The sequence below is a fragment of the Eupeodes corollae genome, chromosome 1 (genome assembly GCF_945859685.1).
Source record: "Eupeodes corollae chromosome 1, idEupCoro1.1, whole genome shotgun sequence".
NCBI classification, from domain to species: Eukaryota; Metazoa; Arthropoda; class Insecta; order Diptera; family Syrphidae; genus Eupeodes; species Eupeodes corollae.
Genome location: NC_079147.1, coordinates 141,788,399 through 141,860,487, shown reverse-complemented (window position 1 = coordinate 141,860,487; position 72,089 = coordinate 141,788,399). Strand labels below are relative to the sequence as shown.

Here is a 72,089-nt window from a genome sequence, read left to right as displayed (position 1 = left end):
GGGTGAGGAGAGATTGAAGTACCAGTTTCTTGGGCATTATTTTTCCTACTTAACCCGCACAATGTAGAAGGACGAATTGCCCATAATATTTTGGCTGTCACCACTATATTTTAGAAATGCAGAATCTGCAAGTTTTGTCTATACTACCAAAGTCTCCCTGTAGCATTATTTAACGTTTGGTTAAAAGAGCGAGTTTCTGCCTTTTATGGTAGGCTATATAGATAGGGATTAGGTTTTCAAGATATTTTGAAGCTTCGATTTCTGTTAGAATGACAAATACTTAATTCCTGTCGTTAAAAAAATGGCTTCCAAGGAACCAGTTTCTTAAATGGCATAGTGCAGGGCAGTAGCACAGGTAATGAGTAGTATCCTTATGTACAATCTCATTACCACAACGGCTGGTCGTCCGTACTAAGTTTCATGCTCAAATGATAACGCCGATCCGCCGGTTGCTAATTGACATTACAGATGACAGATGACAGAACGAGTTTTAAATTTGGTGCGTAAGGCACTTTGTCAGAGAAGACGATTTGCTCCCAAAATCATTGACCAATTCAAGCTGCTCCATAAGGCTCAAACTGAAATGATAACAAAGCAGATAATTGAAAGCCTTCAATTCATGAACCAATCGGACCTCTTGGAAGAGAATAATGCGATAGTTTTGCGCAGAATTTGGTGCTGTGAACTAGAGTCAAGCTGAATAGAATCAAATTTCAAAAACTGGTGTGTTTGCACTGCACAAAAGAGAAATAAGTCCAATTTTCAGGTCAGTTGGTCATATTGCACTTTGACAAAGTGAAATAATGCCAAGTTGTTTTGAGATAAAAGATCAACTTATTTTCACAGTGAGTATAGAAATAAAGGTATGTTAGAGATGAGCATGCTGCCCCCCTGCTTAGGTACACAATAGGATTTTTTGGTAAGTGAGAGACTGAGTGATTATAAACCACACTGTTGAGATTGATGTGAAACCAATTTGACTTTATTTCACCTTATTTAAGTTTTAGAACCACTTGCTGAAGATTTTCCATGTACTACTTTACATAATTGAAAAAGGCCATTTTTTGATAGTTAAGTTAATGTCACTTTCAGAATCGATATTTCCATGTCTCTTTGATAGCATTTAATTTAATTTTTAAAGACTATCGTTGATTGCTTTGGTTGGAAGTCGAACGTAAAGACAAATCAAAAAACATTTCCTTGTCTGAGTCGAGACGGTTAGATCCATCATTTAAAAAAAAAATTTAAATTCCAACATTTTTGCTCAGGTTTTACTATTCTTTGGTAAACATTTTTCATATCTTACATTTGCTTGTTTGTTTGTTTGTCCTTTTTTCAAGTCGCAACGTAGCAATATTAAGATGTAATTTTTTGTGTTGTATTTACGAGGCTAAAAAGAACTCATCCGAGCAGAACTGCCGGTAACGCTTATGTATATTCTTTTTTTTTGAAAACTAATAAATAGAATATCATTAAGTGCTGCCTGCTTTTAGACATAGCATCGTTGCCTATCATTAGGCGTTTCAAGCAGCTATAGACTGATTCGTTGAATCTTTGACTTTACCATAGAACCTTATAAATTCATTATAAAACGCGCCTTTAATGCTCTCTTTCTGTAAAAGCATTTAATTTCTTAAGAAATTTTTCTTTTTGTGTTTTTACCCGTGAGTTTTCAAAGTGCTTTTAATGCCTTAGAAATAGCTTAGTTATATTTTATTTGAGTTTTTTCTTTTTAGTCCTGTAGAACTATAACTGCTCAAAGTCAACTTGAGTGGTGCAGGTGCTGTGGAACAGAAAAAATAAGTAAAATATACATTGTCTCTAACAGCGTTTTGCTATATTTGGTCAAGTTTGCGTTATGTCTACTTAAAATTACATAAATCATCAAAGTAAAAATTGTTGAACCCTTTTAAAGAACTAAGAAATTATTTTGTTATTTAATTTTATTTGCCAATGCATTATGGATTTACTTTGAAGTCTTGGAAAAATATTTTCGTTCACATAAGAATTATGACTTCATGGAATTACTTTCAATCAACTTCTGGCTATTTCTGTTCTACCCTTTACCTTAGCTTACCTTACTTTATCTTTAAGGATCAGTTGTGACCTTTGACACTCATTTCAACCGACACTATAATGAAGGTAAATGCTTAAATTAGTATGTGGTTAAAATACAAGAATTATTTGATGGTCAGATTGTGAAATCTAATCTCTAATCGTTTCTGAAAGTTATTTTTGCCAAAATTTTGCGATATTTTTACACATATTTTCAACTCTTTTATGCAACCATGTGAATTTACTTCGTAATCGAAGAGCTAAAAGGTAATTCCAAACCCCAATCAATGATCAATAATGGTGATAAATTTAAACCAATTTTAATATCACCAATTTTGTCAAAAGTTTTCGAGAAAATGATTCTCGAATTCGCTTGACTGCACTTACTATTTTCTCAGTATTTCTTGATTTCTGGAAAGCCTTTGATATGGTCGACTATGCCATTTTTTGCCAAAAGTTCTAACATCAATTTTACTTTTGGTTCGTGAACAAACTTTTAAAATTTCAAACTATAAATATTGGAGTACCACATGAGTCTATCCTTGGTCCTTTACTTTTTTTCAATGTACGTTAACGATAAGGAATGTTATTTAAACATTTTCAGGTTCGCATGTATGCCGATGACACTCAGTTATACCTAAAGCCTTAAGTGCTAACTGCACATTTGATAGCCGGCTGCAATAAAGACTTGGAAATTATTGATCGATAGCCTATTAAAAACTTTTATCTAATACTACTCCAGCAAAGTCCTATGCTTATTTTTTATATTGAACCGAGTTCTAACTTGTGATCTTCATGTAAATTACACGGTTGCAAAAGGTTAGTCCGTTTCTTGAATGTCTTTGGTTTAACACATTATTTAAGTGAAAGTTGGACATTTGTATTAATTCACATCAAAATTTTAGAAAACCTTATAAAATATCAGAAAGGGAAACAGCGCCTATGCGTCGTCGTCGTCTAAGCAATACTTGTAACCCTTCTACTTTACACAGATTAAGATTAAGATTTTCAGAACGTTGCTCAAAAGTATCTATACAAATCCCTTTGACATCCCCTTTGACTGGGTCCATGATTCAGAGGTCCTGTTGGAATAAAATATACCAGTAATTGACTCTCGGTTGACTCCAACAGAATGAACAAAAAGTAATAGCAAAAACAAATGAAAACATTATGCACATGTTTATTATGTATAAATATGTAATGCAAAAATAGGAACAAACTTATTAAATTCTAATTTCCAAGTGTACTCAAAGAATTACTATTCTGAACGCCTCACTTGCAGAACTTTGTTCTACAAAACGTGTGCGAGCATTCAAACAGAAAACCTTCATCTTTGTCCAATAAATCCATAAATTACTTACATCATGTACACAAATTGTTATGTAACATAGAACGCACTTTAATAACCAACTTTAGTATGTGATATGTGCCCTCCATGCTTAGCCCTGTTTTGCCCTACCTCAATGGAGGATCCATCATACCACATTCAACTACACCGCACGCATAACGCATCACGCATCGCCGATATGCATCTCTTTACTGTCAATATACTGACCGCTGCGTTGCTTTTGCATTTCCTTTCATAGGTTTTTTTTTAATTTACTTTTTTATTTGAAAATTTCTTTTTTATTTAATTGACGGTGCGTATACCCACAACTTCCTTTTTCCGCTCGATACAGGCTGTAAAAATGGTTTCCCCTTTTCCACTTTTCGCCGTTATTTTTACTGCAGTTATTCCGGCATATACTCATTGTGCTGTTGTGTTCTTATTCCTGACCAACAACTGGCATCTAATTAGTTTACCTTTTACTGCCATAGCTGCTACCTATAGTTGTTTGTAGGTAGGCTCACAATTTTATTTGTGTGCCTGGATGTACATTAGGGTGGGTCATACATAAATAAATAAAGGCACATTGATAATATGGTGCTAACCAGACTCTATCCTTTGCCTCCGGTGTTATGTTAAAATTAACTATCGTCATCAACTCGACAAACGGGATCGGATCTTGGTCTCATTCATTAACTCACAGTTTCTCACCCCAAGGGTCTATTATGTATATGCCATCTCTCTAGGGTAAGCATGGTCTGCCAAGCTATTGCCTTCTCTTTTCTCATGCGAACTAGGTGGCCAACCCACCGAAGTCTACTGAGCTTAATTTTTGTGACGATATCTGCTTAGAAGTAGATTGCAGACAATATATATGCAGCGTCTTCGAAATCGTCTTTCCTCACAAAAGGGGCCAACAATTCTTGGTAAGACGTCGGACCCAGGTCTCGAATCTATATATGAATACTGCAGAACCAACTTCCTGTACAGCAGCAGTTTCGAAGTTAAAATAAAAATTCTGGCTGCTACTATTGACTCAAGATATTTAAAAGATTGCACAACTTCAAATTAAAGTCTATAAACGGATAGTAAGTTGGAATATTCAATTCTAGACATTTTTTGGTCGCCTTTATAAAGGGCGAAAATCTGATGTTTTGTTGACTTGCTGGATGAATATTGTCCGATGTTCGCTTATAGTGCTATTTATTCTTAAAGGATAGAGGAGAGTATCTTAAAGATAGTGCTCTGCCTACAATCTTCTTGACCTTTTCTATTCTTGGTGACGGTAGCATGTGGGCTTCTTTTTGGAGTGATTGAGCCCTTGCGTTTTAATTAAGCTGACCGTTTAGGAATTCATTAAAAAACACTTCTGATAGCTAAAGTTTGCCTTCAGGATTTTCCTCTCTGCTCATCGAATTTCCACACCTACCTTGATATTTCAAGAATTCCTTTGATTTTCAAAAAACCTCATTCGTAATTTTGAAACCTATTCAGATATTTAAAGTCCTCCCGTGAATGTACGGACCTCCCTTGGAATTTCATTTTCAAGATTTACCTTAGTATTACGAGCCCTCTTTTGAAATTTCCAGACACACATCCACTAGATTATCCAGGCCTCACTTGATGTTTCAAGACTTCCCTTAAGAACATCGTATCATATTGGAAGACCCCTCATCGATATTTCAAGATCTGATATGTAAAATGTCGAAACGTCCAGAACTATATTGATATTTCAAAACCATTTTTGATGCTTCAAGATCTTCCTTTTCAATAAACTCCCTTATTATTTAAAGTTATTCCTTGATTTTTGCAGACCTCTTCAGAAGTATTCAGACTTCACTTCAAATTGCAAGACCTCCTTGAAATTTACAGTGGTTCCTAAATCTTTAATAGCTCATATGCTATTTTCAGACCTCCCTAAAAATTTCAAGCCCTTACTTGAAACCTCCAAAATTCCCTTTAAATTTAAAGATATTTTAAGGCCTATTATTTTATTAGCCTTGTAGTACCCGTGGCATGATGATTAGAGCGTTGGACTGTCATGCGAGAGGTCTTGGGTTCGATCCCTGCCTATGCCATCTAAAGTCTTTTTACGAGTACAGCCTCTTGCGAGGAATTGTCAAATTCTCCAAGAGTAATTATTGTCATAAAAAAGTGCTTTCTAATATTAGCCGTTCGGATTCGGCATATACAGTTTATCCCCTCCATTCCTGACAACATTACTCGCACACAGAAATGGTTGAGAGTTGTAAGTCACTAGGCTCTAGTTCTCAACGGACTGTTGCGCCACCCAATTTATTAACTTCCCATAGGAAGTTATTGTAATGGGTCCGATTTGTCAAATTGAAAATTTTGACATTTCTCGACGTTTCAAGGTCCCTAGAAATAAAAGATTTTAAGAAAGATGTCTGTGCGTGCGTGTGTACGTATGTCCGTAAGTCCGTACGTTCCCGACGTTTTTTTCGTCGTCTATAGCTCAAGAACCCGAAGAGATATCGACTTCAAATAAATTTTGTTATACAGATAATTAGGCAAAAAAATACAGAAAGGGTTCTCAAGAAAATTGCGTTCGTGGATTTTTTACCATAGCAGTTTGAAAAAAAGGTGAACATTTTGGTTAACCCTAAATATCTTACGAACTAAAAACGCTAGAGACTTGAATTAAATTGTAGGTATATAATATATTGTAACATGATATCGAAGAATTATATTTTTTGAAAAAATCCATTTAACGGTTTTTTATAAATCAAAAAAAACTGAAAAAAAATTTGTCACCTCCAGAATTTTACGACTTAAACATGATTTCATCTCCAAAACAATTTTGTGCAACGAATAATAATGTTTTTGACATCTGATAAAATTTTGAGAAAAATCAAGTTGACAGTTTTTTTTATAAAAAATAAAAATCTAAAAAAAAACATTACTTAAAGTTGGTAAAAATTGAATATCGATTCAAATATCTTTTCAAGAACTTGAAATTCAGGCTTCAAACTTATTTTATCTTATAAGAAATATTGTTTTCAACATTTTGAAAAATGTTGAGAAAAATCGAATTGACAGTTTTTGTAAAAAAAATTTAAAACCTAAAAAAAAAATATAACAAAAGTTGGTAAAAATTGATTTTCGACTCAAATATCTTTTCAAAAATTGGAAATATTGGCTTCACAGAAAATATTGTTTTCGATATTCAGTAATTTTTATATAAAAATCCAACAGTCCGATTTTTCATAAAAAATAGTACGCAAATTTGGTAAAAATTGATACGAGTATATAAAGACGAATTTTTAAGCAAGACAAATCGACAGACGGGATGGGAAGTTATCAGTGTGGGTCGCATCCCAGCCTCTTTTTGTATTTATTTTTATTTTATTAGCCTTAGTATAAATATTTCTCGTATTGTTTCTTGCAGTTTTTTCAGCAATGGGTTAACAGCTGTTTTATTACCTGACAACAAACATGACTAGGTTTTTAAAATGTCAGACTTCTTTAAAGGGAACGTGGTTCTTTCTTTGTTTTTTTAGCCTCTCAAACAGTGCATTTTCTTTCTTTTCGATGGTACTGATCTAGTTTCCTGCTTTGGTTCAGCAGCTTTATGGAATTTAAGATGCAATTATATACAGTTTATAATAATATACAATTTTATTATACATAAGAACCTAGAGTAAAGTTTAATTTAATGAAAAATAATAACCACACAGAAATGATAACCACAAAAATATAAAATATAATTGTATAAATGGAAAAGTCAATTTGTTTGTTTGTTTTTTTGTTTGTTTGTTTGCTTGTTTGTCTGTCCTTGACGCGCAACGGAGCAATGTTATGATATAATCTTTTGTGTAGAGGTAATTACGAGGCTAGAGAGTGTTTTAAGCTACAGCTCATTCGAGTATATCCGCTTTCAGTCGAACGTTCGATCAGCTATGTTTTTTTTTAATAACACTTATTAGTAGCATATCATTAGGTGCTGTCTGCTTTTCTATCTATTATCGTTGCCTATCAATTTAGGCCATTTGACAGTAGCGGATGATTGTTGTAATTTAGTACACATAGTAATACTGATCTTATACTCGTAGAAACTCAGAACTGAGAACATCATACCCAACAGTGTGCTTCCTCATTTTAACAATCGACATCGTTCTGATTGTGGAAAGCTTACCAACTGACTCATGTTTACTTGTCCTTTGAATGTCTCTATGTGAAATTTTGATATGTTATAAAACCTAACGTATAAGTTTACCATTCCATTTAGCGCCTTTTTAAAAATCCAAACAAAATTCTCATTTTGACTCACCCTAATGTATTACTTGGACGTGTGTATTGTGTATTCCCCCTATTCCCATTTCGGACTGTTTTTAGGCCGGTTTCGTTTCGCCAAATGAACATGAGCCGAAGAGAATATTCTTTATAGTAAGTTATAGGTAGGTTTTATTATGCCTGCATAAATGTATCTACAACAAGACAACATCAAAAGTGTAAAACTATGTAAGAGTGTTAATTAAAAAAAAAAACGAAATACGAAGTAGAAAATTACCCATTTTAAGGAATAAAAAATAAATAAATGGGCAACCAGGTGAAACGCCAACTCATGTGTGACACATTATCCGTATTATATTTATGGTATGTATGTGCAGTATGTTTTCTTTTTCGTAATTTTAGCCATCAGGAGTTAATAGCTAGCAGGATTGTTATATTCCTCCTATAGATGTTGCTTATACTGATGTTACTGTTACTGCTTGATGATAGAATGACATGTCATGGTAAAGTGCTTCTTATATTTTTAAAGATAATTATCCTAAACAAAGTAGTCATAATCTTAGTCATAGTCATAGTCGTTGTCATATATATTCATTTTGTTTATAATGGTTTTGTGTATTAAAAAAATATAAATAATATAAATTGCGTGTAGATTTGTGTTTAATTTTTCCAATGAAAAAGATATCCATGGTAACACACCAAACATACCGAATACGTTCCACATACAATCCACTACTCTTATATATTCCAACTGAATAATATTCTCAATTTTGATGCTTACATCATGATGATTGATACACCTGCTACTATATTCTTTTCATATAAAACACCTGAATTGAGTGAAAAGATACAAAACTTATTAAATTATGAGCACATGTTGAAAAACGAAAGAGCCATTTTTGTAAGGCCTTGCGCAGTACTTACTTAAGTGCGGTTCTCTGAGAGAAAATATTACCCTCTCTTGTGATTGTGAGTTTAATTCAACTTCAACCCCTCTTTAGCTGCCAATATACCTTTTAACAATAATTTTACCTTCATGTATGGTGTTTTATAGGTAGGTATCTTTTTATGGGGATGGTTTTCAACCTTATTCAAAATTTTGTTTTTTTTTTTTCATTTATTTTCATCCCACAAACAATCCCCTTTTTATATTTTGTAACCCATTCGGTGTCGTTTTCTGTTGTGGCAGTGGCACCTAAAGTCGTTGCCGTGGAAATGTTTGTTTGTTATTAATAAATAATAAACTATTCCTTCTTCGCTGCTTTGCTACCCCCACCCCTATAACGTTGTACAACATTGTATGTATTTACGGTACGTATACGTCGTACATGTTATATAGATAATTCATGAATAAAAAATTGTTAGAATTTCTGTATGAACAAAAATGGATATAAAATAAAAGTGATTTAAGTGCGATGGTATTTTATATTTTTTTGGTAAAAAAAAAAACAGACTTGAAAGTCCTACCTAAGAACATTCATAGGTAGAAGCTGAAGGTTCATAACTCCTGTACATTATACCTACCTATGGTATAATCATCATTCATTGTTTGATCGATTCTTTGTCAAACTAATGGGATTTTGGTAATAAAGTAGACATTTTATAAAAGTATGGGTACAAAAATGCTAACAAATACGAGTATATGTGTTTAAGTCTGCCTTTGATGCATAAATAACTGAAGTTAACACGCCATCGAGAAAATATCGTGAAATAAAGTGGAAATTAAACTTTGATTTTCATGTTCCATCTTTCTTTAATAATAATTTCAAATATACGCTAGAAAAAAAAAGAACTCGAGACAGAAGGACGACTTTTATAAAAAAAAATCAACAACGATATTTTCACTATACAGGGTGCGTTTGTCGTCGTCAGAGAAATTGAAAGAATCTTAAAAAATCATATGCTCCGTTTCCATTTTTTACAGAAAATGAGTCTTAAGGAGTTAAAAAGTTTTTAATATACAAAAGGTCTCCATTAAAGGTGGGTCAATTTTGAAATTGAAAAAGGGGTTGGGATGCAAATTTTTCCAAAATACTAATAACACAATTTTGTTTGAAATTAAACAAAATTAAGTCTATATCTTACTTAACCGGAAACCTTTGTTTTTGTAGTTTTTTGTGATTTGTAAAAAAAAATTCAATTGAATTTTTCTAAACTTAAATATAACTTAACTAAAAATAAGAACAAATATTTTCCATTTCTTTTTATACAGATTATTTAAAAAGAAACAATACAGACAAAATAAATAAACTAGCTGACCCGACAAACGTTGCTTTGTCATATAAAAATGTCTAAAGAATATTTTGCTAGAAATAAATAATTCATTTTAAGTGTGTAAGGATGTGGTTTATGAGTGGGAGAGGTATAGAGCACTGTAGAAGGTCACAAAATATTAAAATAACAAATCACCAAACAATTTTTTTTTAAATAAAATAAATTGGATGGCGCAACAGTCCGTTGTGAACCAAGACCTATTGACTTACAACTCTCAACCATTCCTGTGGGCGAGTACTGTTGTCATCAATGGAATTTAGACCGAATCCGAACAGCTAAATTGAAAAAGCACTTTTTCATGACAAGAATTACTCTTGAAGGATTTGTCAATTCCTTGCATTCTTTAGTACCCGCGAAAACTAATTTTTTTTTTATTAAGGTGGCACAGGCAGGGATTGAACCCAAGACCCCTTGCATGACAGTCCAACGCACTAACTACTACTATTTATGCGTACGGGACCAAAAATCACCCGAAGAAGTTTTTGCTCGAAGCATCCTAAGACGTTATCATCATTCTTTGACAGGGTCCAGGGCTCAGCGCCATAAGCGAGAACCGGGATGATAAGTGTCTTATACAATATTTTAGATGCTCGAGAGAGGACTTTACTTCTCAATTGCCTTCTAAGTCCAAAGAAGCAGCGATTTGCAAGAGTTATTCTTCGTTCGATTTCACACTGCTATCGTTGTCTGTTAATAGCGGTGCCTAGGTAGACAAAGTCCTTAACTACCTCGAAACTGTGCATGGTGACGTTTTGTCCAAGACGTCGTTGTTCAGTGTCCTTTTTTGATGACAGCATGTAATTGGCCTTGCCCTCATTGACCACTAAACCCATCTTCTTTGCTTCCGTCGCAATGCTCAAAAACGCTCCACTGACATCACGCTTTGATCTTCTAATTATGTCAATATCATCTGCGTATCCAAGTTATTGTATGAACATTTGGAAGATTGTGCCTCCAGTGTTGACTGTTGAGTTTTGCACAATTCTTTCCAGAACAATGTTGAAGAAGTCACATGACAGTGCATCGCCTTGTCTAAAACCTTTTTTGACATCAAATGCATCGGTAAGATCTTTTCCGACCTTGATAGAGAAGCGTACATTCTCCATCGTCATTCTGCACAAACGGATAATTTTGAAAGAGATGCCAGAACTAGACATTGCTCGATAGAGCTCTTCCCTATAGATGCTGTCATACGCGGCTTTAAAATCGATAAAGAGATGGTGGGTATCGATTTGAAGTTCCTAGTTTTTTTTTTCTAAAATCTGGCGTCGTGCGATAGTGGACTTTTCTGGTCTGAAGCCACACTGATAAGGACCAATCAGGTTGTTGCCGAATGGCTTCAGATGTTCACATAATACGGCAGAGAGGATCTTATACCTACGCAATGTTAAGGAGACAGATGCCTCTGTAGTTGGCGCAGTTTAGAGGGTCTCCTTTCTTATGTATCGGGCACACTATGCTGAGATTCCACTCATCGGGCATGCTTTCTTCCGACCATATTTTGCAGATGAGTTGGTGCATGCTCCGTAGCAAGTCATCGCCCACTGCTTCGGCAGCGATACCGTCAGCTCCAGCAGCTTTGTTTGACTTAAGTTTAGATATAGGTCGGGTAGGCGGAATTGTTGATCTGCGTCGCCGAGGTTGAGTGGTTCTATCTCCCTTACAGCGGAATTGGGTTCGTCATCATCGTTATATAATTTGGAGAAGTGGTCTTTCCATGTTCTCAACATAGACTGTGGTTCACTACGATGTTCCCCTGATCGTCTTTACAGGCTTCGGTTCGTGGCTTTTACCCTTGGTAGGTTTTTTTTTACCTTTTGTTAAAATTAACGAACCTCATTTCTGTTGTGGCATCCCTCTATCTCCTTGATCGCGTGTTTCTCATGTTCTCTTTTTTTTCCATCTAAGAATCCGGTGTTCCTCTCTCCTCTTCTGCTCGTAGAGCTTGCGAGCGGCTCTGGTCCTCCTGTGCAGCGCCGTTTTGTATGTCTGTTGTTTCGCTGCGTGAGCTTGCCGGCATTCGTCGTCAAACCAGGGGTTTCGCTGTGGCAGCTGTGTGAAACCAAGGCAATGTTGCCACTATTTTTCAATGCTTAATGCAGGCAGCATAGGATCCTTAAGAGGTTCGATCGGAAAAGGACATGGCAGTCTCTTGCGATTGAACCCGTCTTACGTCGAATCTTCTCACAGTACTTCCTTGTTTTGGCTTGGATCGGGATATGCGTACCTTGGCTACAACGAGGTAGTGGTCCGAGTCAACGTTGTCCTCACGGAATGTTCGGATATTCTGTATACTGGAGAAGTTTCGTCCGTCGATTGCAATGTGGTCAATCTGGTTGACGGTTGATTGATCAGGAGATTTCCATTTCCCCTTGTGGATATTGAGATGTGTGAATTGCGTACTAGCTACCAGAATGTCTCGCCCCGCTGCGAAATAGACAAGCCTGAATCCGTTGTCGGAGTTGGTGTCGTGCAGGCTGTATCTCCCGATTATGCCACCAAAGATGTCTTCTCTTCCTAGCTTGGCATTAAAATCTCTTAAGACAATTTTAATGTCATAAAAAGGGCACTGCGCTTATGTCTTGTCCAAGAGCTCGAAGACTATGTCTTTGGTGTCTTCATCTTTCTCCTCTGTTGGGGCATACGCGCATATTAGGCTTATGTTGGCGAATTTAGCTTTGATGCGGATTGTTTTGATGCGCTCGCTCACTCTGTTGAAGCTCAAAACTTTTTGCCTGAGTCTAGTTCCAACAACAAATCCACACCCATATAGACGATGTCCTTGTTCTCGGTAGCAGTCGCAGTAGTATATATCGCAGTCTTTTAGTTTGTGTTTGCCCGATCTATCCCATCGCACTTCTTGGATGGCGGTAATATCTGCCTTGCAGCAGTTTAGGGCTTCCGCTAATTGTTCGGCTGCACGTGGTCTGTTAAGGGACCTAACATTCCAAATACATATCCGAAGGTCGTTGTCCTTATTTCGTTTGTGTGGTTTGTCAACAGTGAATCTGTCCATATCCGAGGCACATAATAGCACCTTAATAAGCAAATCATTCTAATATACACCCCCTGAAACACTGTCTCCAATGTCGTTAATGAAAAGTGACAAGAGCAAAGGACTCAAAATGCAACCTTGCGGGACCCGACTTCCGTCTTAAATTTCTGCGAAGAGATTCTACCATTTGAAACTACCGCTGTTGTATTTAAAAAATGTTCTTCATATATTTTTTAAAATGTTGGTGATAATTCAACACCTGCTAGTTTGAAAAGTAATAGTTTTCTGTTTATAGTATCAAAGGTAGCTTTAAAATCTACAAAAAAGCATAGAGATAAGCTTTCTTATCCAAAAAACGTTTAGCGACATTAGTTAGAGTACAAATTTGAGCAACTGTAGAGAGGTTACCTCGAAACCCAGCTTGTTTCAACCCAAGGAACAAGTCTAAGATATAGCATCTGAGTAAACAGTTTTCGTAATGAATTGAGAACAGAGATATCTGTGTAGTTTTCGGGGAGACTAGGATTTCCATTTTTATGGATGACTCTTTGAAATTCTTTGGTATTTCTTCGTTGTTGAACACTCGGTTAAGTAGGAATAATATATTATGTTCTAAAAATTGTGAGCTGGCATTTTACAAAAACTCGGCTGTGATGCCATCTAAACCCGAAGCTTTATTGTTTTTAATTTTTTCTATGGCAAAAAGTAGCTCTGGCGTTGAGAACGGAGTGTCTAGTTCTTTGATGCACATATTGTTGTTTTTTTATAGATCCATAAGTCCTTATAAGTATTATTCGCATGCAGATAAATATATTTCAAGGCTGAGTTGTTAGTTTTCCTAAAGAGTTTCAACTATTTAAAATATATATCTCTGCTTTTTCTACAGGCATCATCATAACAGCTGCACTTGTAAAAAATGCATCTGTTTACTGAGTAGGTGACACTTGACTGTCTTATGGTCGTAATAATAGACTTAGTTGAGAAATGTTACAAATGTTGAATCCTATAAATCGAATAGAATACAATAAGTTAAAAACACCTAAATGGGAAGTTAATAAATAATATTGATACAATAAGAAAAATAGTGCGTATACGCCCTTGGGTCCACAACATCATTTATGTGTGAGCATTATGCCACTTGTCAAAACAGCTTGCAGCCAATATTGCCTTGTGAAGATGATGTTAAGGCTCCAAATTATTAATTAAACTTAAATGTTAAGTCTTTTTGCATACCAGCTATTTTTGCTCACGAGAATCTTTATGTCAAAGATCGAGATGTTTATTTGAATTCAATTGAATTTCACTACAAAAACGGTCCCCCTTTTTTTTATCTTATATGTGGGTTGAGTTTAAAAAAAAGAATAATATGGAAGATGCTTATTAATTGGCTTTGGGTTAATAAGCACATCGTGAATCAAGTTACTTTTAGGACTCCCAAAATGAGTCCTGCGAAAATCGATAAATTGTATAAAAAGTATTGTAATGACTGCTAAGCTTTTTGTTGAAAAAGTTGATAGTTTCCAAAAATGTCTCTCATGTTCTCACCTCCCTCTCTAAGGTCTTTCAATCTCCAAGGCAAAACTTTATCGATGGTTACTTTTTTTTTGGTATGGTTATAGTCCCAATTGATACTATATACGTTACGATGATACGTCTGGGTTTATTTTAAACCCACCACCCACTCTCCTACGCTCTATACGTTAGGTAATAGCTAATGAATTTTTCACCAAAAACTCTTAAGTCAGATGAACAAAAATCACAGTCGTCCTTCGGCACTTTATACGTAACATATAGCGCGGTTCATAGCAGACTCATACGGGATTGTGTGTTGGTTCTATAAATATACACATGATGGCGGTATGTGCGCTGGTGGGTAAAGCAGCCTGGCTTGGCTAGTAAAGCTATTCATCTTCTGGTTCTTTAGTACTGTTTGTGGTGGTGGGTTGCCATACCCAACGGTTTAGAATAACTAGAACTAGGTAAGGATCACCAGTACCAGCACCATACGACTCTCCTAATACCCGTCGCTGTAATCCGAATTCCAAAGTAGCAATGGATGGAGGGATTGTGAGTGCGGAGCGGATGGTGTGGTGCCTTCCTACGTTCCTTCCTTTATATAGAGGAGCTCACAGAGATTTCCGTAAATGACGACGAGTCGCGTCCAAATGGGTTGTTGTGTGATTACTCTTCTCTGCTTCTGCTGTTGGGTTCCCTTACCGTTATTATTCTGATTTTTCTTTTACTTTTTTTGTTTTGTTCATTTTTGTATTGCGTTATACATTTTATTACAGTCAGTATGATGGAGCATGGAGCGCCAGCTTTTGGGTGCTTCTTTCTCTTACTCTGTCCTGTCTCTCTGCTATGGATAAATCTACATGGGTACCTTTCTTAACCACAAAAAATGCCACCCCGGGCCGCGTTCTGAAAAGTTAAGACCGACAATGTTTGGGATGAAAACAAATCGTTGTTCTGCGGCAAGCCTGATGTGGGTTCCTCTTTCGCTCTCCTCTAATGTGTATCATGACGACTACGACTATATATTTACAACAACGACGGCGATGACTACGACACGATGAACGACGACAACGGACGACGATGTACGACGGACGATGAGGAAGAAAAACGGCCGCGTAGAGGATACTTGGAAGCTGCTCGAGTGCTTAAGAGATTTTCATCTTGCTATATTTTCTGGTGTTTGATGATGCATCTGTTGGTTGATGAGGTGGTTAGAGGGACCGACCGCTGGAGTTGGTGGGTTTTTTAAAGGTGGGATAATTTTGTCTACTATGGTTGTCCGTTGTCTACGTTGCCGTCGTCATCGTAGTCGTAGATAGAGAGAAGAGCAGTGGAAAATTGTCCTCGTTATAGGTCGTGAAGGAAGAAAGTTTTAAGGTTTCTATTTCCAAGTGAGGAGAATGAAAATTATTCATCTTCATCCAACCAAACTAAGCCAAACTAAAAATAGGTACCATACCAAGTATATGTAAGACGAGCGACGACGACCGAACGACAATATAATGATAACGTTCGTTGTTAACCGTCCCGTCTCTCGCCTGTATAACTATCTTATTCAAACTCGCGCACGCTATTATGCATTTATAATGATGATGTTGTGGTTAAGGCTGTTACGTCATTGTAGTGATGATGTCGGTTTGATGGTTGGTTGGTAGTGGCCTATTTCATGGTCATTATCTAGAGTTTTGTTTAGGGTTTTTAAGAAAAGAAAATAGGTCCAACAGTTATTATTATTTCCCATCTTTAAATATGACAATAGATTTATGGATGCGGTAAATTCCTTAAAGCTATAAAGTGCGAAATAAACTTATATAGGAAAATGCATAAGTAAGAAGTAATAAGTTGTGTTGTCTTTGATTAATAAATTAAAGTTAGTTTAGTACTTAACACAGTTTTATATTAAAGGGTGTTTTATTTTATTAGTCTATGAATACCATATTTCGTTGGAGATATTTTAAGAACAGTCAGAGATATCGATCTACGGACATCAAAAAATACTTTTAAACAAAATTTAAGAGTTTCCAAAAAATTAAAAAATTGGTAGACCCTAAATTTCTCTGGAACCAAAGATTCCAATATCGAACAAATCCAACAAATGGCTTTGTTTATAAATTAATACAAAAAAAGAGGCTGGGATGTGACCCACGCTGATAACTTCCCATCCCGTCTGTCGATTTGTCTTGCTAAAAAGTACTCGTATCAATTGTTACCAAATTTTCGTACTATTTTTTGTAGATTTTATTTTTTTATGAAAAAAACGGACTGTTGGATTTTTATATAAAAATTACGGAATATTGAAAACAATATTTTCTGTGAAATAAAATAAGTTTGAAGCCAATATTTTTAATTTTTGAAAAGCTATTTAAGCCGAAAGTAAATTTTTACCAAGTTTTAGTATTGTTTTTTTTTTAGGGTTTTATTTTTTGTAAAAAAACTGTCAATTCGATTTTTTGAAAATTTTACCAAATGTTGAAAACAATATTTCTTATAAGATAAAATTAGTTTGAAGCCAATATTTAAAATTTTTGAAGAGATATTTTAATCGAAAATCAATTTTTACCAACTTTTATAGATTTTTGTTTAGCTTTTTATTTTTTGTAATAAAACTGTCAATACGATTTTTCTCAAAATTTGTCCTAATGTTAAAAACAATATTTCTTTTAAGAAAAAATTAGTAAGATGCTATTATCTCAAAGTTTTTACAAGATATTTGAGTCGAAAATCATTTTTTACCAACTTTTGTTAATTTTTTTTCGGTTTTTAGTTTTTTGTAAAAAAAATTGTCAATTCGATTTTTTTCAAACTTTAACTGAATGTTGACAACAATATTTTTTGAAAGATAAAAGTAAATTAAAGCCAATATCTCAAAGTTTTGAAAAAATATTTGAGTCGAAAATCAATTATCACCAACTTTTATACATTTTTTTTTAGGTTTTTATTTTTTTGTAAAAAAACTGTCAATTCGATTTTTCTCAAAATTTTATCAGATGTCAAAAACGTTATTTTTCGTTGCATAAAATTGTTTTGCAGATGAAATCATATTTCAGTCGTAAAATTTTGTAGGTGACAAAATTTTTTTTTCAGTTTTATTGATTTATAAAAAAACCGTTATATTGATTTTTTTCAAAAAATATACCTGTTTTGTGTCACGTTACAATATATTATATAAAATTTAATTCAAGTCTCTAGCGTTTTTGGTTCGTAAGATATTTAGGGTTAACCAAAATTTTCACCTTTTTTTCAAACCGCTATGGTAAGAAAACCACCCACGCAATTGTCGTGAGAGCCCTTTCTGCATCTTTCTGCCTTATTATCTGTGTAACAAAATTTATTTGAAATCGATATCTCTTCTGGTTCTCGAGCTATGGACCACGAAAAAAACGTCGCGAACGTACGGACGTACGGACGTACGGACATACGGACGTACGGACGTACGGACGTACGGACATACGGACGTACGGACGTACGAACGTACGTACACACGCACGCACAGACATCTCTCTAAAAATCTTTTATTTCGACTCTAGGGAGCTTGAAACGTCGAGAAATGTCAAAATTTTCAATTTGACAAATCGGACCCATTACAATAACTTCCTATGGGAAGTTAAAAAAACTCAACACAAATTTGTGCCCAATGGCATAACCTCCAAAATTATTATCTACATGCATCCTCCAAAATTATTACATGCATCCTCCAAAATTATTACATGCATCGAAAAAAAAAACCTTTTTTGCATCTTTTTAGAAAGCTCCAAATGACATTTTGTTTACACAAATTGAAAGCTTTGAAAAAATACAACTAAAAGTTGGTAAAATTCAACACGAATAGCTCGAGTTTTAAGGAGTTTTAGACTTTAAGATAAAAAGACAAACCCAGCCTCTTTTTTCTTTGTTTAAGGTTGGAAAATTTGAATGTTAATCTTAACGTCTTATAATTGCAGAATTTTCTGAAACTTAATCATTTATAACTTGAAAAAATTAAAAATCACAATATTTCTCAACAAATATCCTACTTTTATTTTATAAATTTAATTTTGTAGAAGCTACGAATGAAGTAAATTTGTCTTTAGGTCAATCTAAGCAGTATTTGAAACCACTCTTCAATTCCTGAATTGAATGTGCAAAATAACGGGTTATCCATTTTGCAGTTTCAAATATATGGACTCGAATTCGAGACCTGCCAAACTAAGTAAACCAATTTTCGTTTTTTAGTTGAAAGTCTGACTCTTATGAAAATTTATCGCTTAACTATCGCACAACGTATACAAATTTAAAAGATGATTCTGCCACAGCCACATATCGTGCTTTAAGAGAAGATTATGGTTTACATAATTGTCCAACTACGCCAGCAGTTGGAAAAATTGTGAATAAATTTGGAGAGACTGGATTGGTTTAAGATATTGTAAGGCCTGTGCATCATAGCTTTGCTCGTAGCACTGAATATATCGCCGTTGCAAGTGAAAGTGTTGTCGAAGACCCGAATGCTTCGATTTTTCGTCAGACGTCGTAGATAAGTCAAATGAGTGCTTGAACAACAGGTGGAAAGCTATTCTTCCAACAAAATGTCTTCAGCGACGAAGGACATTTCTCACTAGGTGGGTATGTTAATAAACAAAATTGTAGTATTTTGTGTTCTGAGAATCCTCAAGTAGTTGCATACACAAACTTTTTGGTGCGCTCTTTGGTTCGAATTTGTGATTGGACTTCAACCCTTCGAAAATGAGGATGGAACGACTGTCACCGTCAAGTCAGAGCTTTATGGTCATATGATAACCGACTTTTTTTGTCTGCTATTGAAGAATACGTGGACGGTGCCACATGCAACATGCAACACAACTCGTGCTATAGCTTTATTGTAAAGACAGTTCCGCATAATTTCGTCTTGACGATATCAACTGATACGAACCACACTTATAACTTTTCATTGAAAGTTTTAAGGCTAAAGTAAAATAACTGGAGTTTTACGCAGGTGTTGATACTATATACAATCATGGAAAATGTAGATGTTCCTACAGTTTTAAAAATGGAGTTTTCAGGAAAAAGGCCAAACGCGAACCAAAAATTCGTAACTTCCAATGGGACTGAGCTACTAAAAAGACAAGATCTTAAGTCAAACATTTGCGTTTAAGGTTTTGAATTGGTTTAATGTGTTTTTTTTTCTTCTCTCTAATGGATTTTGTTCTCGATTAACTTTAGTCTAGGTCTTTAGATAATAGATCACAAAAATTAATATTTGGTTTAATATTAACGTCTTAAGTCCGTTTAAGTCCCTTTTGCCACACGTCAAAAATTGAGTCAAAAGTTCGGCGATTTTTATTATCGTTAACACGGTGTTTTGTAAAACTCTATAAAACAAAAGTGGTATCAAATAGTATGAGCTTGACGGCTAATGTTCATGGTCAAAAAGTGTAACTAAGCGACAAGTAATTTGATTGTGGTGTATCGTTTGTTGTAGTTGTTGAATCAATCGATCGGTGAATTTTAAGAAGAACATAAAAAATCATTATTTTTTTGAAAAAGGTTCGGTTTTGGAATATAAAAAACACGTATTTCTTAGAAATGTAAACAAATTATTTTTCAACGATTACGTTACTCCTATGCACTTAGGAAACTTGCACCGTAACCTCTTTTCTTCCCAGATGGGCTAATGACCGATTTGATCGTGCCGTACTGCCATTGGAGGTACATGCTGCGCGGGGCCCTTATGTTTTTTTGCTTGAATTTCATTTTCAATAGATCTTCGACTCTTTATGTTAGGCTTCAGTCAAAGCTTACATAAGGTCTCACCTACTTCAAGTCGAAAATCAGCTGAAGACATTTGTTTGTCGTGAGATTTTTTGCCTTTCTGACTCTTCGGTATAACAGCCAAGAATTCGCCATCGTGAGGTCTAATAGATGATAGAACATTCGCACTTGCCATCTTTTGCTTCTTATCATAATTTTATAACTCCCCATGATACTATCTATTAGATCTACGCCGAACATGTGCCGATTGTATTCTCCAACAATATAAGGGCTATCAATGTGTATGTGCCTCTTATTGGACTTATCGTAGCGTCTGACTTGGGTCTTAGGCAATTCACCAGCAAAAGATGATAAAAGAGTTACAACTTTGTTGTCCTTCCATATAACATTTGATACATCGATACAATCCATGTCTCCCACATATTCAACGGAAAATCCTCGTTCTTTTTCATTACTTCCTTGCCAGCGGGCCATTTACAATCAGGAAATCGAGTGCGTCGTACTGTCACAAGACTCATTATACCCTCTTTAGCCAAATATTCCAGTAAAGGCAGAGAAGTGAAATAGTTGTCGAAGTAGTTCGATGCCTTGGTATTCCTCGAGCCATTGTGACAACTACGTTCGATAATATCTTGTAGCCCCATTCGTGAGATTTCTTTGGATAGTACCGCTTCAAGTTACTCCTTGCTTTAGTGGAGCAAATTTGTTCATCCACGCAAAGATATTCTTCCATGAGAACTCCACTAAAAGTTGCGTTCAATTGTTCCACGATCGGTCTAATTTTAAAAATCCTGTCACTGTTCGGTGCATTACGTGCTAGCAAGTTAGAATTGTCATTGAAATGTATATATTGTCTAATTTTCTCAAACTTTTGTTTTGACATTGTTCCTTGTATCATAGGAGTACCAATAGACGAATTCCAATGACTGGTTACCCTCGGAAGTTGTATCAGTGACATCTTATAAGTTGCTCCAATGAACTGCTGGATGTCGGTTTCAGTAACTTGAAATAATTGGTTAGGATTTTTCTGAATGATGTAGAGATAAATCTGATCAATTGTTTGGGAAAAAAATAGCAAAAGAACTGAATGGGTGTATCGAGCTCCAATAAATTTGGTGGAAGACTAGAATTTCCCGTGAATGGAATTTGTTGGTTGTTTATAACCAGGTTCTTTTTTTTCGATTTCAATTCTGGCTTTCGTCGCTTTTGATTAGTCGAAACTGGTTGGCTTCTTTGCTGTTCCGGATCTTGAAATGAGGGTCCAGCAATAGGTTCACTGCGTTCAATATCTTCAATGATTGAATCTACGTCAATTTTGTTATTTTCTTCGTAACCAGGAAAGTATTCAATATTTTCCAGTTGTGGTTGATAATCCATCTTCACTATCATATTGGTAATTTATGCCATATATCTCATCTTCCCACAGTTATCGCGAAGCCATTCTGCAAGAAAATGAGGCAATTTAGCATCAACATCCACATACTTGACTTATGAACTTTTGGATTTTTATATAAAAATTACTGAATATTGAAAACAATATTTTCTGTGAAATTAAATAAGTTTGAAGCCAATATTTCTAATTTTTGAAAAGATATTGCGAGTCGAAAGTAAATTTTTAGCAAGTTTTAGTATTGCTTTTTTTTAGAGTTTTATTTTTTGTAAAAAAACTGTCAATTAAATTTTTTTCAAATTTTTTTGTGAAATAAAATAATTTTGAAGCCAATATTTCAAATTTTTGAAAAGATATTTGAGTCGAAAATCATTTTTTACCAACTTTTATTAATTTTTTTAGGTTTTTATTGTTTGTAAAAAAACTGTCAATTCGATTTTTCTCAACATTTTTCAGAATATTGAAAACAATATTTCTTATAAGATAAAATAAGTTTGAAGATTAAATTAAAAATTTTTGAAAAGATATTGGAATCGATATTAAATTTTTACGAACTTTGAGTAATGTTTTTTTAGATTTTTATTTTTTATAAAAAAAAACTGTCAATTTGATTTTTCTCAAAATTTTATCAGATGTCAAAAACATTATTCTTCGTTGCTCAAAATTGTTTTGGAGATGAAATCATATTTAAGTCGTAAAATTCTGGAGGAGACAAATTTTTTTCTCAGTTTTTTTTTATTTATAAAAAACGGTTAAATGGATTTTTTTCAAAAAATAAAATTCTTCGATATCACGTTACAATATATTATATAAAATTTAATTCAAGTCTTTAGGGTTTTGGTTCGTGAGATATTTAGAGTTAACCAAAATTTTCACCTTATTTCACTGCTATGGTAAAAAAAACACCTACGAAAATATTTTGAGAGCCCTTTCTGCATCCTTCTGTATTATTATCTGTATAACAACATTTATATGTAGTCGATATCTCTTCAGGTTCTTGAGCCTTGGATGACGTAAAAAACATCACGAACGTACGAACGTATACGTACACAGCATGCACAGATATCTTTCTAAAAATCTCTTATTTGGACTCTAGGAAACTTGAAACGTCGAGAAATGTAAACATTTTCAATTTGACAACTCGGACCCATTACAATAACTTCCTACGGGAAGTTAAAAAAGAGCTTACAATTAGCTTAAATATTAGCTAACACATATTGGTGCTTGATTATGAACTACAAAAAGAAAAGGAAATATAGTTTTCATTTTCACAGTCTTGAAAAATAGCTAGGAAATCATATAGATTTTGTTTGATTTTTGTTTTTACTTATTTTGGATTCATTTAAATGTATACATTTATTGTTTAAAAAAACGGTGTTACTTTCTAGAACTGGTTCAGATAATATCCCCCAACTAAACCAAAAAAAAATGCAATAAACAAATACAAATATTTTTATCATCGTTTGAACACTGCCGCCGAAATGATTCATTTATTGTTTTGTTTTATTAATCAGTTGCATTTTTCTTCTTTAAATATTTCTATCTAATATGCACTTGCAGAACCATCAATTAAACTTTGAGCCCCAATTCAAACGTACTCTATAGTCTATACAAATATAGACTCCTTCTTCAACTGCACATGAAGAATGTAGGTTCCTTTACAATACTCTTTTTTCCCTCTTATTAACTTCCCATAGGAAGTAATGGGTCAGATTTGTCAAATTGAAAATTTTGACATTTCTCGACGTTTCAAGGTCCCTAGAGTCGAAATAAAAGATTTTTAGAAAGATGTCTGTCCGTGCGTGTGTACGTACGTTCGTACGTCCGTACGTTCGCGACGTTTTTTTCGTCGCCCATAGCTAAGGAACCAGAAGAGATATCAATTTCAAATAAACTTTGTTATACAAATGATAAGGCAGAAAGATGCAGAAAGGGCTCTCAAGAAAATTGCGTGGGTGGTTTTTTTTACCATAGCAGTTTGAAAAAAAAGGTGAACATTTTGGTAAACCCTAAATATATTACGAACCAAAAACGCTAGAGGCATGAATTAAATTTTATATAATATATTGTAACGTGATATCAAAGAAGTATATTTTTTGAAAAATAAACCATTAAACGGTTTTTTTATAAATCAAAATAAAATGAAAAAAAAAATTTGTCGTCTCCAAAATTTTACGACTAAAACATGATTTAATATCCAAAACACTTTTGCGCAACGAAGAATAATGTTTTTGACATCTGATAAAATTTTGAGAAAAATCGAATTGACAGTTTTTTTATAAAAAATAAAAATCTAAAAAAAAAACATTACTTAAAGTTGGTAAAAATTGAATATCGATTTTTGAAAAACTTGAAATTTTATCTTCTAAGAAATATAGTTTTCAACATTTTGAAAAATATTGAAATAAATCGAATTGACAGTTTTTGTACAAAAAATAAAAACCTAAACAAAAATTGATTTTCGACTCAAATATCTTTTCAAAACTTTGTGCTATTGGCTTTAATTTACTTAAGTCTTTCAATACATATTGTTGTCAACATTCAGTAAAATTTTGAAACAAATCGAATTGACAGTTTTTTTACAAAAAATTAAAAACCGAAAAAAAATTAACAAAAGTTGGTACAAATGATTTTGGACTCAAATATCTTTTCAAAAATTTGAGGTAATAGCTTCTAACTAATTTCTACTTATAAGAAATATTGTTTTCAACATTAGGACAAATTTTGAGAAAAATCGAAGTGACAGTTTTTTTTTACCAAAAATAAAAACCTAAAAAAAAATGTATAAAAGTTGGTAAAAATTGATTTTCGACTCAAATACCTTTTCAAAAATCGTAGATATTGGCTTTAAACTAATTTTTTCTTATAAGAAATATTGTTTTCAACATTGGATAAAATTTAAAAAAAAATCTAATTGAAAGGTTTTTTTACAAAATATAAAACTCTAAATAAAAAACAATGCTAAAACTTGGGAAAAATTTATTTTTGACTCAAATAGCTTATCAAAAATTAAAAATATTGGCTTCAAACTTAGTTCATTTCACAGAAAATGTTGTTTTCGATATTCAGTAATTTTTTATATAAAAATCCAACAGTCCGTTTTTTCATAAAAAATAAAATCTACAAGAAATAGTACACAAATTTGGTAAAAATTGATAGACAGTATGGGAAGTTCTCAGTGTGGGTCGCATCCCAGCCTCTTTTTTTTTTAAATTCAAAAACCAACGAGCACCTGCATATTCTCTTAAATCTTTCCCTAATTATCTTCTCCTCAAACTGAACTTAGTTTTGGAATAAAATCACTTTTGGGCTAACTCGAATATAAAAAAATGTATAAATTCAAAAAAAAACCTTTTCGACATTAATTTACCTTTATTTTCCAAAAATACATTTTTCGAAAAAATATGTATCAAAAAACATGTGAAATTGCTTTAAATACATATCTAACCACATAGTATAGAAATTGTGAAATACTTCATAAAAGGAAAATGCCCACACTTGTTTTTACTATTTTTCCCAAACTTCTCCAATGTACCTATCAACCCTTTAAAGAAAAAAAAACTCCAAAATATGAATCACCGTTAAATAATTAAATACCTTCCACACCCAAACCCAACACACAAAAAAGATACATTCCAGCCAATAATATGGCCAATTTTATCTCACTCAAAATTTTGTATCTTTGTAGCTTGCAATTTTATCTCAATGATATATTATAAAACACTCAAAATATCTCCATTTATTTCCTCTCACTAAAAACATACATTCCACTCAACTTTTAGAGTTTGTTTTGATTCCTGCGGCTTCAAGCCATCAAAAAAAAAATAACTTTCACCCCCAATTTTTGTATCTTGCAGATACACCATCCACAATCTAAATCCAAATCCAAAATCCACCCGCGCTACAATGACGTTTTCGTATCTAACACACCACTCATGACATTCGTTTCCTACAAAAATTCATTGCAACCACCAAAACTCCCTCCCCTCGAACTCTAAAATTTTAGTTGAAGGTATGTAGTATGGATGATAATCACCACCAGCAGTTTTTCACCGTCGTCGTCGTCGTTGTCTTTGCCGCTGCCATTGCCGCTGTCGGTCGTCAGGTTCACTTCTGAGTTCAGTTAAGTCAGTTTATGGGGGGGCTAGAAAATCGTGAGCATGAGTGAGTGAAAAAATAACAACAAAAAATACAAAAACAAAACCAACAACAACAACAACAAAAAAGATACGCGCGAGGAATAACATCAGAGCCCGGCTGTCGTGTGTCAGTCTAATGCCAGATACGAACTCGTTTAGCTCGTGCGGTGAATAGCAAAAGCAAATTATTGTACGATAGTTTTCCTCTTTTTTAATTTATAACCACGGACAGAAAAAAAAATACATATTATATTAAAAATTAAAAAGTTTTATCAACAAAAATTTAAACAAATTAAATAAATATCAGTTTAGTTTGAAAACAACAACAAAAAGAAATTAATATACCAATTTGAAAAATCGTAGATTTTAACATCCGTTTCCTGTTTTTTGTGATCCCTCGGTAAAGTGGTTTCAAATTTTTAAAAACCTGCCTTGATTAACCAAATAAAAAAATATTCTGTTTTATTTCTGGTAAAAGCCTAAAAAAAAGTATATTTAACAACTGTTATATATTAAAAGTCTAGTATCTTTTTTACTGACACAAAATTGAAAACACCATTATCTGCAAATGAAAATTCCATTTCGTGATCGCGTGCTAACTAAATAATGTTCCTACGTCTACAGATATACAACTTTGATATATACCTAAATTCTATTGGGCGCCTATTTTCCGAGCCTCCTCCTTCCTTCGCCAAATTTCTTTAGACTCCACATATTACAAGAGGAGAACGCTTTACGAAAATTGAGTTCAAACCTGCACGATTTGATGTATCTTAACAAAAAAAACAACACGAAGCCGTTCCATTAGACCAAATACCAAACCCAAAAACTCAAACCCAAAGTCCTCCTAGAGAGACCTCTAGATCACCGAGACCCAACCGAAGCAAGCGACCCACCAACCCACCAACCAACCAACCCACCGACTCACCTCTTCCTTTCCTTTAGAAAAATGGTATTCGTTTTTCCATGCACCTACTACAACAACAACAACAACAGAGTGAAAAATTGTTTCAGTTTTTCCGAACTCCACTCTACTGTAATAGTATAGTGGCTCCGGAGTTTGATTCTCATATAAATTTGTTGTTATTTTTATTTATTTATATTTCTTTTTGTTGGTTTGGTCGTCATAGTGTATTTTTCTGTTTCAGTTGGTTTTTGGCCTTTGGGCTCTTTAAGGCGCAACCAAATAGCATAGTCAGTCTTTCGTATGTCGAATCCGTTGATGGTGAGCGCGTTCGTTTTACCTGGAGCTTTGATAATAATTTTTCACCTACACTTTGCTGGTTTTTTCCTTTTTGGCTAAAAGATAGTTTTGGTGTTGTATCTTTTGGTTGAAGTCTTTCTATACTTTATTCAATTCTTACAATTGTAAGGTTTTTTTTCGAGATCTTGTAGATAGAATTTTCATTTTGTTTTTTAGTATTTTAAAATCTGTTTTAACGGTTTTCTTTATTTTCGCTAAAATCCTTTGCTTTAAACCGCCTTCTGTCTGAAGTTTTCCCAAATATAATTACAAAGTGATGTTTCTAAAATATTTCGATAATTGTGTCTTTTCAGAAATTTGCCTAAAAAAATTGTAATTAATAAAAAAAAATATTTATTAAAAATAAAAAGTGATAAAGTATTGAATTTTAATTAAAGATTTAATAATAATTGTGATAGAAGTTAAAAAATTAAATAAAATACAAAAAAAAAATAAAAGAAATTAGTGTGAGAAAAAATAAAAAAAAAATATTTTTATAAAAATAAAAGTGATAAAAGTTATAGTTTAAACACATAAAAAATTAAATAATAAAAACAAAAAGTTTGTACATAACAAAAAATATACCTAAATAAACTTTCAACACTATATTTGGATTAAAAATATTATATTATAAAACATCACAATTTATAATCAAACTGCCTTTGCGAAAGTTGTGGATTTTTTGTTTGCTGATCAAAGTAAATAAAATTGTTTTAATCATCTTCTTATATGGTAGGTTATTTTTGGATTTAATTTATACTTAACGGAATATGAAATTCTTTTCCAAATATGTGCAAAAAATATTTTTGTTTAGTTACAAAAAACTTTCTACGGTTCCTTATTTTAACATTTAAATTATTGACGATTTAGGTGCCTCAAATTCGAATCTTGCCTTTAAATTTTGCTATCACATCATATGCCCTTTTAAAAATTCTAAAAACAACAAAAAAAACGATGTTTTTAAAACTAAGTTAAAACTCAAAATATCTCTCAACAATAAATGGTCTGTTAATTTTGCAAAGTACAAAATATTTCTGTTTTAGATACAATTTAAATCATTTTATTAAGTTTTTGGAAATTCTCATTAGCTATGAGTCTTTATTTGACTCTTTAAGAAGTTTTGAACAAAACTTGAATTTATTACTTTCATGGATTTGAAAAACACTATTTCTTTAAGTTCTAAAAATACCCTTTTTAAACATTGTTCTTATGTTTTTTTAATATATTGCAAAAACTTGATAAAATTGAATTGTTTAGATCACAGACTCTTTAAAAGAACACAAACTTACTTTTAAACCGTCTTTTAGTTTTTCTTTTGAAACCCGTTTAAGCAGGGCAGGTGTAAATTAACAAGTTATGAAGATTTTTTAAATATCGCATGAAAGAATCTAATTATTTCAACTGAATATTGAATGAAGGGATTATAGATTTGGAAAACCATCACGGATTATATTAAAAAAAAGCTACTTCATAAAATTAAATAGCCTCAAAAAGCCTTACATACGAGTTTTTCCGAATTAAATAAAAAAGTGAAATTTCAAAAACCTTACCTGATAGAGTAATTTTGAAGTTGGATTGGAAGTAAAGCCATCAAAACCAATTGGAAAGGTGTAGTTTGATAGCCGGAAACAAAAACTTGTCGATCAGATTAGTTTTAAACTTGTAAACTTTTTTCGAAAATGAAGTTATTCGGGAACGTCTGCAACAAAAAACTTAAAAAACTAATAATTTCGAATTTGTTTGGATCTGTCGATTTGTCAATGTTTTACAAAATGTTAATTATAAGGTTTTGAGCAAATCAAAAACTAAAGTTTAAGGTCAAGACATTTGAACCGAAAACCATTTCTTATTGGATTTTAGTTGTCTTTTTAGATTCTCGTTTCTTTTTTATAAAAAAAAAAGCTGTCAAACGGGTTTTTCTAAAAAAAATAACTAAAACGTACAAAAATATGTATTTTTATTATGATAAGTTAAGTTTGATTTCAATATTTGTTTATGTTTCTGAGACATTTTAGCTGAGAACAAAGTTTTACCAATTTTTAGTAGCATTTTTTTTTTTTTTATTGTGCTTCGTATAAAAAACCACCGATTGGATTTTTCCAAGTAAAAATAATTCTTTGTATAGAAAAAAATAATTTGGAAATCCAATGCCTTTTTTGTTATCGAGTCGAAAATCAGTTTTCACGAATTTTTCAAAGCATTTTTCTTTATTAATAAACTGCCAATTGGATTTTATAAACTTTTTTTTAATGTAAAAAAAATATTTCGTAAGGTGCGTCCAGATCAGAAACATATTTAAAACAAGTCAGAAACATTTAAAAAAACGTTTTAGAAGCAGAGAAAGTTTTATGAGATGTTGTTTCCAAAATGGGAAACTTTATTTGTTTATATAAAATAGAAAAGTGTGGAGCAACTAGAATGTTATCCAATTAATTAAAACTTATTTTGAAATAAAAAATGTTTTGTGGGATCCAGTTGACTAATATTTGAAAAATGCGTCCGCACAAAAAAAAAGAGGCTGGGTTGGGACCCACTATAATAATTTCCCATGCTGTCTGTAGATTTGTCTTGCTTAAAAGTTTTTAGGTTTCCTTGTTTTGTTAAAAAAGTTGAAAGTTGAAATGAACTGTTGGATTTTTATAGGAAATTTACTGAATTTTGAAAATAATATTTTCTGTAAGACAAACACGTTTGAAGCCATAATCTCAAACTTTTGAAAAGATATTTAAGTTGAAAGTAAATATTTACCAAGTACTAAAACTTGTTTCTTTTTAGGTTTTTATATTTTGTAAGAAAACTGTCAATTCTATTTTTCTCAAAACTTTACTGAATGTTTAAAACAAAATTTCTTATAAGACAAAATTAGTTTGAGGCCATTATCTTAAATTTTTGAAAGGATATTTGAGTCGAAAATCAATTTTTAAAAATCTTTTAGTAACGTTTTTTAATATTTTTTTTATTAAAAAAAACTGTCAATTCGATTTTACTCAAACTTTTACTGAATGTTGAAAACAATATTTCTTATAAGGTAAAATTAGTTTGAAGCCGTAATCTTAAATTTTTAAAAAGATATTTGAGTCGAAAATCAATTTTTAATAAATTTTAGTAACGTTTTTTTAGATTTTTATTTTTTTTTTGTAAAAAAACTGTCATTTCGATTTTTCTCAAAATTTTACCAGATGACAAAAACGTATTTTAAATCATTTTTTTTCATAAAATATTCGAGGTGACAAGTATTTGTTTTTAGGTTTCTTTATTTTTTCCAAAAACATACAAAAAAGATATCACGTTACAATTTATGATTTAACAATTTATTGAAGTCTCTAGCGTTATTAGTTCGTGAGATATTTTGAGTTCGTCAAAATGTTCACCATTTTTAAAAAAGCTATGGTAAAGAAACCACTCAATTTATTTCTAGTCGATATCTTTACTGGTTCTTGAGCTATTGAAAAAGAAAAAAACTTCCTGAACGTACGTACGTACACACGCACCCACAGACATCTCTGGAAAAATCTTTTATTTCGACTCTAGGAACCTTGAAACGTCGAGAAATGTCCAAATTTTCAATTCGAAAAATCGGGCCGATTACAATAACTTCCTATGGGAAGTTAACAAATCAGAAACATTTTTGAAATGTTACTTTAAAGTTTCTGAAATTTATTTTCAACGAAGGGGAAACATTTCAAAAACGTTTTTATATACGGTTTTTCCTGAAATGTTTTGTAAGTGGAGAAACATCTTCATAAAACAAAATTAGTGGGAAGTAATTTTTTTCAAGATATTCGAGTCGAAAGTCAATTTTTACCAACTTTTAGTTTTCCATTTTTTGTAAAAATATTGGCGGAAAATTCAACCTATTGTTAAGGGAATTATTTAGCAACTTAATAAGGGAGTTGCATAGAAACTTCTAGATTTCTTTACCTTCCAGATCTTTCTGGGAGGATATTGTATTCCTGTAAGACGACTCAGTAATTTTTTATACAAATGTATCAAAAACATAAGAAGGGGTTGTTGGAGGTGTTTACTTTGAACGACTGAAATTAAGTCTCCGATTTTGCCTTACCAATCATTGCAACTTGTTCCAGGCGGAACCTTTGGCGATAAAAGAAGTCCTGTCTTGTCCTGCCTTAAAGAAAACGTGATATCAACATCTGATATCCATATTTTCTCAGATAGTCAGGCCGGTATCAAGTCTATGGACTCTGTCTCTACAAACTCTAAAACAGTCCATAACTGTCGATCGTCTTTAATGGAGATGGCATAGCAGTTTAATATTCAACTTTGCTGGGTACCGGGTCATAGAGACATTACAAAAAAGTGTAAGGTAGATGAACTTGCCAGGAATGGTACAGTACAACTTATTCTACCACGTTTGGCCAACACTAGATTTAAAGCGATCAAGGTGCTTGCTATCTCCAAGCAGATCGCATATAAGCTCGAAAATCGGTGCCATTGCCGCGCACTGTCTAATAACAAAGCACGCCACGTGGCTAGGGGTATTCTCAAATGACTTTTTGAAGCTGTATGGATGAGGAAGAGAAAGAAACAGTTCCTCACCTTCTCTGTACATGCCCTGCTCTAGCTCAAAAACGCAAAAATTGCCTAGAAGAATTCTTCTAAAAAGATACAAACGATTTAAATCATAGTAACATATTCAGACCATCACGTTTCGTAAGGGTCCTAACTAGTTTCATTGAGCTTAGAATAAGCCTCAAGATTCATGTTGTTTTACTGACCTAACCTTACCTAAGTCGGTCCAAATCTTAAAATGTTTTTTTTATTTCTGCTAACTAATTTTCTAATTGGTTTTTGTTAAAAATCGAACATTCAAACATGTTTGTGTCAGTTTGTGAAAATAAAAGAAAATAAACTCTAAAAATCTTTTAATTATATTCTACGGACTTTTAAACGTCAAGAAATGTTAAAAAAACAATTTTTCCCACAATATCAAGTGAACAAAAATGGAAAATTTAATATATGATAAGGGATGTCTAAGTTATACCCTGTACATCTCAAAAGCCATATCTTTCCAACAGTAGTAGATTTTATTTTGAAATTGGTTCAATAAAATAATTACCACAATATTTGTGTAAAGCTTTTTAATTATTTTAAAAATAAATCTACCTATTAAAGTCGATATTATTGTTTTTGGAAGCCATAAAAAATACAAGCTTTTCAGTTAGATTCCCGAAATCGAGTGAAATTGATTTCCAGGATTTTTCCAAATATCGGTTGAAAAAGACTAATGTTGCCATGAAGCACTGTCGAAAAAGTGTCTTCAGATTTTGTAAGGAAATTTGTTTTATTCTTAATGTTTTAAATATGATGTGGAATCAGCAACTTTTCATAGCTTCATTTGCTGTAATTTACATTTATTCTGTTTCAAAACAATTTTTTCTTGTTGAGTTCAAATATTGCTGACTTAATCCAGTCTTAAATGAAATCACTTGAAAATCCCAGAAATCAAAATGTAGAACATGAAAATTTACTTCATTTTAACTTCGAAAAAAAAGAAATCAATAACGATAAGAGTACATTTCAAAACTTCAATTTTCATTTTGAATGGGTTTCAATTTGATTTCAAGTCAAAGTGAAATGTAGAACGTAGCTGAAAAAAAAAATCTTTCAGCATATCCAATTTGGGAGTGAAAATATTTGGGCTTATCAAGTAATCTGTTTTATTTTATAAGTTATACTTTGTAACCTTAAAATTGTAATATTGAAATATTACCATTCTTAGCTTACATTTAAAAAAGAATTATCAAAAATATGATAAAAACATCAAATGTATTAAGTTTTTGTATTTATTATTTTTTTTTTCAAACCTCTAAAATTAAAATTGGAATAAATTCGAAATCCAACCATAAAATCACTATTGGGTTTTTCAGATACCATCTTTTGAAAATCCTGAATTGTGAACTATTTTCTTCCCAATAAAATTTTTGTTGATTTTTTTAATCTATTATTGAATTTTCAGTATCAAACGAAACTATGTTAATAGGTTGCGTACTTTGAAAAATCATACAATTAATTAACTATTTTGTTAGCCTTAAAAAGACACATTTCAAAAACTTCATATGTTAGAGGGATTTATAAAATACAAATTTATAATTTAAACAAAAAGTGCCTCTCTTAAAATTCAACCAAAACTTTCAACATTTAAAGCTTAAAAAAAACTAATAGTAAATTATTTTAAGTATTTTTTAGAAATTTATTTCTAAGAGATTAAAAAGTGGACACAAAAGTAAGTTCATTTTAAAATATTAAAAACCTGCCTTTTCTTGACTTTCCCGAAATTTGAATTTCTATGACGAAAAATAAAATCTTTAAGTTCTTAAATAACTTAAAATTTTATTAGAAATGTATATGTAGTAAAAAGAAACTGTTTTTATTTAACAAAGAACACAAAATCTATGCTTTGTTTGCAGTAATTAAGTATAGACTCATTATGTACCTACATGTGATTGAAAAGCTGTTTTAAAGATAAAAGCGTTTTATTTTATTGACAATCTTATGACGAAAAAAAAAATAAACAGATAAGAAGCGTTTATCAAATGCTTTAAACATTGATATTCAGAAGAGGGCTGTATTTTTTGTTTATACTTATTTAAAGAAGACAAAATTGCGAAAAATGGAGTTTTGAAGACTGTTATTGGGACTATAAAGATGTTTGTTGGCTCAGAGTAATCTCGAAATTTCATGGTAACAAAAATAATGTCCGCTCAATCAATATTAGTCAAAAAGCTACCTCGAGGAGATGTGCAACATGCAGCTCTTTGCAGGTAATGCTGAAACAACTCATCCAATCATCTCGAGCTGTATCTGGACCAAAACTTGGGTAAAGTAGGTTTTGATTTATTTACTTTATTTTGGGAATTATTTATGCAAACAGGGTCTTTTGCGTGGCCAACATCGAATATCTAGCATTTGAAAATTGACTTCACCAAAGCCTTAAATTTCGGTTTCGGGGCAAGGAACCTTCTCACGTTTAAAAGTAAAAATTGGTCGTGTTGTGCGTCTTAGTGATTCGTTTTGATAGAAGCACCCTAGCCAAAAACGAGCTTTATAGCTTTTTCACACCAAAAACAAAACCGTGTTTTCGGCTTTCACGTTTTCATTTGACATTTGACAGAATCACCATATATTGTGGCCGTCCAAGTGGGGTTGCTTAGATTCTTAACGATTCTGTGTTGGTCCTTATGGCGGAGCAGAAAAGCTCAATTCCTAGTTCCAGATTCGTACCAAAATCACACTCATCCAAAGCGATCACTGAAGCTGTTATTATGAAATGCATTTTCTCCATGACTATCTCTTTGGCTTCTTCCTTTGAGGACTCGCCTGGTTTGTCCAATGCACTGAGGATCTTCTTGATGTTGGCAGGTTATTCATCAAGTTGCGATAGCCCACTGTTGTGGTTTTATTCACTGGAACAACGATTCCCACATTTTGGAATGTTTTGGCGCAAGTTTTCCTAGCCCGCTGCGACTTAGCGACTAGAAATTTTCTTTCATACTTATTCTCCTCCACAAATGAACTTATCGCCTTTCGCATATATCCCAAATCCTTGTTATTGAACGGAGTTACCGGTTAGTCTTTCTCCCGGTAGTGAACGAAAGCGTCGAACATATTTGTGGCGACGAGTTCGATGACGCATCCCTTGGAAACGTCATTACGAACTATGAGCAAGTTTTCATTGTCCTTAGGGTCGTCACGCCAGTAGCCATAGTGAATTCCGGTTCCTCGCTTAACAGAGAGCGTTTGAAACTCTGGAGGATTATAAAACAATTATGAAACAAATAAATATTTCTTATGTTGTAAAGAAATTGTATAAATAATATTACTGACCACGACCAAATTTATTTCAAAATGAAATATTTGTTTTGACAGGTTTCGAAAGGTTTGTTTGTTTAGTTCAACTTTAAATTCTTACTAGTTTTCGAGAGGTTTTATATAAAACTTGTGGTTTACGAAAACTTGTGTTTCACTAAAAATGTATGGGAAAACTTGAGTTTTCGATGTAGGTTTTCGGCAAAACCGATAATTTCGCGAAAACCGGGTTTTGGACTTGGTGTGAAAAGACCATTACGACAAGTGCAATTACTGCTGCGACAGAAAAATCGATGAATTCGAACTATTAGACACACTTGCACTTACAGTAGTACTATTCTCGATTAAGTGTACCTCACGATGATGCAATGGTAACACTTCAACTACCTTTAAATTTCTTTACAAAAAAATACAGTCTTTAATGAATTTAATATAAAGATTGATTATTTTTTCTCTTATCCTTTGATTGCAATCATTTGAAAGTTAATGCATTCTATTTCATTTCAATTCATAGTGTTCACTTGAAGTCCGCAAATGATTGCATTCAAATCATTAGAACAAATCATTGCAATCTTTTTAAGTTCAAATGATTAGCGATTGCAAAATTTGCAGTCCCTAACTTTAGGCGAATTCAATGAATCCAATTTTTGAGTTGAATTCAATAAATGATTTGTAATAATTGAATTTTTAAAATTCAAGATTTTCATCATCGACCGATAATGATGATCAAAATCTTCACGTAATACCCGAAATGTGGCTATGTTCGCATCACCAATCTTAAAGTAAATTTTGATAATTTTAACGCCTTTTCCGATTTTAATGATATTTTGTTTTATGAAATTCGGTTGAATCAACTAAAATAATATGTTTGCTATAAAATATCTGTGCACTAGTTTTGAATGCTTGTTCTTTTAAAATACAATAATTTACCTTCAATAAAAAATGATTCATTTACAAAAATAAAAATAAAACATTAAAGCAAATTTGTGTTTGTGTTAAAAAAATAGAATCCCCTAAAACTTACATCATTGTTCTCTGTTGTAATGGAATATAAAAACCTATTATAAAAAATTCTGCCTACAAAGAACTCTAAAAACAATAGAAAACATGATATGATTGTATCTATGTAAGTATTGTGATGGGAAAGTCACGATAAATTATCTTTTGTGATTCACACAAAACCAAAGGTCGTCATTTTCAATTCAACGAGACTTAAAAAAACACAACAAAAAGTTGCTTCGTAGTTAAAATAACATGTGACAGTAATATTTACTAACTTTCAATATTCTATTTGAAGTCAACAACACAAAAAGTTGAACGCAATTTAAAAGAGAAATGTCATGTTAGGTGTGGTGAAAAAACAAGACGTTCTAAAGAAAGAGTTGAATATTCTTTCTAATTTGACATTCAACATATGTACATATATCAATATTAGAATCACTATCAAAAAAGTAGTAATGATTCAGTTTTCGTAAAGATTTTTGTCCAAAAGTATTCCTTTCTTTAACATCATTGTTATTGCAAATTTGAGTGAGGTGAATTAGTTTCGTTTTGACAGCCAAATCTCTTTTTTCAGTTCTCAAGTTTCGCTGTTTTAAAATGTTTGATTAATTTTATTCAATGAGACATCCAGTTAACAGTTTTGTTTTAAAAATCATTATTTAAAACATCACTTAATATTAAACTTATTCATTAATTTACAATAATCACCAAAAAATTCTTCAAATTTTCGAATTCACCTCGGATTATTGTAAAAATAGGTGTGTTAAGAGAATCATAACAATTAAAGCTGCAAGAAACAACAACCCAAGTAATGGTTAAAATCTGAATCATTAACTTACTTTAGTTGGTGCTACCTTAACCAACATGCCTAATATTGCCTTTATCTCCAATTTCGTACGTCAAGTTTTTTGAGGACATCTATAATGACACTGAAAATCACCAAAACAATTTTTTTCTCGAACCCTTTTAAGACGTTCTCATCTTGCCTTGACAAGGTCTAATCCCCATTGCCATAAATGCGAACCGGGATGATGAGTGTTTAATAGAGGTCGACTTTAGTTGCTTGAGATAGGACTTAGCTACTCATTGTGTTTCTCTGTCTTAGGAAGCAGCGGTTTTCAAGACTCATTTTCAGCCTATTAAGACAAAGTCCAAAACATTTTCAAAGTTATAGCGTAAATATCAGCGTATCCGAGTAATTGGAAGAACCTTTGAAAAATTGTGATTTGACGATTCAGTTTTGCACTATTCTTTCCAGAACGATGTTAAAGAAGTCGTGCATTGAATTGTCTAAAACCTTTTTTAATATTAAAATCATCGAGAGGTTAGATCTTCTCCAACCTTGATAGAGCAACGTGCATTCTCCATCGGCATACCGAACAAATGGACCAATTTGGCACTTACTTACTTAAGGTGGCGCTACAGTCCGGGGCGGACCTGGGCCTCAACCAACATGCGTCTTCAGCCAGCTTGGTCCCTAGCTAGCTGTCTCCAGTTTCTCAGGTTGAGGTCCTCTCCCACCTGGGTTCGCCACTTGAGTAGCGGTCTTCTTCTACTGCGTCGTCCCTCGGAATTAGATTCGAAGACCTTCCGGGCTGTAGCGTTAATGTCCATCCGCTCTACCTGACCCAGCCATCTAAGCCGTTGGACTTTAATTCTGCTTACTAGGTCAGTGTCGCTGTACAGCCTGTAAAGTTCGTCGTTTTATCTTCTCCTCCATTCTCCATTTATGCGTACAGGACCAAAAATCACCCGAAACATTTTTCCCTCGAGTTTTACACAATTCTTTCCAGAACGATGTTCAAGAAGTTGCATGACAGTGCATCGCCTTGTCTAAAATCTTTTTTGACATCAAATGCATCGGTAAGATCTTTTCCGACCTTGATAGAGCAGCGTGTATTCTCCATCGTCATTTTGCACAAACGGATAAGCTTGACAGGGATGCCAAAACTATACATTGCTCTGTAGGGCTCTTCCTAATGGATGCTGTCATACGTGACTTTAAAATAGATAAAGAGATGGTGGGTATCGATTTGAAGCTCCTGGGTTTTATCCAAGATCTGCCGTAGTGTAAATATTTGGTCGATAGTGGACTTTCCTGGTCTGAAGCCACACTGATAAGAACTTATCAGGTTGTTGAGGAACGGCTTCAGACGTTCACATAATACGGCAGAGAGGAACTTTTTCGCAATGTTAAGGAGACTGATGCCTCTGTAGTTGACGCAGTTTAGATGGTCTCTTTTTTTAGGTATCGGACAAACTATGCTGAGATTCCACTCATCGGGCATGCTTTCTTCCGACCATATTTTGTAGATGAGTTGGTGCATGCTCCCTACCAAGTCATCGCCTGCTGCTTTGAATAGTTCGGCAGCGATGCCGTCAGCTCCAGCAGCTTTGTTTGACTTAAGTTTAGATGCAACTATCTTCACTTCGTCAAGGTCGGGTAGGCGGAATTGTTGATCTGCGTCGCCGAGGTTGAGTGGTTCTATCCCCCTTACAGCGGAATTTGGTTCGTCATCGCTGTTATATAATTTGGAGAAGTGATCTTTCCATATTCTCAGCATCGACTGTGGTTCTACTACGATATTCTTCTGATCGTCTTTACAGGCTTCGGTTTTTGGCTGGTACCCTTGGGAGGTTTTTTTTACCTTTTGGTTAAATTTACGAACCTCATTTCTGTTGTGAAATCCCTCTATCTCCTCGATCGCGCGCTTCTCATGCTCTCTTTTTTTCCATCTAAGAAGCCGGTGTTCCTCTCTCCTCTTCTGTTTGTAGTGCTCGTGGGCAGCTCTTGTTTTGTATGCCTCTTGTTTCGCTGCGTACGCTTGCTGGCATTCGTCGTCAAACCAGGGCCAGGGGTTTCGCTGTGGTGGCCGTGTGAAACCTAGCACTTTAAAAGTGGCATCTCTGAGGGCTTCAAGGCAATGTTGCCACTGGTTTTCCAATTTGGCAGGGATGTTAAAATTAGACGTAGCTCTATAAATGCTGTCAGATACAGATGCAGAAGAGTTGGTGCATACTTTTTACCACGTCATCGCCTGCTGTTTTCAAAAATTCGGGAGCGGTGCTATCATGTTCCAGCAGCTCCAGAAGCTTTGTTGGTCTTTAAATTAGACCGAGCTTTTTTCACTTCTTGGACGTTGTACTGGCGGAATTATTATTTTGCTTCGCCTAGGTTAAATGTTGATATCTCCCTGACAACAGAATTCGAATCGTCGTCGTAGCCGTTTGGAGAAATGGTCATTCCTTGTTCTCAGAATATAAAAGTATGGACATTTCATACACACTTACAGCTTTTATTTTGGTTGACTTTTAATAGTTAATTTTCTTATTTAAGACTATGTGATCCCGTTTTGGAACGCTCCCATGAAATTTTCAAAATAAAGCAACTTGATTGGTCTGATGACTTAATAAAAGGATGTGTTTGGCATTTGCATTGTTTTACGCACACTTTTTCACATTTAGTTCTCCGTATCTTGTACTTAAATGTAAGTGTAAGATTATCATCTGTCATATTGGCAGTTAAGTATTTTTGATTTTGACATTTGACGTAGAAAGTGCAAAGTGCATCATCCACTTAGAAACTTTTGAAATGTCAAATACTGAAGTTTCAATTTTTTAAGAATAATAAGAAGTTAAAAATTTGTATTAATGCTAGAAATCAAAATGTATCTATATTTTTATTTGTTCTTACCGACATAAGTTTTCAATTGTTATCTATAGACTAGCTAAAGATATTTTTCAAATCTATTTTAGTGGGTGCCAGTGTCGCCGACAACGAATGACATTGCTGTTCGATATTCACGTAACATAGGTATACATCAAAATATCTAAGTACAGTACATATCCACAATGTATACAATTTCGTTTTTCAAAGTTATACTTTTTTATTATTTTTTTTTTGTTTGACTGATTGCTTTCGTTGTTCTGAGAATTCAAGATAAATTACCTTTTCTGTCCCGTATTCTATCATATGCATGTTCTGATATACCTACAAGTAGTAGAAGTATGATGAATGGTTTTCTTGTATAGGTATCTATTGTAGTATATTAGTAGGATAGCTACTTTCGATAAATTATTTAATTGCATTCTGTTTGCACATTAATTTTAATTAAATCCATTTGAATGAGGCCCATAACCGCGTTCATATCATATCCAATAGTCATGCTGGTAAATTAGATTTTTTTTTATTCTAGATTTCAAAAATAGGAAAAAAAATATTCAATAATAAATAGCGTTAACCGCACCACCAATCCACACCCTCCTAATCAATAAAATTTATATCAAACATTACAAAATATACATACATACTTTCATACTTGTACATATATGGGGGAGTTTGTAAGTATATATGGAAGCATACCGTGCCTAGGTATACCTATGTACACATGTATATCTAAACGTCAATATAATGAAAGTTAATTTTATGCTTTAATTTGTGTGATGGTTGTGTTTTTTCTTTTCATATTCTGATATTTTGTATTTTATTATGAGTAGGCCTCATTTCGTCCAGGGCTGGATTAAGTTGTCTTTCACTGGTTTATTGAGACTATTTGCTAATTCTCGACAAACTATTGTTTGAACGCAATCTTTATTAATATTTTAAATGGAAGTCAGTTTGATTGTTTGTTTGTTTGTTTGTTTGTTTATTTGCTTGTTTGTCCGTCCTTCACGTTGCAACGAGACAATATTATAAATTAGTTTTTTGTGTGGAGATAGTTACAAGATTAGAGAGTGTCCTAAACTGCTTTTTACCGCAGTAAAATATCACATTCACAGCTCATTTGAGCAGATCCTGTTACACTTATAATTAAATATTCAATATATTATTTTTGTTTAAGAACACTAATTAGTAGCGTTACTGAACTTATGACAAGTGCTTACCCTAATTTACAAAATTCTAGCGATTGTTACACCAAGAAAAATGGATTAAAAAATATCGGATACTCTTATTAGAATTTTACAAATCAAGTCTCTAGGATCTTCTAAGAATCCGAACAAATGTGAGTAACATCGTTTCGAACCATTTTTAAAACACTTTGTTATTTTTAATGTACTGCAGTTTGTAGAAGATTCCAGCAGCACAAGTATTCAATCCTTCATTTGTAGTAGCTTTATCGAATTATTCATTCATTAAGTATGTTCTAGTTTTGTCTAGACTAGAAAAAAAAAGGTTAAGATATATTTGGTAAGGTATGATAAACATCTTCGTTCGTCTTTGTTTCGCGCTTCTTGAGCATTTTCTGAATGCTGACAATTGTCAGAAAGAGAATATACTTTTTGGATACTGAAAAATTGCTATTGTTTTGTTGTATGCTTATGTCCAATTTTAAAGTTTGACGAAAAAGCAAGAAACCTGGAATATCTCCAACACTACGGGTTGCAGCAGTTTAAATTCTTTAATAATAATAATTTGGCCCAAAACTCAAAGTTTTCAATCAATTTCAATTTTTTTTTTTAGCATAAATTCTTCCACTTTCTTTTTTTTCTTAAGGTTTATGTATTGTAGCTGAATACTTACAAGTAATGAGAATTTTTTGAAAAATACAGACAATATTTAAACGTTATTGTAGGTTTGAAAATTAATACACAATAACAAAGTTGCCATTGAAGCTTCGCTTCGGTGGCACGCATTCGAAAAGTCCACTTTTCAATGGCTTAGGCTAAATTTGACCGATGCAATCGCTAATGTTTTTTTTTTGCGGGATACGGTGTTTTGTGGCTTATTAACATAGACCTGAAACTTATGAAAGCCCCACAAGAAAAAGTCCAAAGGAGTCAATTCATACGATTTTTGTCCCTTTCGGCTTGAGATAACTCAGTCGTAAAACCCCTCGCGCAGAATACCGATTGTGTTTTGTCGCAGTTAGCTCTATTCTGTGCTTAAGTGTCCATATCACCGATCAGAAATATGGTTAAGAATGCAGACATGACAAAATTTGCGGTTGTCGGAACTATTGACTTCCAAGAAGCACGGATCGGTGAAGCCTTCAGGGGTGCCAGCACGTGACTTGATACAACCGAGTTTAGTCGATACAATCGAGCATTGGCAGCACACATTTTGGTTTAATCGAGTGTCCTCGATTGTTTCGCCAGATTCGGCAGCACACAAACTTCAAATTAACGTTTGAAACAAAAGTTTTCACTCGACAGAAATTAGTCATCGACGGGAGTGATTTTTGTGTTAGAAAAATGGAAAAACAAAATAATATGTCAATAAATAAAAAAACACACTGAGATTTTGACCAATTTTATGAGTTCTCACGTCGATTTAGCGAGTGGAATTCTTAAAAACTGCCCAAAGGAGGAAAAATATGAGTACCATCAACGCAGCCCAGTATTCCCGGTAGTTTAAATTTCCTATAATATAATAATTGCTGTCTCCAAATTTAGAGCTATCAAACTTAATCCATTGCGGACAATACTTATTTTCCAGGAGACTCAAAGTTAGGCGAAAGAACTTGGAAACTGTTGTCTGTGCCATACTTAGCAAACACATTATTTAGCAATACAAAGCTGTAGAACTGGTGGAACTGATGTTCTTTTTCTGTCTTCTGGAAGATCTAAAGAGATGAGATCTTGAATCTTGTAAAAACATTCCTTGTTATAAATGTTATACATGATCTTTCTTTTCTTTTTGAATATTTACTCATTTTTACTCAATTTGAATGGGTTGCTATTATCTTTTAGATATCTTCTTTTGAATTTAGCACAGGACACTTCTTCGCCTTCATTTTCACTCTCAGAATCAAAGAAAAACATTTCGGAAAAGACTTAAAATTGAAAGAAGAATAAAATAATTTCAAAGTAAACTCATTTGACATTTCATTTTATAGTTCACAATAACTTTTTTAAGTAAAAGTCACAATGGAACTCGTCTCAAATTACGTGCTGTCAAAAATAATTTGTTTCGAGTTGATCGACGATCGACAATCCTCGATTGTATCAAGTTACGTGCTGGCACCCCAGTTCAAAATCTACCCCAAACGGTATTTTTATTTGGATGAATTGGCCCTTTGTAAATTTCTGCCTCTGGAATCAACTTCCAACTGCTCCAAAATCCAAATAGCGAATACTGGTTCTGCTAATGGTCATTTGGATTCAGTTCCTTTGTTAGTTGGATTTTGTATTGGTGGGGTTTACGACTTTCAAAGTTCTTGTGACTGATGCGAAAAGGACTCCCCTTAGATTCTGCTTCACTTTCACGAACAGCGGCTTTATTTTCAGCAGATTTTGCTTTTCTTTGATTGTTCTTTGACACCAAAAGGTGAACTGAAATTTATCTACCAACCTTTGAATTTTCGACTTGGAAGGACGATCATGTACCCCATAAAAAAGAGGGCTAGAGAACACCCATTTTGATAATAAAGTTTAATCATTTGTGCATGCTGCTCGGAACTGTAAAATGCCATGATGATTTTTCCTCAGTGAGTGGATAAAAGAAGATACTTCGACAAAAAGTAACAGTAGGAATATGGCCACCAAAAGCTATCAAAATCAGCCTGATACCCAAAACGCCAATACGCCAATACTTTCGAAAACGACCGACTTCAAGTGATTTTCGAAAAGTCCACAAAAGCATTTTCAGCTTTGTCTCCCAAGCAGGTAGGTAGGTAGAAATGGCTATCTCAAGGCAACCTAGCCTGAGATCCAATTAGCGCTGTAGTGCGCCGTTTTGATACCAAAAATTCGTTTGACCTTTGATTGAAAGGGATAGATTTATAGAGAAGTTTCATAGCGATTATGTTAGAGCCATTTTGTCGCATTGAGAAAACAGATTAGGTCTCTAATCTTTATCTCAGATAGCTCATCAAGTTCTTGAAAGAATGCTTTTCCGAAGTATTTCATTCTAGTGTTTGCCAAAGCAGGACATTTGCAGAGGAAATGGATTATCGTTTCACTTTCTCTTTGGTCACTACAACTACGGCAAAAGGTGTTGTAGGAGATACCCAACTTCTCCACATGAACTCCTATAGGCGAATGTCCGGTACAAACCGCAATAATCCTGGCTATGTCTTGCCTTGGCCTGCATAGAAGATCGTTTGTACGGGTTTTATTATAGGTGGGCCATATCTTCCTAGATATAATGCTGTTAAGTAAATTGCTCCACCTTCGGTTTGATTCAGTTTCATTTCCGGAAGTGAGCTATAAAGGGACGATACTAACCTGGCTAGCTCGTCAGCCCGTTCATTTCCCACGAAACCACTATGGCCCGGAACCCAAATGAGGGTGACACCGAGGTTAATATTCAAGATCGCAAGCTCATCGCGACATTTCTGGACCAATTTAGATGAGGATGTGGCCGAGTTAATGGCTTTGACAGCTGCCTGACTGTCTGTGAAGATAGCTGCATTTCGGTTTTGGTTTGGGTTTTGTTTAAGTATCTTACATGCCTCCCTTATTGCCAGCAGTTCAGCCGGAAAAACGCTAGCAAAGTCAGGAAGCCTTAAGGATTTGGCTACATTTAGGGACTCAGAAAAGATCCCAGAACCAACTCAGCACTCCATCTTTGAGCCGTCAGTAAAGATGGTTGTGTCGAAATCTATCGACACGATGTCATGCTCCCAATCTTCTCTGGATGGGAAAATAACCTTAAAACCCTTACTAAGGCTCAAAGTAGGAGTGCAGTAGTCAGTGTCTACCGAGATAATATCTGAGGGAATTAATTTCGTTGTGTTGCTGTGACCATAAGGTTTTGACAACCAGCTGTTTGATCCCTTAAGCCTAATAACGCTGCAGGAAACTGTGTATTTAATAAAAAGGTCGATTGGTAGAAGATCCAAAATACCGTTTAAGGCCTCCGTTGGGCAAGTACGCATGGCGCCTGTGGTGCCCACGCAAGTTGTTCTCTGAACCTTCCTTAGCTTATCAATATTATAGGCTTTGCTAAGAGCAGGCCACCACACAATCGAACCCTATGTTAAGATTGGACGTACTACGGTGGGTGCGTCCATAAAATCATCTTCGACTGATGTCCCCCCTTTTTGCCGAAAGTTTTGCTGCAGGCGTAGAAGGCAACACAGGTCTTCTTAACCCGTACTTCAATATTTAGTTTCCAATATTTAGTTTCCAGTCTTCCAAGCAACAAAGACCATCTTTCATTTACTTTGTTAATTTAGGTTTTACTGAAGTCTTAAAATACAAACAAATGCTTTTTCGATAGCCTAGCGAGTGCATTTCTACAATCACCTTCACTAAGACTACCGGTAACTTCAATATTCTCAACTGAATTTATTTCATACAAAAAAAGGTGTCGCAATAGCTTGAAGAGAACCAGAGCCTAATGACTTACAACTCTAAACCATTCCTGTGTGCAGATCTGTCAGAAATGGAATGGGCCTACACTTTTATGCCAAATCCGAACAACTATTTGAAAAAACACTTTTTATAATAAGAATTACTCGTGGCAGATTTGACAATTCGTCGCAAAAGGTAGTACATGTGAAAAAAAAACTTTTGGCAGCACAGGCAGGGATTGAATTCAAAACCTCCAGCTAGACAGTCCTACACACAAACCATCACGTCACGGGTATCCAACTTTTACATGAAGCAAAAGGACGTTTTAGTTTTAAATTTCATATTTCGAAATTCTGACAGCGCTCATATAAGATTTGCTTTCTTTCAAAGCTCTGATATTGGTAAATGCCGAGAGTTATGTTATCTTCATTTGAATTTGGATAATGCCCTACATCCATATTTAATCCTAGTTTTCTGGTATTGATGTCCAGTTTTTCCCTACGAGCGATTTTATTTACAAATTTGGAGATTTCAAAAATTAGCAACGAAAAGCTAACTTGTGTTTTCATTTCAATCGCTCGAGTCCTTGTTTTGCGTTGTGTTTTCTAAACTAAATTAATACTTGTTGGTGCACTTGATGGGGCCCAAATACCTACAATATTCTGTCAATTTTGCCTCCGGGAAGAATTGATAATCCAGCACCGTGTTGTGTCAGTATAAATGCAATAGTAGTTTTATAAATGTCAATTAAATTGAACTGTCCATTATTATCGCCATTGTTATATTAGTTTGAATATTGTATTTTATTTTGCTGACTGTGAGAAGTGCTTTTGGGGGTATTTATTCATTATATACACATTTTATATACATATATATGAAATAGCTTTGATATAATATACATAAATACCTTCCTACTTACGACTCCATTTAGTACAAGATTTTTCAATTAAACAATTAAAAGTTGAAAATGCATTTTCCCAATTCCCATAGAGACAGTGTGAAAATTATATGTGCCCACCATAACCCTTGGATGGAAAAACTATAGAAAGAGGGTTGTTTTGATTTTGAAGATAAAAATAAATAATTGCAGATATAAATCATAAAATACGGGTTTAAGTAAATATCCCTTAAATGCTATTTTATTGTTGTTGTTAGTTGTTCAATGCATTTAGAAGAAAAAAAAAATTAAAATAGAAACCCTTAATTAAATTTTCTAAGGGTGCATAACTGCATAGTTCATTTAGTTAGAATATATAAGGTACACATTCATTAGTGAAAATGAAATGAAAATAATAATTGGATGTTATCCTAGTACTTATTTTGTAATATCGAAATTTTATAAAACAAAGAAATCCCATTTGTAATGTATGTGTTTTAATTATAATTAAGTAGTATAAATTAGTTTTCAATAATGCTTAAATTTAGAATATATGACTATATGGTACATATACGGGAGTGAGGTTGGTTTTCGAAAAAGAAAGGATTTTAATAGATTTTTGGAAATTCAATTGAAGTGTAGTTTAGTTGATTGTATGTTTGTGAGAAGGAATCGTAATTTGATTTTAATTGATAAATTAGACAGATGAGTTTAATTTGATTAATTTGACTCGATGATTAACCTATTCAAGAGTTTAATTTAATATTAAATGATTCTTTATGTTAATTATCAACACACATCTGTTTAAGAAACAGTCAATTTATTTTACTTTTCAAGTTCCTATAAAATTAATTATTTCATTTTAATTTGTTATTCAAATACAAAGAGTAAGCATACAACATTTTAAAAAAGAAACCTGGTTTAAAGTTGGTAGTGCTGGAATTTGACATCTGTCAAACTCTCAGCTGTCATTTGAAGTGTCATAATTTTTTGAATTTTAGCTATTTATTGTAATGAATTGTTAACAATCGAACAACAGGTAAAAATTATTAAAAGTTGATACAATAGTTGTGATTCTAACGTAGCCGTGAAAATAGTGGTAGCATCCCTGATGCCTTCTAGTCTGGCAGATGTGTGTGATCGTAATGCACACTCATACGAAAATATTGCTGCACCAAGTGGAGATTTTGCTGATGATCCGAATTTATCGATTTCCCAGCGGCCATATTAATTGAAAGGTTCGATCACCTTTGTAGCTCGTAGTTTGCATACTTTTATTTTTATTTGAAAAATAAACGTTTGTCAAATATTTTAAGGAATTTTTCAAAAACAAGATACATAGATAGATTTATAGATTAACAAGTTTAGTGAATTTTATTTTTCATCTCTATCTGTATTGGTTTTAGACATTTCTTTATTTTGCAATGACTGGACAATTCAGAGTAGATTATTGCAATATTCGTGGGCTAAGGGCAAATTTTTTGTTGGCATACCGCCATACTATTTTATACAGGCCAGCTGTTTTGGCACTAAGTGAAACCCAAGTAGGTGAGGATTCCAATCCTGCTGAATTTTTTATTCATGGGTATAGCTTGGTGCCTTTATTCTTTTCCCACCATGGCCTCGCCATATACATTAGGAATGATGTTGCTTATCAGCTCTAACCACAATATGATCTTTGCACCAATTCCTTTTTTAATTATATGTGGTTTAAATTCTCCGTGAATAAGCAAATCATTCACTACTGCTTCCTTTATCGAAGCCCAAGTTTGGACAGAGTATCAACTTCTCGTGAATTTGATGCTTTGTCTGATTCCATCCAAAGAATTGTCTCGTCCTATCCTCGCACTGAAATCGTTGTTACGGGTGATTTCAATGTACACAATTCTTCATGGCTTCAACATTCGGGCCAGTCAACACCAGAAGGAGTGTATGCTGAGATCTTCGTTGACTTTTTTCTTACCTCTGTGTTCTATCTTCTCTAAGCACATCTGTCCATTGTGTCATATCAGCAAATTTCTCGTGTCAAAACTGGCAATACAAGAAAGCCAACTGGGATGGCCTCAATAATTACTTAGGATCTTTAACTGGTCACTATGCTTCCTCGATAGTGACGTTGACGCCAGCACTGATATGATCACAAGTTTAATTCTCCTGGGAATGAGAACTTTTATACCAAACAGGGTTAAAAGTATCAGACCCAAGGAAAACGCTTGGTTTGATGCGAGCTGTAAAGAGGTTATTAGGGCCAAAGAGGTTAGTTTCCGTTGCTATAAAGCCAACCGTACTGAGGAAAGCCAAAAAAATTTCAAACAAGCCAGGAAGGCCTGCAACGCCCATATTCTACGGACCAAATTTTTACATGACCAAAATTTACGGCAAAAAATACTGCAATGTCCATAAGGCAGTACAAATGTTTGGTCATTTGTAAAAAACATGAGGAATTCTTCCTCTTCTTCGGTTCCTACGCTCGTTGTCAATGACACTCCTTTTGTTAGCTCTTTAGAGAAAGCTAATCTCTTTGCTAGGCAGTTCGCCGCCAATTCTACGCTGCCAGTGAGTGTCCACCTGTACTTGACTGAGTTAGTGATTCTATGGGACCAATCTTTTTTCGCACTCGTACTGTGGCAAGAGTCCTAAGAGATCTAAACACACATAAGTCTGCTGGTCCGGATGGTATCCCCGCTATTGTTCTGAAGAGCTGGCAAAACCACTGCGTAAGCTTTTTCATCTGTCCTACTCCTCAGGTCTCGTTCCGAGCGGATGGAAAACGGCATTTGTCCAGCCTATTCCAAAAAAAGGCGAATCTTCTTCACCCTCTAACTACCGACCGATTGCACTTACGTCCCTTCTTTCCAATTTCATGGAAACGCTGATTAATTATCAGCTCAACAAATATCTTGAAGATCGAAAGCTTCTTAATGACCGGCAATATGGCTTTCGTAGCAATAGGTCCACTGGTGATCTCATGGTTCATCTCACCGAACAGTGGAGCAAATCTTTACATCGTTTTGGAGAAAGTGAGATTATTGCACTTGATATTTCAAAAGCATTTGATAGGGTTTGGCATCAGGCTCTCTTATCGAAAATGCGTGCATTCGGTTTTCATGAATCCCTCCTTCATTGGATTAGTAATTAGCTTTCGGATATAATAAAAGTAGTATTGGATGGATTCAAGTCTGAAAACCATAAAATAAATGCTGGTGTGCCCCAGGGCTCTGTTTTATCTCCAACACTCTTTCTCATTTTTATTAATGATCTCCTGTCTGCAACTTCTAATCCAATACATTGTTTCGCTGACGATAGTACTCTTAGCTTTTCATTTTTGTTTTTAGATTCACACCCCTCTTCTTCGGATATGGAACTGCAACGACAAAATATGATAAGCTCATTAAATTCTGACCTAAAGAGCATTGTACAATGGGGAATAAGAAACCGGGTGGAATTTATAGCTTCGAAAACGTTATGCTGTCTTGTATCGTTAAAGCGAGATATACCCCCATTGCCATTATCCATGGATGGCACTTGCATGGAGAAAATTGAACACCTCGATATTCTCGGTATGTGTATCACCAACCACCTCTTGTGGAATGATCACATACGCGATGTCGCCAAAAATGCGGCAAGGTGTTTGGGTTTCCTTAGGCGATGCAAGAAATATTTCACCCCTTCTGATCTGGCTGTTATCTACAAGACTTACATACGTCCAAAGCTTGAGTACAACTCCCATCTCTGGGCTGGTGCTCCTGCAACTTACTTAAACCTCTTGGATAGTATTGAACGTAGAGCTTTTAAATTGATAGATGATAATATCATCAAAAGTTCATTTACTTCGCTTGAACATCGTCGTAAAGTCTCTTGTCTGACCCTTTTTTACCGTTATTTTAACGGCTTATGCTCTTGTGAAATAACCAGTTGCATTTCTCCCCTTAAACAGTTCAACCGTAATACTTGCGCTTCTAGGAATGCTCATCAGTATACCCTCGAGCCCAACTTTGGTCGTGCTGTCAAATACAGAGATTCGTTCTTTAGCCGTACTAAGCGAATGTGGAATACCTTACTACACTCTGTCTTTCCTAGTCATTGCACTTTTCAGGAATTCTAAACCAATGTGCACCGACATCTGCTTTTAAACCCTCTCTCCTCTTCCTACTGCTAACACTGCGTTTCTGCATAATAAGGGTAGTAATATCCCCCTGAGTGTGTGTTTATTATAAAAAAAAGCTAACGTAAATAACAGCCTATTTCTATGAGGCAAATATGCTAAAGTTATTCCAATTCCTAAAAACTCTAACCCCGAAAGTCTTTCCGAATTATGGCCAATCAGTCTTTTATCATTCATTTTTGTCGAAGACATTAAAAAAAATTTAGTAGAACAAATTCAAGAAAGTGTTAATATAAACATTATTTTAATATGATAATCATTACCAATGGATCGTAACAAAATCAATGCAGTGGTGATCTTAATTTTTCAAAAGCTTTTGTCAATTTAAAGTTTAAAAATACCTTTAAATTCTTTCTATTTATGAAATCGCTCATTACGAGTCGAAACAGACCTTTGAATGTCTTATCTAATTTTTGTCAACACAGGTGTCCCACAAGGATCTGTTTAGGTCCTCTTCTTTTCTGCATCTTCATAAATATCCTCCCAGATGGTATTGCAATTTGAAAATTGTAATGTGTACGAGTATATTTATGCAGATGATGTTAAAATGTTTCTATCTAGAAGATCTGGGTTGTTAGGAGTATGCTTAGTTAAACAACAAGATTAAACCCGTTGAAATTGATTTGAATGATGTGTTCGAGAAGTGAAATATCAGTTAGGCATGTACTCCGTCTTAATTTAAAAGGCTTTATCTTAATCCTTACGCTGAAAGAGTTAAATACCTTGGTCTTATGGTAAATAGTAAAATGAGTTGTTGTGGCGGTGCGGTGGCTTTTGGAGTCTTAGAAAAAAAAAAAAACATCAGAGATCAGAGTCTCGAGAATGGATTTTGGATTATGAAAATGCCTTATTCAACTAAAAATTAATTTTATTGCTGAACAAACTTTTCTAGTGAAAATCAGAATCGGGCAGCTATCTTCTTTTGGGCCCATTCAATGAACATCGCAACGCATTTGATGGTTGTTCAGCTTCAATTCTAGAATAAGTTTGTAAGCCAGCAAACAGAGATACTTTCGCAAAATCTTCCATAAAGTTGAAGGATACAGGTCCAATTTTTGCACGTAATGGTGGATGGACTCATTCCGGTCGTTTCGATATCGTGCTCCATGGTAGCAATAGCGTCTTAGATGCGCACTGTAAGTCGTTATTCACCATATAACGTTCCTATTTTTTTCGTCTTCAGTTAAACTAGCTTTAGCGAAATCAGTGGGAATAAAGTGTCTCAGTGTTGCGAAAGTGCACAAAACGGGTGAATCTGCTTCTATTTATTTGAATAAGATCTCATCTCGACTTGTAAATCCATCAAAATCTACATTGAAATATTTCTTACCTCTTGAACAGTCTTAGAATCTATAGATGTGTATCGTACTGCTCTATTTGCTCTTTTCATATTACATTGGTGAACTTCATGTCTAAGGCAGTTCAGAAGGCTAAAACGTTTAAGGATCCATTCTTCTACTGAACAAGCTCCCAAAGTCCTTAGTAATTAAAAATATCTAAATAAAATACAAAATTAACAATGTACAAAATCTTTTAAAACAGGAATTAAGGAGTTTAATCTTTAATAAATATAATAAACAGTAATGGACCAAAGTGACTCCCTTGAGGTACACCAGAATTGAATCTAAATTAATATGAAGAATGAAGGGTTACTTCTGAACATGATGCTATAAGATCTTTTTTCAAGATATGACAAAGCCCACAAAACTAAACGGTCGTTAAGTTCAATTTTAAGGTATGACGAAGCCCACAAAACTAAACGGTCGTTAAGTTTAATTTTACTTAATTTTATAATCAACGTGGGTTATGCAATTTTGAATGGAAATCCGAACGAAAATATATTTTTTAGTTGTTTGTTGCAAGGCCATTGACAATGGTTCAGATGCATTTTATATTTGTAGACGGTTTTTTTTTGTTTCAAATTACTATATACCGTTGAGAACAAAACCATCAAAAGCTACTTGTTGAAACTACCATCAATTCAATATTTATGTTAATTCTTATAAACCAAATAAAAATCCCTCCGATGATGCCATGTCTCGTTCAAAATGCAATTGAAACACGAAACCAACCACCTGCATCCACCTGATGCATCAAAAACAAAATACGACTCCATCAGAATCAGAAGAATTGAAATTCATATGCAATAAATCTTCTGCAAAACCCACCCACACACCTTTTCATTTCTACATATACCTATGAGTACATATATATCAGTCAACTTTAAATCAATAACACCTGTCATTGCTGCTGTCGTAATTCCATCAGCACAACAGCATCCGCTGCCGAATGCCGCCCGCCACACATAGATGAAGAAGAATTTGTCTCGCCTGACGCCTAAAGCTTCCAACACAATGATACACCCAACAAAAGTACAATAAGGTATACCAGCGGTACATGTACTCTTATAGTATAGTGCACCAATGTGCACAGTACAGAGTTATATTGGGAGTATCATGTAGCCAAAATCTCCCTGCAACATCATATTCACTTTGTGACGTTATTTAGAGTTCCTAGCACACCTTCTCTGCCTCTGCCTCTGTCATATATACCTCTGTCATCATTTGGAAGCTACTACAATAGGGAAGTAGACGAAATATGCGCAGCAAACACTTGACTCCATATTTCTCAATAGTGAAACTAAAACTAAGTTAAGTTTTGCCTTATATGAGTATCAACCCTCGAGACACAATAGCAAGCAGCCCCCCTGAAGCCATTCTTCCCACTCGAAATATCTCGCGCATCAGAAAACAATAACGAGATGGAAGAAAAAAACAGAAAATATGTTTCTCACGTGGCTTCACAACTCCTTTACTGGCACCGTGCTGGCGAGATATCAGATACGAATGTATCTTATTTGCATTCATATGTTTGATTGTTGCATCATCATCATCATCATCGTCAGCATCATCATCATCTACATCGCGAATAACGTTACAAAGTCATATAATATATAGGTTGGTAGTTAGTTTGGTGTTAAGACTCAGAGCACAGAGAGGTAACTTTGGTGCGGATTCGGATAAAGTTTCAAAGTTGGATCTCTGTTGCTGCTATTTCGCGCTATTCACTTCACACTACGTATACGTAACTGTTAACCAAGATTCAAATACCTAGAGCTTAGTTTGATACCTACGACGACGATGACGACGAGACAACGCAACGCGATGTGCTGGGGAATGGTTTCGATTCACATCTTTCAGATACTAGGTGAAATGATAACCCATTGCATTTTGTCGTACAAACTCACGTCTCCTATTACCTACCTACTGCTGCTTTTGTAGAGTACAGAACAATAGTAATATGAAAATGGATAGTCTGGAATGTAACGTTACATTTAAGCCCGATAAAAAGGTATTTACATAGGTTTAGGAAGATAGAGCAGCATTTAGTATACCGACAATACAACAATAGTAAAAACAAATATCTTGCATCCGTGACTTTTTGTTCTCATATATAAATCTTAATACCCGTGTTTTTTTGGTATCCGCAGTACAGTAGAAATTTACACGAATAACGACCAACAAATACGACATCCCCAGTAGAATCACTGCCGATAAAAGGTATAAAGTAAAACCCTGCTTTGGATTAGATTTGACTTTAATTCGAGTTTCAAAATTCTTATATTGATTGATAATTTTAGCTTTATTTATTTTTGGATTGTTTGATAGATTTTTATTATTGTTTAGTTAACTTTGCGTGACATTTAATAATAAATTTCTTTTAATTCTTTTTAGGTAAGTTCAACTTTTAATACTTCAAACTTTCTTCACTGCGTAAGTCCATTAAAGTGATAAACGATTCATAAAAATTGTACATTTTAAAATTAAATATAACAATTTATCAGGAGCTGTTGGTAAAAATACAATTTAAAATGAATTAAGCAAATTTACATTAAATTTTAGGAGTTTTAACATGTGACCTTTGTGGTACACCGAAAGTCTTAAACAATTATTGAAACATTGATGTTGACGGATACGCTGTTTTTGACGGATTTTTTTTTGTTGTAAATTCAATGTTCCTAGATTTTTAATCTTATCTGCGTTTTAATTGCTTTTGAAATTTGTTTGCTCAAAGTTTTGGTAACGCATGGTTTTCAATATGGCAATACTTTTTTGTTTGAGTTAACGTTTTTGACAGCTGTCACATACCATTTGTCACATTTCTCATTTGAAACCTTTTCCTGAACAGCTATTGGAAATCATGCATCGCACTGCGTCAAGTATTTGTTCGAAATAATTGCCCAGCAAAGTCGTTAATAATTAGAATCTTTGCACTACACTGCGAACCGAAAATGATATTCCTGCTGAACATGAGAGTACTGAAGAATACCCTAATAAGTCAATTACCCATCACGTGAAATAATGGGAGGAGTACTCACCCACTTTATGAAAAAATTTTCGAAAGGATTTTGATCTTACAAAATCCAACTCATGTTAGAATTGGTTCATTGTCCCTAACCGGGATGTTCGCTGATCCCGATTGTTATAAGAACATTTTGTCTAGCGATGATAAATCATGGACGACCTTTGGTTCCAACAACTTAATGACGCTTCATGTAATACAGTCAACTAATTAAACAATTTACTAAAGGAAACACTTGATGAGAGCTTTTACGTCTTTGAGTATTTCAATGAAGATTTTTCCGTTCCTTCAAATTTCAAGGTGTCATTGGCTACTCCACAATTTCCCTTGTGAAAACACCATTTACTGTTCTCAAACACCGACCTTATCGACATTAAAGATCAAGCAGCAAGAGTATCATTTTATAAACCTTTATTCTTAAAAAAGAGAGCAGTTTTCGAGATCTTCATTCTTAGACGTTGGTACGTTTGACACTTGATGGTTTTGGTCAAAAAGTAGTGTCCACTGTGAAACATACAACACACTATGATGTTATTTAATTTTGGTATTTTGACAGAACTTGTTTTCCAATTTATTTCAACTTATTACTCATGACTTTTTCCAATCTGTTGACGTATCAACTTTCGTCTTATTAGCCCTACAAAATTTTTTATCGAGTTCGTATTGATTTTTGTTTGTATGTTTGTTTGTTTGTTTGCCCGTTCTTCACATCACAGCGTAGCAATATTATGGAATGATTTTTTATGCATATATAGTTGCAAGGCTGCAAAGTGTTGTTCGCTATTTTTTACCACGGTAAAATATTTTATTCGCAACTCATACAAGAAAATCCTCCACACTTACAATTAGATACTTAGTATATTCTAGAGCACTAATCAGTAGCATATCATTAGGTGCTGCATGTTTTTCGACCTATAATCGTTGCTTATCATTAGGCGGTTAAAAACCTATGCAGAGAGTTATTGACACTAAAGGACAAATTTTGTAATGTACTACAACGTTTTTCTGAACTTATTGCAAGTATTTATCCTTCACACAATAACATACATGACGATCAATTTCTATGTTTAATAGCGATTGTTTTGAAAATAAATTCAAACATTTTGGATTATGTAGCAGGAGATATGAAGGAGTATTTGTCAACATACCCAGTAGAATTTCTTAACTCACTTGCCCTTACATAAGCTCTAATTGAAATAAGGATTGTCAGTATTGCTTACGGGAAATTAGATTCCTCTGATTATGTAATGGTAAAAGACTTCGTGTCACATAACTGGGACAAAACATTACCAGGGGAAAAATCTTAACCAGTTGAAAATGTAATTATTTCTTGAATACCAATAGTTCCAAAGGATTTACCATTCCAATTTAAAAGGCTTAAATTCTCATTAAACTTATTTTTACTATGACAATTAATAAGGCTGCAAGGACAAACACTAAACTGATCAATTTAACAATAGACATTGTTACTTTTGGTCAATTTTTGTTTCTTTTGATTTTGGAAAACTTCCCAACTAGTTCATGTTCCTGGAATTTTTCTAAATGATATTTTGATTTAAACTGAAACGAAATTAGATTATTTTTTTAAACCTGACGAACATGACATGTATAAAGTTCTGAAATGAAACTTCGGTAATGAAGTTCACCACATCGAGGTCTAACATCATCTGGAATTAGTTTCAGTTTTAAAATATAATAAAATAGTTCTTAACAGGTGTAAAAAATGTTGAACAGTTAATTGTTTTGCCGAGACCAAGTACCACAGGACTTGGATGTATGCACTGCATTTAGAGGCACGTATAATCATACATTTTCCTCTATGTCCTACGACTAGTTCGACTAGTTTACTAACCAACCTAATGCGCAACTAAATGCACACATACTTAAAAATAATAATAGATACTTTTTAGTTTATGAAGTTTTACTTTGTGTACCATACAAGAAGTTCTATCACTATGAATATAATATTGTAAAGTTCCTACAAAGTTTCCTGCCCCGTATCATTTCAGAAAACACTTAAACAAGTCCTGCTAATGTTGAGCACTTTACCAGTTGGTACCAACTACCAACATAGGTACCTGTCCTACACTTGTAAAGTTTACCTTCGACATGCAATATCACCATCCTTTGTGCATTTCACTCTTAATAGCCACCACAAGGATAAAGGAAAAAAACGAAAAAGGATGCAGATGCAGGAGAAAAAAAAAAACAAAGTAGATACCTTTTCTTTTCACATTTCATCCTCTTATAATATGAGAGGCAACAACATGTGGCACGTGATACAATCCAATCATCTATTTATCTACAAATGAACAATATCTATGGTACAAGGTACACCAACAAAAGGTGAAGAAAAAGGACCAAGAACCAGAAACTGATGATGGACAGTCATTGTGTGTCTTGCTTCTTCTTTTTTAATCTATGTAGGTACCTATATATCATTACAGACGTATAGAAATGCCTGGCGCATATTATGCAACCTGATGGTCATTGTGTGAAAGGTACACCTGTCCATGATGTAGCGCCTTCTTTGGCATGGTTGTTCTTTGGAAGCATATTTTCATTTAGGAAGGAATACCTATATACGATTATTTGGAGTATGGCAGTTAGTTTCTTATAGGAGGTTAATTTGCAAATCAAGAAAATTATACAGGCCTAGAAACGATTTGCATATTGTTTAAAAACAAAATTTTAGTAAGGTTTAATGTATATTTGAAAGTCCTATCAATAAAATTATGTGTAAAATATAACATCGCCAGGCGTTTTCGAAAGTTCCAGTTTCGGATGACTTTGGCACATAAAAAGACTGAATTTGACCCATGGCATCGGCCGATTGCGTCTTGAGTTGTGTGGCACGTAGCTCCATCCTGTTAAAACCATATCTCTTCAATGTCTATATCATCCAATCCAGACCAAAAGAAGTTGTGGGCATCAATTTTTAACTATCCCTGTCCAACATTATTTTCGAAGAAGTACGGACCGATATTATTTGGATGTAATGGTACCTCGGGGCTTCCTTCTAAGCTGAAAGGTCCAGGTTGAGTCCCTTGCAAAACGTGAGAGGCTGATTATACTGATATGATTTAGATCGTTTAGATCGTTAAAGAAGAATTCTCCTAGGTAATTCGTGCGTTTTCGAGCTAGAGCAGGGCATGTGCAGAGAAGATGAGGAACTGTTTCTTCCTTTTCCTCGTCCAAACAGCTTCTGCAAAAGTCATTTGAGAATATGCCTAGTCTCGTGGCGTGCTTTCTTATTAGACAGTGTCCGGTTATGACACCTATTATCGAGCTTATATGCGATCCGCTCAGGGAAAGCAAGCATCTTGAACGTTTTAAATCCAGTGTTGGCCAGATGTTTTTTGTGACTTGACACGTGGTGATGTTGTTCCACCTGGTGCCTGCCCTCCTCACAGCGTCTTGCATTAGCAGCAGTTTACAAGTAGCGATTGGTATGCCAGTACTTGCCAAACGTAGTAGGATGGGCTGTACTGTACCGTTCCTGGCGAGTTCATCTGCCTTACAGTTACCTGGAATGTCTCTATGGCCTGGCACCAAGCAAAGGTGACTATTAAACTGTTGTGCCATCTCCATTAGAGATAATCGACAGTTATGGACTGTTATAGAGTTTGTAGAGACAGAGTCCAGAGATTTGCTAGCGGCCTGGCTATCTGAGAAAATACGGATATCAGATATTGATATCACGTTTTCTTTAAGCCAGGACTAGACTTCCCGCCAAAAGTTCCGCCTCGAAAACGCTACAATGATTGAGAATTCGGAATGAAAGACTTAATTTCAGTCGTTCAGAGTACACACCGCCACCAACCCTTTTCTTGTTTTTGACCCATCTGTGTAAAAATGGATTGACTCATCCTTCAAGAATGTCCTATCCTCCCAAAAAGATCTGGAAGGTATAGAAATCTGGAAATTTCTGTCGAATTGCAGTTGGGGGATGGTGTAGTCTGTGTGCTTTGGAATTGATGCTAAATACCTAAGAGTTACGTTGTCCAATGCCGCAGATGGGGTCGTGCAAGCTGAACGTTGGACTCTATTTAGCTTATCCCTGTTTATACCATTCTCTAAAGCAGTCAACCATGTTGCCACACCGTACATTAAAATCGGCCTGATTACCGATGTGTATAGCCAATGTGTGATTCTGGGTTGTAAACCCCATTTATTACCAATAGCTTTTTTGCAAGAAAAGAGAGCTTCAGTAGCTTTTTTGACTCTTTCCTGTACGTTGCGTTTCCAATTTAGTTTTTTATCGGTTTTGTGTGGGTTAACAGTTAACACCCAGTCCAGACCGATCGGCTCAAAGTATTAGTGTGTCCAATGCATTTTGTAAGAGTTCTTTTAGGATGTTAAGATGCTTTCCTGAAACTGCTATATCAACGTCGTCCGCATAGGCTTTCACTCTGAAGCCCTCCGTATCCAGACTAGTTAGGATTTCATTCACCACTAGGTTCCAGAGGAGAGGGGATAAAACACCACCTTGCGGTGTCCCTCTACTAACGAATCGTCTACCAGAAGAGTTGCCCAGTTTTGAGTTAATTATTCTGCCAAGGATGATTCTACCAAAATTGATATCAACCTTCAACTGCTCTGAAACACGATCTGTGTATGGCCGTTTGGTTTCTGCTCCTGGGTAAGTTGGATTTCGCATGATGGGTACATGCGCAAATCACGATACAAAACTCGCCATGTTGTAGTCTGCGATAGGCCAAGTTCGTCTGCGTTACACCGTCGTTGCGGAATTGACTGCCTCGGAAACTATTGACGCTTTTACGAATAGTGGCGTTATTTTCGGCGGATGTTAAGTTTCACTGACGTGTGGGTGTTAAATGATTTTTCACTAACCCGGTGGACTTGAATTTTAATAGTTGACTTGGAAGGACGACCATGTACCCCATAAAAAAGGCGTAACGCCAGGGAAGTAGATCAATGAATTTCTTATGTGAACACTTCTCTAAACGACTCATCTCTCTTAGAGGCGATTTTAATCGCCAGGTTTATCTCCACGTAGTTTTTCCTGTGGATTTGCCTAAAACCTTTTGGTAAAAACGGATTGTCCAAAGACTTCGCTATTTAAAAACAATATTTTTGCTGTTGTTGCCGACATATTCACAGATATGCTGAAAATTCCCACTTGTATTTACTTTTTAGTAAGAAAATCACAAGTAGCAATTCCTGGACTAAAGATCGAAGAACCCATATTTTTTGGGCAATAATTTGGTTTTGTAAATAAATCTGTTAGCGTAAAAATGGCAATCATTGCATTGATGATTTTCCTATGTTTACCTATCTGGGTCCCCAGAGGCACTTCTCCCGAATTTCTGTCAGCATGAATTAGGTTAAAGTGAGTGAAGACAATCCTCGATTTTGAAACATTCCTTATAAGCGATCTCCTTGTATTAATGCGGGGTGTTGCAAATCCTTGAGCTTCCCCCAAGAAATAGTCTATCTAATACAGAATGATTTTTTTTTTAAATTGAACCATTTGTTCCTGAGATAAGCGCCTTCAAACAAACAAATAAACACGCAATCAAACACGCTTTATAATATTTATGATAAATGTTTATATCCAATATTAGACTTCTTTTGAGTATGTCCAAAAGTTTTATTTTCCTATATTGAAATTATGTAGATTTGTTTTCAAAAAAGGTTAAAAAAAATGTCAATTTCATCAAAGTTGGAGATTTTGTAAGTTTGCCTTTGTTATTTCTCCAAGTAGCATTTTCAAGAATGTTTGTTTTGTGTTTTCCTGAGTCTATATACAAAATACAAGCAACTTATTCTGTTTCTGTTTCTGGGGATTTTAAGTCCTGAAAAATATGTTTACAACCTCTATATACTCGTATACGGTTTTATCATGAATCATACACCACCGGTGTTTGCTAATGTTAGCATCCATATCCAGAGGGCAGTTTAGTTAGTACTTTTCAGTGTTTTAGGTTTATTTAAGCTTTGTGTAAATAAGCAGATGTACTGTACTCTATACTTACCTAAGGTAAGGGTACTCTCTATGGCCAAGTGCTAACAATATTTTAGTTTCTAAACACAATAACCATAAAATATCAACCCCAAAAAAACACTAATTTTTGTTCTTTTTGTAGAATGGTGGTGTTTTTCAGTTGTTGTTTTTGAAGTTACATGTTCTTTTCGAATTTATGATTTAACTTACCTATGTACTTTATATTATACAATATGTACTCGTACAAGGTATAAGGATGACAAAAAAGTTCTGTGTTGATGAGAGCAAATTTTAAGTGCTAGCTCTGTATAAAAAGGAATACAATATTATAGAGTTCTAATATATTATTCAACAATACCAGAAGGGATTCTTTCTTTTTTTGAATTGAGAGTTGAGAGTTTGAGTTACTTTTTGAAACTTATTTTGTTTTTGTAGTAAAATTAAAAATTTAGAGGAATTTTCTGTGTAAAATATATTTTAAAAGGGAGTAATATTTAGAAGATGGAAAAGTTTTATATAAAATAAACACACAAATTAAAGAAAGAAATATGAGTTGCTTGACACTTTTGACAAAATTAAAATTTAGACGGACACTTAGCAGAACATTCCTGAATATAATAAACTGTCAGCATGGGAGTGTTTTCAGTCACCCAAACACAATTTTTATTTGTTGATGCCTCAATCAATAACTGATATTGACAAATCAAATTGTTACTTAGCCTCGGTGCACAATTGTTTCATGTTAACATAAATTTCATACTTACTCAAGGTGGTGCTGTAGTCTGGAATGGACCAACATGCGTCTCCAGGCAGCTCAGTCCCTAGCTATAGCTGTTTGCAGTTTTTTATCCCACCGGTAGAGGTCCTCTCCTAACTGCGTGTTCCACCTTTGTAGGGTCTAACTCAACTGCACTCACCCTTGGGATCGTATTAGAAGACCTTACGGTCTGAAGCTTTGATGTCCATTCGCTCTGGACTTTTATTCTTTTAACTAGATCAGTTTCGTTGTATCTTTTTCGTCACGCTCCGTCTTCTATGGAGGCGGGGCTAAAAATCACCCGAAGAATCTTTCTCTTGAATTATCCTAAGATTTTCTCATCATGCTTTGACAAGGTTCAAGTCACTATGATATTAAGAGTGTTATAGGGGTTGACTTTAGATGCTCAAGAGAGGACCTTATACCTCAATTGTGCCTCTATCTAGTTGATGATTAGTTTTTGCACAGATCATTGCTTTGTCTAAAACCTTTATTGACATCAAAAGCATCGTTTCCAACCATGATACAGCGTGTATTCTGTATCGTTATTCTGAAAAAATGAAGTCGTTTGACATGGATTCCAAAACTGAGAATTGCTGTGTAAAGTACTTTTCTATAGAATAAATTTTTGGTATCGATTTTATGTTCATGAGTTTTTTCCAGACTCTGTGTGAATGTGAATATTTGATCAATGGGGGACTTTTCTGCACTCAAAAAAAAAAACTGGTACCGGTGACCAGATTTCCCGCTAAATTTATCCAGAAAAGGTGGTTTTTAGATTCCTACCAGGCGTCTTGGTAAAATTTTCCAGAAAATCGTTTTAAATTTTACCAGGAGATTTTTCAAAGAATTCTTGGTAAAATACTCCAGATTTTTGTTAGAATATACCAGGAGAATTATTTTTCCTGGTAAAAATTATAGCGGGATTAAACCCAGTATTCTTGTAGAATATACCAGGAATTGTTTTTTTCCTGGTAAAAATATACTAGAATTCTGGTAAAATATACCAGTAATATTTGTTCCTGGTAAAAATGTACCAGAATTCTGGTAGAATATACTAGGAATATTTTTTCCTGTTAAAAATGTACTAGAATTCTGGTAGAATATACTAGGAATATTTTTTTTCTTGGTAAAAATGTACCAGAATTCTGGTAGAATATACCAGGAATATTTTTTTCTGGTAAAATATAACAGGAATTTTTTTTCCTGGCTTGATAGGTATACTGTACTAAATATGATTTTTACCTAAGAGGAAAATATATACCAGACAATAAAATTCCTGGTTTTATTTACCAGAAAAAAGATAGTTCTTAAACTCATAGAATTTCTGGTATTAGTAACAAGAAGGCTGGTTTTATCAACCAGGAAAAAATATACCAGACAGAAAAATTCCTGGTTTTATTTGCCAGATAAAAGATAATTTTTAGACTCCCAGTATTTCTGGTAATAAGTACCAGAAGACTGGTTTTATCTATCAGGAACAAAAATATACCAGACAGTAAAATTCCTGGTTTTATTTACCAGAAAAAAAGATAATTTTTTAACTCCCAGTATTTCTGGTAATAAAAACCAGAAGACTGGTTTTATGTACCAAGAAAAATATACCAGAAAATAAATTTCCTAGTTCTATTTACCAGATTCCAGATAATCTTCATTTTTCTACCAGGATGCTGGTATTATTTACCAGACAATTTTCTGTCAAAAATTTTACCAGGAAGCCAGATTTCTGGTAAATAAAACCAGATTTCTTTTTACCAGGAAATCTGGAGCTATTTACCACGAAATCTGGAGTTTTTTGATTTTTACCATGAGTGTGGTCTGCATTGTTTTATTAAAGATGCTTCGTCGGTATAATAGCATTGATTTGAAATTTCAGCGGAACAATAATAGCTTCGTTTTCAAGTTTGAGAATTGTTCCTCCAAATACTTTACAACATCCCGAACGTAGCAGCATAAGATTTCTCGATACGGCTAGCTTGTTTGTTTCTGCCTTCAGTATTTACAATACTTCGAAGAACACTGTTCCTCCAAACAATTTCTCGATACCGACAGCTAATTTGGTTCTGCCTTCAGTATATTGACAATACTTTGAAGAAATTAAATCTCTACTGCTTGTTGAGCAATGTTTATCAGTGAGGATTAGTGGAATGTTCCCAAGCTTGAGATTTTAGTTTTTCCCGTCTTGATTACCAATCCCATTGATTTCTGTTTGTCTCTCCACCCCTGTTGTCATTTGATGGAGAACCATTGTATAGCACCATAAGATAGCAAACATACATCGTCTGAGTAATAGTATTAGACGTTTCAGGTTTGTTGTCAGAGTTCATCGTATAAGTCTGTTTCCCTTCATCATCATAGCTGATCATCGATAGGAAAAATCTGTCTGACTTCACTCTAAAACTCTTTGATATTTGGACTCCTTTAAAATCACCGAAATACCCCTCTTCTGCAAAGCAAGCCAGATCTCACTGTTTACCCTGTCAAAAATTGGTGAACAACAGGTGAAGTGGTAATCGATATTCAACTCACTCCGAAATGTGATTACTGTTGTTGAATCTAGTGCATAATTCTGCTTGGTCCGCGTCGTCAAGTGTTGCTTTGAGGTGTTCTCCTACGATTTCTAAGACAATCTTCGCTATATTTTGACGACTAAAAGCGACTCATGAATAGCTTTAAAGTTTTCCAGTTTTTGCTTCTTTGAATCATTTTTATGCCTCAAAATAAAAATCAACTTTTTCCAAAGTTGTTGCTGTCCGATAAACATATGACGTCCCACAGAGACAATCCATATAAACCTATTTTATCGATAAAGCCCCATTTGAATTTTATACAAATGTACATTCGAATGATAGATACAATTTCTCAATTTAAAAGTCAATAACACAGGAAGTTGACTATGACAGTGAATAATAAATAGACGACATCGTAAGAAGGGAAGACACATTATAGTACTTTTGAGTACACTGTGTAAATACTGTTTTGACAACGACTGTCACATGCAGTAGATAATGTAAAATTAAGAAAAAAAAAATTCATGTAGCTTATTCTGTCATCCAAAGATGTGTTTTCGGTCTTTGTTTGTTTTGCAAATAATAAATATAAAATATGCGCCTAAAAGAAACAAAATAAATCACCAAAAAAGGCCAATATTTTGTTAAATCGTTCTCCAATAAGTTGTATGAGTCATTTTTTTAATGACCATATCGGGACATTCTGCACGACGCATAGACGAAAACCTTCCCCGACGATGATGGTAAGTTAATTATAAATCCACCAGATGTGCGTAGATACATTTTTACATTTATTTGTGAACGATGGAAATGTATTTTGTGATTGAATAGTAAATTAGTTAGCGATTCAATTGATTGAATAACATACCAAAATTAAAGCTGTGTTAAATGATTCATCGGAATGTTCTTTGAGATTGCATTGCAAAATTTGGTCAAAAAATCTCGACTTTAATTATTTATTTATAGAAAATCATGTACAAATGTAGGTATGTATATATATTATTTAATTCCTTTCATGTAATATAAATCACTATGGAATTTTTAATAACAAGAGTTAAACAGTTGCTTAATGAACTTTAGTAAAAAATGTTCAACTAGCAAGGCGTCAATTATGTTGAGCTTATCTGCGTAGACAGCGACCTAAAATAGCCCTTTGCAAAAGGGTAATAAATGAACACGATTTGCAAAACATTGCTTAGTAGTTTGTATATTTAATATAAAATGACAAACCAAACCGAGCATAAATCAAGTGACAGCTGTCAAGATAGCGAACTGTCATGACGTCTAAAAACCGAGAATCAACATTCTACGGACCGTCGAAAAATGTAAAGAAGTTAATTCAATAAATTCAACAAATCAAATATTGCAGTAAGAAACTATGTTATTTTTATATTTGAAAGTTGCTACAGTTAAACATCTTTCAGAATAATTTAAAAATATATTGTACAAAATTTGACGAAATTTACTAGAACTGAGGATATGTCAAGAAACTATCAGAAATAATTTATATTGAAGTTGTTTTATGTTGTTAATTTTATAAATTGAATCGGATTAAAATGATACATGGAAAGGGGTTCGTTCGTAGATTATGGTCTAAGTAAAATGGTTCTTCACGTAAAACAAAATAAGATATTTCATCTTGAATTTTGTATCAATACCTTTTTAGAAAACTTGTAATCCTTTAAATTGTTTAATTATTAATACGAACTCGTAAAAATGCATATTAAAATTTATAAGACAAAAGTTTTAACGTGGAAGCTCAGAAATGTGAAAATTCCTCGATTTAGCAACATTCCTTACAACTCATATATAATTTATAGCCTTCTTCAATAAATAGACTATATACTGAAAAACTTTCTCAAATCGCACCAGTTGTTTTTGAGATAAGCGCGTTAAAACATACAAGCAAACAAACAAGCAAACAATTTATATTTATAGTATTACTATACATTTTCAAATTAATTTTCCCTATCAATTGGATTAATAAATAGTACATATTTAATAAACTTGTAAATACAAATGAATGTTTAAAAAAAGAAATGGTTAACAAATTATAGCATTTTCTAATGAAATTAACTTCATAAAAGATTGCATTCTTTGTTCTCACAACGGAAATATCGTGATTTAAATTTCTTGCTGATACTGACTTAAATTCAAATACTTAGGAAACCCAGCAGAGGCGGAATTTATTTCAACTCTGAAATGTAAAAATTTCAGAAACGAGAAACTAATGCTAAAGAAAGTCTTCGATTACCTTAAATGTTAATAAATGTTTTTGGGGGATGAAGCTATTATTCTTTTATTTGCAATGGCTGGAAATTTTAGAGTAGATTTATGTAATATTCGTGGGCTAAGAGCGAATTTTCTTTCTGTGTACTCCTATACTGCTTTAAACAGGCCAGCTGTATTGGCACTAAGTGAAACCTAAGGGGGTGAGGATTCCGATCCCACCGGAATATCGGAAGTGGTAGGTCGAGCAGAAAACACTCTTGACTTGTTTCTTGCCTCTGACCCTGGTAAATACAATATTAGTGTTCTATCTCCTTTAGGAACATCTGACCATTGTGTCATATCAGCAAATTTCTCGTGTAAAAAGTCTTCAGTTAGAGATGACACTCCAATTGTAAGCTCTTTAGAGAAAGCAAATCTCTTTCCTAGGCAGTTCGCCTCCAATTCAACGCTGCCAGTGAGTGTTATGACTCCGCCTGTACTTGAGCGACTTAATATATCTATGGGGCGAATCTTTTTTCACACTGGTACTGTAGCGAGATTCCTTAAAGATCTTATCATACATAAATCTGCTATTCCGGATGTTATCCCCGCTATTGTTCTGAAGAGGTGTTCTTTATTTCTGGCAAAGCCACTGAGTAAGCTTTTTCATCTGTCCTACTCCTCAGGTCTCGTTCCGAGCGGATGGAAAACCGCATTTGTCCAGTCTATTCCCAAAAAAGGCGAATCTTCCTCACCGTCTAATTACCGACCGCTTGCACTTACGTCCCTTCTTTCCAAGGTCATGGAAACGCTAATTAATTAGCAGCTCAAAATATATATCTCGACGATCGAAAGCTTCTGAGTGACCGACAATACGGCTTTCGTAGCAATAGGTCCACTGGTGATCTCATGGTTCATCTCACCGAACAGTGGAACAAATCTTTACATAGTTTTGGAGAAAGTAAGATTATTGCACTTGATATTTCAAAAGCATTTAATAGGGTTTGGCATCAGGCTCTCTTATCGAAAATGCGTGCTTTCGGTTTTTATGAATCCCTCCTTCATTGGATTAGTAATTACTCGTACCTTTCGAATCGTTCAATACAATATGTATTGGAGCGATTTAAGTCTGAAAACCACAAAATAAATGCTGGTGTGCCCCAGGGCTCTGTTTTATCTCCAACACTCTTTCTCATTTTTATTAATGATCTCCTTTCTGCAACTTTTAGTCCAATACATTGTTTTGCTGACGATAATACTCTTAGCTTTTCATATTTGTTTTAAGATTCACACCCCACTTCTCCCGATATGGAACTGCAACTACAAAATATTGTAAGCTCATTAAATTCTGATCTTAACAGCATTGTACAATGGGGAATAAGAAACCGGGTGGAATTTATTGCTTCGAAAACGCAATGCGGTCTTGTATCGTTAAAGCGAGAGGGTATACTTGCCATTATCCATAAAGGGCACTTGCATTAGGGAAACTGAACATATCGATATTCTCGGTATGTGTATCACCAATCACCTTTTGTGGAACGATCACATAGGCGATATCGCCAAAAACGCCGCAAGATGTTTGGGTTTTCTAAGGCGATGCAAAAAGTTTTTTCCTCCTCAGATCTAGCTGTTATCTGCAAGACTTATATACGTGAAAAGCTTGAGTATAACTCCCATATCTGGGCTGGTGCTCCTGCAACTTACTTAAGCCTCTTGGATGGTATTGAACGTAGAGCATTTAGATTGATTGGTGATAATCAATCTTTGACTTCGTCTGCGTTACGGTGGGCCTGCTTCGCGGTTGCTTTGAATGCCATTTCTATTATTTCATCCCTCCAAAGAGCAAATATTCTGTTTGTTGATATTTTTGTTACTGCTCTTGAGCTGTCAGACAAAGCAAATGTTCAGATAATTAAACTAGAGCTTCCATTTGGAGTCACATTACGTTACATTACGTTCCTTTCCTTACGATTGTCAAACAAAACGTGGGGTCGAAGCTCCATTGTGATAGCATGCATTGAATTCATATGCCTGAACTCGTAAACGTCAGGTAAAGCCGAAGCGTGTTTGTGATTTAGCCATAAAGTTGACAATAATAATTCAGTTGGTTTATCAATAATTGTAATGATTCGGGTGGTGATGTTAAAAGTTATTATTTGACAGTAGAAGTCAATTCCACCTGGAAAGAAGTTTTTAAAATCTTTAATAAATAAGGCTAACAGACTGAGATTCTATTTTAAATCCGCTTGACAGCTCTTCTCCAATCGATACATTAGCCCTCTGCTTTCTTATAGATGTCTTAGTAACTCTTTGAAACTTCCATGACATGCGGTTGCTATAAAGCTTGTAAATAAGCTCTTGTCTACCAATCATATCAAATGTAGAATTAAATCCTAGAAAAACATATAAAGCTTATTTTCTTTGTTTAAAAATGTTTTTGCGATGCTTTTTAGGGTAAAAATGTGGTCAACCGTTGAATACCCTCCCCCAAACCTTAGTGAAATTCGTTTAAAAGCATAAAATCCAATTAATTATCATTCTAACGTTCCTCGTACTGTAATTCTCTTTGCTCGGATGGATTGAAGTTTATCGCTAGATCCTTTTGTAAGACCGCAGCAAACTGAACTTATGGTTCTCATTGCCTTTTCGACAGCTTAGGTTTGTTTCTAAAATTATATCTGATAATGACTACAATCTGAATTAATAGAATTCGAAAAGAGACACAATTATGGTTCATTCAAACAAAAGACCGCCAGATAATTACCACACCAGGCCTTCAAACTTCTTTGTTTTAACAACATGAATCACCAAAATATATCTAAATTAAAATAAACCCTCAGAATGCAATATGTATTCAAAATTCCACTATTTTCGAACAAAAGTCGTTGGTACTGGACATGAACTCCTTATATTTGGTCCAACTATTTCTAATAAACAAGGTATATTTGTCTTCTAATTAAACCTTTAAGAAGAATGTACATTTACGAGAGTTAACTATTAAATTGGGGGTGAAAGGTTTGTAAGAGATGGCAAGACCTAAGAGTGTCACAAAAAAGAAGAAAAAATAAGAAAAGTTGAAAAATAAAGAGCCCACCTATTAGCCCCAATTTACATAAAACCGACAACGTTGACGATGAAGACTATAAGACTTAAGACTTAAAACGAAGACGAAGACGTGTCGACTTCCAAAACAGGTTGAGTGGCACACTAACTCACTTACAGTCCGTTTGTAGTTTTGTGAAAATGTAGACCAACAATTGTTCTGATGTTAAAATTGGAACACATCTGCTTTGAGTCCTGCAGAGGCGACAACGACGACGACAACTAAGACTACGACGAAGGACGATATGAAGGCGCGGTGGCGGTAGTGGTGGCAGTAGTGAAGGTACACACTTCAACGTTATAAAGAAGAAGAATACAAAAAAATGCAGGTGAAGATGAATCCTTGAGTGTAATTTTCCATGCAAAATTCTCTTCTGTTGCCCTTAACGTCCTTTTAGGAGGTAACCCTAATTTAGTAGGACAGACAAAACTTTTCTTATTACTTATATTTTACATTCATCTCCTTAAAGGACTTTTTCTGTAGTAATATAGGTATATTTAAATATGTAAGTACATCCTGATAAATCTATTGCAATTTCATAAGGATATGCATACAAACATACATACATATATTTTGAGATTTAGAAATGTATATGTACATATGTGTATAGCAATCAAATTCTGGTTTTTAGCCACATATCCTTGAGGGTTTTATTTCGTAATTTTATTTGCTTTTCATGTGGGGAGGGGATGGGTACATATACTATACGTATACATACATACCTTGTCATGGGGCATATACAGGAATCGAGTTAGTTTGGTAAAAAATGTATTATAAATTCTTCTCTGTTCGGGTGGATACCTGTCAATCGCATTCCACGTCGACATGAAAAGGGAATAGGAAAATGCATCTATTTTGTCCCTATGGGGTATCTATTGCGGTTATTTTTCACTTTTATTCTTATTCTTTTACTTTTTCACCAATTTTTTGATGAAGAGAGGAAGAGAAAAAGAAAGCAAATTGAATGACTACTACTTCTTGCTTGTCTGCTGCTCGTGGCATGTGGTATGGGTTTGGGTTTGTGAATATCCTTTTTTTGTTTTTTTTTTCTTATAACAAAGGTAAAAGGATAGGAAATATTATTTTCTGTCTGTCGGGGGTTATTCGAAAAGGTACCTATAAGGATACATTGCTGTTACCTGATTTTGAAGTACATGTGAGTTTGAATTTTTTTTTTTTTATTGGTATAGTTATATTGTAGTTACATATTGAGACAGGTATTTATTGAGGAAGGGGGACGTGCAGTCATGCACCTGTTTCGGGTTTCTTGTAAATTGGATGGTAAGGTATTTGGTTTCAAGGGGAATTACAGAAGTTTATATCTTTTAGTTTTGGTTTCCTTATCAGAATGTTTCGTTACAGGAAATGTAATAAATCTGACAAAATTTGTTGTTGTTTCTTTTAAAGTTGATAGTTGTTAGATATGTTGCAAAATAAAAGGCAGATGGTTGACAAGGAAATTGGCTTCAAAGTCGAAATACTGGGGTGGGAGTGTTTAAAAATGAATTAAAGTACCGACAAAGGTATAACTACTATACGTGGTAGGTACAAATTCAGGGATTTAGATTATGAATCATCGTATAATTAAAACTTACATATGTATACCTATGACGGCACATGTTTTCTAACTTAAGACACTGTTTTATTTTTGTATCAATATTTTCAAGTGATTACATCAAAAACATACATTTTAAAAAAAATGGAAGCAAGTACTTCTGCATACAAGGAAAACTTGAGTGATAAGTTTCAAGGAAGATGTTAAAGAAATCACACGACACCACCTTGTCTAAAGCCTTTTTTGACATAAACAAGTACTTTGGTTAAGTTATTTCCCACACTTAAAGAGAAAAGCGAAACCTCCTTGGTCATTATGCTCGAACAGCCGAGTTTGACAGTAATGTCAAAACTAGAAATGGTTCTATACAGTTCTTGCCTTGTAGACGCTGTCATATGAGGCTTTTAACTCGATGAAAAGGTTGTAGGTGTCGATTTCAGGATCTAACGTAATTTGAATATTTGATCGTTGGAATTTCCTGGTTTGAAGCCAAACCTAGGATAAGGACCTACCTAGTTTGTGACGATGGACCTAAGACGTAGTACTCTTGGCATTATGGTAAGTGCGTTGGACTGTCATGCGAGAGGTCTTGGGTTCGATCCCTGCCTGTGCAATCTAAATTGCCTCTTGCGAGGAATTGACAAGTGCTTTCTCAAACTAGCCGTTCGAATTCGGCACATAAACTGTATGTCCTCTCCATCTCTGCAATTACTCGCACACAGGAATGGTTGAGAGTTGTAAGGCACTAGGCCCTGGTTCTTACGGCAGAGAAAATGATGTTAAAGATGTTAAGGAGCCTGATTCCTATATGGTTTTTTTCAGTATCTATCAAACAATATTGAGGTTCCATTCATCGGGCATTATTCCTACCATATTTTTCACATAAGTTGGTGCATGCTCCTAACCAAATTATCTTTGAAGAGCTTAGCATTCAAGCCATCTGCTCCCAGTTAGACTTCAGCTTTGATATGACAATCTTTACTTAGTCTAAGTCGGGAAGACAGGATTGTTGGATTTCTACGTCTACATTGAATGGATTATCCTACCTGACAGCGGAATTCAGTTCGTCGTCACCGTTATACAGTCTGCAGAATTGGTCTTTCCGTATTCCCAGCATTGACTGCAGTTTTACACTATTATGTATGGCACTTTTGTATTTGCAGCTTTCTGTTCGAGGTTTATGTACTTGTAAAGTGCATTTCACCTCCTCATACAAATGTTGAAACTCATTTATTTCTTAACTTTTTAACTTCTTTGACCGCAAGCTTCTCATTCTCGCTTTTTCTCCTCTTATAAGTTGGTGTTCCTCTCTCATCTTTCGCTCGTAGAGCTCTTGAGCAACCCTCGCCCTTCTCTACAGCTTCTCTTTGCGTTCCTATTATCAAACTGCCTGCCGACATTCCACATCAAACAAGGACGTCTTTTGGGTGGCATTTTCAAATCCAGAACGTCAAAGGTGGCTTCTCTGGTTTTTGATACATTGTATTAGTGACAAAGAAGTTCGAAAGAGGTAACTTTTGACTTTGTTGAAGAAGCATGAGGTTATCATCTTCCTGTTTTGCCTAGATCTCAAAACTC

The 72,089-nt window shown here is 34.2% G+C and overlaps 1 long non-coding RNA gene across 1 annotated transcript; it reads left to right on the top strand.

The window, feature by feature from the left end:
* Window positions 1–25,346: 25,346 nt before the first annotated feature.
* On the top strand, window positions 25,347–57,560 carry LOC129942519 (uncharacterized). Its single transcript, XR_008781058.1, has 3 exons — window positions 25,347–27,062; window positions 27,252–27,669; window positions 53,780–57,560. It is a non-coding gene; the product is annotated as an uncharacterized LOC129942519 (long non-coding RNA).
* Window positions 57,561–72,089: the final 14,529 nt, after the last annotated feature.